This window comes from Prosopis cineraria, unplaced genomic scaffold, assembly GCF_029017545.1.
Source record: "Prosopis cineraria cultivar Desert tree isolate PC_DT_omini unplaced genomic scaffold, ASM2901754v1 PC2, whole genome shotgun sequence".
Taxonomy (NCBI): Eukaryota; Viridiplantae; Streptophyta; class Magnoliopsida; order Fabales; family Fabaceae; genus Prosopis; species Prosopis cineraria.
The window spans coordinates 39,286,881-39,358,969 of record NW_026555333.1 but is presented as its reverse complement, the minus strand read 5'-3'; the positions used below and the strand labels follow the sequence as shown (position 1 = coordinate 39,358,969).

General features: G+C 32.1%; 1 protein-coding gene and 1 long non-coding RNA gene across 3 annotated transcripts; both read left to right on the top strand.

Moving 5' to 3' along the window:
- The first annotated feature begins 29,146 nt into the window (after positions 1–29,146).
- LOC129304146 (uncharacterized) lies at positions 29,147–61,481 on the top strand. 2 transcript variants are annotated; one of them, XR_008591613.1, is made up of 5 exons: positions 29,147–29,247; positions 32,775–32,891; positions 56,176–57,894; positions 58,056–58,360; positions 60,763–61,481. It is a non-coding gene; the product is annotated as an uncharacterized LOC129304146 (long non-coding RNA). The 2 variants fall into 2 exon arrangements; XR_008591612.1 differs by having other exon boundaries at positions 32,775–32,911.
- A 6,128-nt stretch (positions 61,482–67,609) lies between these two features.
- LOC129302747 (uncharacterized) lies at positions 67,610–68,934 on the top strand. Its single transcript, XM_054941635.1, has 2 exons — positions 67,610–67,934; positions 68,906–68,934. Exons 1-2 carry the CDS (start codon positions 67,610–67,612, stop codon positions 68,932–68,934), a joined length of 354 nt encoding a protein of 117 aa, XP_054797610.1.
- The last annotated feature ends 3,155 nt before the right edge of the window (positions 68,935–72,089 follow it).

Here is a 72,089-nt window from a genome sequence, read left to right as displayed (position 1 = left end):
TAAAATAACCGTCAAGTATTTATGGCATATTTTTTTTTTCAATAGGGCAGCTGTTTTTAAAGCAACTTCCCTGTATAAAGATACAGATACATATAGATAAAAACAGCTAGTCAGCAATGAAAATAATGCAATATAATGAATGTTTTTAATAGTATTTACTATCTAATTAATATTAAAATTCTTATACATTTAACCTTAAAATTTAAAAAATCTATATTCAACTTATTTGCAAACTAAAGTTTCAAAACTAAGTGGCCTATCCCACAAAAATTGACCCAAAAAAGGTGTATATATATGTAACTAACTATTGTACCGGCCTAACTATTGTTGCTATCCACATATTGAAAATACATTGGGCTACCTCTTTAAGGATATCTTCTACATATGTAGCCATATAACGAATGTAGTAGACATCTTTAAAGTACTGTAAGTAAATAGTCACAACAATTTAAAGTCAATAGGTAGGTAATTAAAATTGGTTAAAATTTATAATTGAAGTGTAATTAGATTTAATATATATACCTTGTCAGATAATGTGGTAAGGGCATTGGTGATGATGTCTTTCATAAACTTCATCAAGCAATAACCATAGTCATTGCTCTGATCTAGTTAGAGTGAACACTGTAAAAAAACACATATCAATAAAATTATAAAATATAATATGAGACAGTTTCTTGATTAAAAATTTGACCAATTAAATGAATATCTTAACAGTGACTCATTTCTTTGAAGATTCAAATGCCCTCATCTTAAGGGACACAGTCTTTGTCAGTCATAGTGTGATACAATATCACAGCTCTAAGAAGGAATTAAAGAATAAATGTAAGAAATATATATGAATGGAAACTAAAAATAACAAGAAATAACAATTAAAAAAATCCAACTTACTCGTTAAAAAATACCACCATATCTTCCCTATTGCTTAGCTCTCCATTAAAGAGATCGAGATGCCATATTTTTGAAACGGGATTAACTACAATATGCATCCAGTGTCCCCTAACAAGAAATAGCATGTGTTATCAAATAAGTAAATATAAAAAATAAATTTACTCATAACAAGTATTAACAACTCACCCTTGGCAATAAGGAGCGAGAAATAAAGTATCCTTCTCTACTTTCGTTTCCCAGAATTGATCTAAAAGCATTCTTGCTTGATTTTGAAGAGTTTCCTTTGTAATATTATTGTAGGGAGAGACATCATGAGGATTAGCTAGCTTGATTTTTAACTCAAGGCCACCAGGAACCATGAATGAGGTATAAAGGTGACTTGGGTGACAAAATATAAAAGTTAATATGCTTGCATACACACACATAAATAATTCAAGTAATTAATCGATAAATATTAAAGAATTACCTCATATAGAAAGTTATCAAACTACTGCTTGCCACACCGTGCTTAAGAATTTCATTTAAAATTTCATCCCAAACGACTTCAAATGATGCTATACAAAATAGTCTATCATCAAAATTAATGATATCCCCAATCAGCACTTGATGAATCATCCTTGTAGCTGAAGCATAAGTCTGAAGAGAGTTACGAAATTTGTTTTATACAACAGGCATAGGCATTGGATGTTGCAAAACCACACCTTATCCTTCAATTTGCTTTTCCTCCTTGGCTATACAATGAAAAAGTTAGACATATATATATATATATATATATATTAAAGATTCTAAATAATTATTTAAATTATATTTACCTCTTTCTTTGATGGTAATGGGTTTTTTGGCAGCTTTAGGTCCTTTGTCGGCTTTGGTGTACCCACCGTAACAAGGTGGCTGGGCCATGTAATGAAGCTCCCCAATGTATCTCCTACCATTTGTATCTCATTGGTAGGACAAGATAATAGATACTTGGGGTCAATTGTAACAAGTAAGGAAACCCTAATGCAATCGGGTAGGAGGGAAAGGTTATGGATTGTGTCCCCAGCAATGTTGTACACATGTCCCATTGCAACTACTTTACGTGAAGGATTGTCTACTAAACAAATGCAGTCATTCTTGCCCTAGATAAACAAACAATATCAGTTTTTTAAACAAAAAATTAGTTAAGCAAATTTATAAGATAAAATGTATTACCTCGAGTATTTTGTCTGAAGGGATTGTGCAGCTATCTTTCTCGCTGGGGCTAATGTTAGCCAAAAGCCTCCCAGGGATTTGCCCCTTCAATTAACTTTACCTAAGCTTCTAGCTGCTGCTTCATAACAACTTACTCTTCTCTCAACTCTTAGACCTCGGATGAAGAAGCTGATGTTCGCTTCTTAATCTTGCCAAAGTATTGCTTCTTCGTGATACCGAAGCCGACACCCCTAACACGACCAGGGTGGTTAGGGGTCCCCAACGCTCTAGCTAAGATATCCTCATGCTCAGGAAGCTTGCCCTGTGAGAATTCCTGAAAGAGGGAATCCTGTGAAAAGTAGAGCTGATTAGTATGTATTTTCATAATCATTTAATTGATAGATAATAATAACACTTACAATTTTCTCAGCAACCTCTTTCATATAAGGGTTGTGAATCACTCCATCTTTATTTGTTTTTGCCAATGCCTATAGTCTTTGATGAGATATGGTAACATCCAATTCCTCAACCTCCACTTCTTCCTCCTCCACGCCTACATACCCAACCTTCCTGCTTTATAAGGAAATTCATTCTTGGCCACTCTCTCCTTATTCTAGGCACTCAGTTCCTTTAATTAATAACAAAAATATCATATTAGTACACATAGATACATTCAATAAAAGGCACCAAAATTTAAACTTCAGAAACACAAATACCTTAAATTCCTTCTCACACTGAGAGGCAACAAAAGCATCTCAATCTTCCTGCTTTACTAAAGGCTATAATAAGGGAGGAACTTGGGCTACAAAATTAGCATCAGGATCTTTCAAATATTTCTGTGTGATAAAATGTCTGAAAGACTATAATGCCTTCCCAACCTTTTGAAGGACAAAATCCTTCTTTCTCTTGTCTATTTCAAATCCTGACTATAAAATAAAATAAATATATTAGGTGTATCAATTTAAAACACTATAATAGAATATAACTTAGTAAAATGCAACTTACAGATACGATCTCCTGAACAATGTCCTTTGTGGCTTGATCAACTTTGTGCCATGATTTCTCTATGATAGGTACAGTTATCTTTGTCACAACCTCAATATAACTTATAAACTTTGTAGATTCGATGGCCTGCCCTTTCTTGTTCCACTGCACTGCTATGTTTTTGCCCGTAGCTCTTGCTTTTGGGACTTCTTCTATTATTGTCAGGCCTCATCGGATATTGTTATATTCTTACTCTAATTTTTTTTTGACGATAGAGCATCAATAGAAGTTATAGTGGGATCTAATAGAGGGATTGCAGTGGACTCAGAATTTGAAGCCATTTATTTGTAACACAATAAATTTCAAAATTAATCAACCATAATTAATTCAAACATTAACCAACTATATTAATTCAAACATGAAACAAAAATGGCATAATTAATTCAAATATTAATCAACTATATTAATTCAAACATGAAAAAAAAATGGCATAATTCATTTAAAGGTTTCATGTTCAAATCGCTCTTTTTTGTTTCCTTAACTCTGGTTTTTTACTTCCCCCTCCTTGAAATATTTTCTTCTTATGCTGAAATAATTTACCCTTCTTTGAAATTCAAAGGCCTTTATTGTGATCATTTCTCATGTATAGAGCTTCATTAAGAGTGTTGTTACTTTGATTTGACGTCCCTTCAAATGGTTCATCTTCAATTGCTATATTTTTATTTATTTTTTCATGTAACATAAGAATAGACCATCCTTTATTAGCAATGTCAAGGATATAAAATACTTGTTTGGCTTGTTGCGCCAAAATGAAAGGTTCATCTTTATACCCTTCCTTGTTCAAATTGACTTATACAAATCCAAATTGATAATCAAATTTCAAGCTATTTTTTCGATCAATCTACTTGTACCCAAAGACTGAACTCGAAAGGATATGTAATCTAAATCCCATATATGCTCAATTACACCAAAGTATGACATGTTTGCATAGATAGGATTTTTATCTTTAGTGCTGGAAATATGCATGGAATGAGCTATAAGAGTTACATCACTATTTTACATTATACTCCTATCATCTTGCTCCCTTGTACAAAATTTGTATCCATTGACAAGTTAAGCAGTGTAAGAAATGGCTTATCTGCTTGGACTGTTAGCTAACCATCTCAAATTTTTAGAAACTGAATTGAAATTAATATTTAACATTTGAAGAATATGCTCCTTAAACCATCTTATAAAATTTTTATTGTATTTCCTGGCATACCAAATTTTTGATCTATTGAGATTATCCCTCCTAAGTTCAGTCATACGCTTGTCTACATACTCTTCAACTTCTTCAGTGTTATGCAACACATATAAGTGGGCCTGCTCCTATTGTACACTTGAGATGGTAATGACTTTGCTTCCCATGATCCCTTTTCCACCTATTCTACCCATATGTCGAGACTTTGGAAGCCCAATATAGCTAATATGACTCAGGTACTTGATACAAAAGTCAACAGCCTCTTCATAGATATACTGTTCAACAATGCAACCCTCCGGTTGACTTGATTTTTCACATAGCCTTTCAAAATCTTCATATAACGCTCAGTAGGATACATCCATCTTAAATAAGAAAGCCTACACATTTGAACCTCCCTAATCAAATGAACAGTTAGGTAGATCATAATATCAAAAAATGCCAATGGAAAATACATTTCAAGCTCACACAATGTTAATACAATTCAAGCTTGCACGCATAATAAGCATAACTTAGTAATCGTCCCTTGTACTTTAAGGGGTAAAATTGCATGCATAACAACCGGAATGAAATCCTCCATTAAAACATGACAATCGTGAGATTTTAAGCCCTTTAACTTCATATCTTTCAATGATAAAATATTTTTTATGTTTGAAGAGTAGCCTTCAGGAACTTTAATTACATTAAGGAACTCATAAAATGTAATTTTCTCTTTCTTAGATAACGTATGAGCTACCGGAGGGAGACAGGTACGGTTCCCCTTATCTTGGGGTGCCAATTCTTCTCTTATTCCTAAAGAAACCATGTCCAACCTTGCCTTTATGCCATCTTTTGTTTTTCTTGACACTTAGAGTAAAATCCTAATAAGACTCTCACAAACATTTTTCTTAATATACATGATATCAAGAAAAATGTTGAACATCTAAGGTGATTTAATAAGGGAGTTCAAAGAAAATAGATCTCTTCTTCCATCTGCGTGTCCTAAGGTGCCTTGCAAATGGTTAGCCAAATTTAATATCCAAATCCTTAATCTTCTCAAATAGCTCATCACTAGTTAATGACAAAGGTGTCTTACCTTCTTCTGGATTTCTATTAAATGCTTTTCTCAACCACCAATAATGATGTTCTTAATGTAAGAACCTACGGTGCCTGAGGTAAACATTCTTTATCCTATGTTGAAGCCTCATACAATGTGTTCCCTCTTCATAAATAGGGCATCCAAGTTGCTTTTTAAGGTTATACCCTGACAGATTACTATAAGCAGGAAAGTCATTGATTATACCGAAGAGCATAGCTCTTAAATTAAATCTTTCTTCTTTATACCCATCATATACCTTTATACCTGACTCCCACATGATCTTCAAGTCATCAACTAGAGGAGCCAAATATATGTCGATGTCATTCCTAGGTTGCTTGGGTCCCGCAATTAGCATGGACAACATCATATACTTGCATTTCATGCAATGCCACGAAAGAAGGTTATAAATCACCAAAATGACGGGCCATATACTATGGCTAATACTTTAAAGCCCATGAGGATTTATCCGGTTGGTAAATAATGCAAAGCATAGATTCCTACTCTCTTTCTTGAATTCAGGTTACTCATAATCAATCTTTCTCTATTGTGGAGAATCAGCAGGGTGATGAAGCATGCCGTCTTTTATCTTTTCATCTGCATGCCATGTTAAGCTTTTCATAACTTTTGCACTACTATACATGCATCTAAATCTAAAAACGATTGGAAAATATCATAGTGCCTTTATGGGACTTGATCTGTTCTACTTATAGCATGAGGCATTACACTTTGGACACTCAGTTAACAACACATATTCATTCTGAAATAAAAGGCAATCATTAGGGCATACGTGTATCTTTTCATAACTCATGTCAATTGATTGCAGTACTTGTTTTGCATTATATGTTTGATAAGGAAGTTCATTTTCCTCAGGAAGTAATTCTATTTTCAAATACCTAAGCAACTCAATAAAGTTCACATCACTCCATCCATATTTTGCCTTCATGTTGTACAATTTTAACACCGCTAACAACTTTGATGCACTACAACTAACATACAATGGTGTCTTTGTATCAGTTTTCAACTTCTAAAACATTTTCAGACAATCCTCGAGGTCCTATTCAACTGCTTTGGCCTTTTGTTCAAGACAATCTTCCTCAAGTATGCATGTGTCAAAATCATCAAGGGATGATGCATAGCTTTCACCTTGCTTCTGACTACAACCAATATCATTCCTTGTCTCACTATGCATTATCCAATACTTGTAACTTTGATCCATCCCATTAATCAGTAAGTGTTCTTCACAAGTATTTAGACTAACTCGCTTTACAAGACCGCACTTTAAACACTGGAAAACAATCCTAGTAGGGTCCTCTGCATGCTTAACTGCAAGCTTAACAAAATCTGCCACCCTATCCCAATATTCCTTGGATAGACGATAGGTAGACACCTATTCCTTATCCATAATTCCTAGAACGATTAAGAAAAAAATATGATTAGTGACTTTGACTACTCCTAGATAGTGGGAGAGTTAGATACAAAGATCAATCAGCCAATAAGTCACTAACCACATGTTTGTATATTCTCTTTTTAATCTTGTTTAAAACTAATAATTAATGCTAGCTATTGAAATAATTTTGGCAGGATAACAACTTAAAAAAGAGAGTTTCCTCAGCTTTATCCCCTCTCTCTATTAATCTAAATGATAACAACAACAGCATCCACAACAACAATCATATAAAGTTATATTCAAGAATAATTTAAAAAAAATCGATAGTATATATAACGGCTTGAAATGAGTATTACTAGGGCTTTATGCCTTTGGAAAAATTAAGTTATCCATAACGAGACTATATATGATCCAACAACAATAATAACAACTTATTTTAGAAGCCTAATTTTAATAAAATCATATAAACCACATCAAACACTATATATATATATATATCAATTTAAAATCTTTAAAATATTTTTACATAAGCCAATTTTCAATCAATTGAAAAACTAATAATGTGAAAATTGACAACTCAGGGAATATAAATCTAAATTAATCATTCAATTACAGAACAAACACTCAAAACTCAAAAAGATGTGTACACTAGTAAAGGAAATAAGGTAATTATGTGGTATACTATTTTTATATGCTTAATGAATCTCCTTATACGAGCAAAACAATTGGATGATCCATTAATTCAATAATTAAGCACCCAAAATTCAAAAGTTCAAACACCTACTAACAAGAACAACAATGCAGATCAAAATAATTAACACAAAAACTATTTATTGTGTATGAAAATCAAAATTAACAACCCATATAATATGAAGATTAATGATTGGGAAAGCAAGAACCAACCTTAACAAGAAGAGAGAACGTTGAATGTGCAGAAAAACAGAAATGCGGGTATGTTGGAGAATGATAGAGGCCGAGAATCCACACAAACGAGCATCCACGAGACTTATAGAGGCCGAGACTCCAAAACCCCTCAAGAATTGAGACCAAAAATGTGTTTTTTGGTAGTTGGAGTGATGAAAAATGGGTTTCAATGGCTCTGGGTTTGTTTCTGAAGATGAACGATTTATAGAAATAGAGAGCTAAAAAGAATTTGGAGGGAAATTTAAATGAGAATATTTGACGGTTATTTCAAAACAAGCATCAAGTATGTGGACAAATTTAATTTCCTTTTAAATTATTAATTTGACATTTGTTTATCGAAGATCGACATGTAAATTTCACCTTTATTTTACGGTTATTTTTAAAAAACATCAAATATAGATACTTGATAGTTATTATAAGATAACCATCAAGCGTGTGTTTCAATAATTGACGCTTGTTTTATAATAACTGTCAAGTATTCTCTACCTTTTTTATTTGTCATTTTTTTAAATAAGCATCAATTATAGGGCATCAACTATCCTCTTTTTTGTAGTAGTGTCTTTTAATCAAATAAAGATCAAAGTTATTTTTTTGTTAATATCAAGAGTTAGATTGTACCATTTTTAAAGGTTGAAAGAAAATATTGTACAAAAGATGAGTTTACCTAACAATTTTTCTTGTAATTTATATTTTTTATAATTTCTGTCCATGTCAAAAATTTAGTACAATATTTTATTTCAAAATTTATTATATATGTATATATTAAATTTTAAAATTTAAATTTAAGTAGAATATTTTGTTTTAAAATTTATAACCCTTGCAATGTTTGGAATAAAATATACGTTATTTTTAATCAAATCTCATATCATATTAAAGAAGTTATTTTTTTTAAAATTAACATAATATTTCTACATGTACTATTTAATTGCGTGTTTAACTCTAAAATAATTACATCTTTAAATACTAAAAATATCTTATACTTTTTAACATCTAAACCCTGAGAAATAACCCTAAAAAAATACTTTATATTTTTTAATAAATGGAGTAAGTTTATTAAAATAATATTTTAAACATGTATGTATAAAAAAATTAATGAAATAAGAGATAAATTAGTTAATATAATTTGTGTTTATGCTTATAAAAATTTTATTACATATCTAACACCTATTATTTTTATTAAGAATTCTTTTTGGTGGAAATTAAGAATTTTATATTCACATACAATTTTTACTACGAATCCTACATAAGTTATGGGTCCCACAATCTTTTTTTTTGTCAATGGTAATTTCTTTGCATATCAAACACATTATTTTTTATTAAAAATATTATATTCACTATCAATTTTTACCATGGATTCTACATAATATTTTAAAATATAAATTTTTTTATATTTTTTACACATTGTCTAAATTTTTAACTTGTATAAATGTTGGTCCCTGTAATAACCCTAACAAAATTTAAAATAAATAAATAAATATATAGGTTAACTTGCTTAAAGTCTGTTTATATTAGTTTTTGAGATAAATATAGCAAGTTAAAGACTTGGTCTAGTGGCAGCTGAGTAATCTTTCATACATGAGGTCCCAAGTTCGAATCTGGAAGAGACCAAAAGAAGAGTTAAATTTTTCTTTTCCTGACTGTGCGAAATTACCAAACTGCCTTAGTTCCATCAGATATTTTAATTCTTCTTTCTTCTTTTCTTGATCATTCTAGAGCATAAGGAGATCTAAGGATTGGATGAATTTTGCTCAGCCTCTCATGGGTCATTGCTTTCTTCCCTTCCAACCGTAGCTAGTGTTGCGTTCGCATAGCTCATCATCGCCAGTGTGCTCATGGCTAGTACGTTCATTTCAGTTAGAGTTCTCCCCTGTTTTTGCATCATTCTCCCTTATACAAGCTCAGCGTTTTACTGGGTTAAGGTTGTCAGAAATGGGTGATGCTGGTCTTGAGTTGAGGTGATGCTAATTTTGGTTTTTCCCTTTGAATGGTGTTGCGTCTTCCTCTGTTCCTTGCTCAGCTGAAGATTTTTGTTTTCTCTCCCCTGTTTTGCAATAGATTCTGTCTTCTTCATTGCCTCTGCTATTATTGGTGTTTGAGGTGAGAATCTTAAGGACTTTTTCTTGATGAATCTGTACGAGAGAGAGGGTTATGATTGAGGATTGAAACTATAAAATTTTTTGTGTGTGTTCTGTTGCTACCATGATCGGGAAAAAATTTATATATATATATATATGCATTAGTATTGAAGAATGATGGTGGTATATATGGGTCATAATTTTGGAGTTAAATTGATTTTGTTGATTTGGTTGATGTTAAAAAAAAAAAATTAGGGTGAAATTGGAAGAGACAAGCTTAGATATATTGTTGGTGCCTATGAGATGTCATTGAAAGGCTTGTATGAGGAAATAAAATTTAACTTCTAAATATTGATGGAAATTATTGGTTTAGGAATTCACCTGTAGACCTGTTAAGGAATTTAATTATGGGCTTGTATGCAATCATGTGTATATTTGGAGTTTGTTTGATTTTTGGTGAATTGTTGAAGGTTTAAAATTGAAGAGATAGAAGTAATACACCTAAGGTAAGTGGTGCAAAGATTGGGAGAAAACTCCTATTCTAAGAAAATAGAATGGCATGGCTAAAGTTTTATAAAGAAGTTAGAGGAATGAATGATAATGCTTGAACTAACTTTAAATCATAAATTTGGTTTTGAATTTTAGATGGTGATCGATAGAGATTGTGTTATAAATTTAAAAGTTATTAAAATTGTATATGTTTATACTTTATAGGGTGTGGGGAAGAACAAGACCCTGACAAGAATTAAAAGAATACTTTCGAAAATTTAAAACTTCAATGTATAAGTGAATAGCATTCCTTATAGTTATTTATTAAAAATATTTTATCAAAATATTTCATTTTTATTAATTATATTAGTTTTAGATATTTTAAAACCATGATGAAGGATAGTTACATTATGATTTTTGCATTTTTAAGAAATATATTTCTAATGTTGATGAAAGCACCTTTGTTTATTGAATTTCAAAATTTCTTGGTTACATGATTAGTGCAAGTTTGTACATTCGTTGTGATATATCAATTTGGCAAGTTTCATATATTTGAAGCAATTCATGTGAGTTTGATCTTGAGAATGAAAATTTGACTTCAAAAATAATTATTTCTCTCACATGTTTAAAACGAGATTTCTAAGAGGACTCTATATAGAACATTACTGCTAACGGCAGTTCCGTTAGCCCGTAGGGCGCTGTGGTTAAACACTAGCTAATTTGTTTCGTGAGTTTTATTCTCACATTTAGTATTCGTGGGCTTTGTATCGCATTTGATTATGTGGCCTGAGTCATGTTTGGATCTTACCCTTGTGGACTGTGTGTCCACGTTTGTTTCGTAGCTTCGGCTGCGTTTGGTTACTTACCCTCGTGGATGGGTGTGTCCACGTTTGTTTTCGTGGCATAAGTCGCGTTTGGTTATTTACTCTTATGGACTAAGTGTCCACATTTGTAACCTGTTCTGTTGAGTTCTCAAAATTTTAAATATTGATTAATATATGTTTTCAAAATTTAATTGATTTTGACTAGTAATTTGTACCACTCTGAGTTATATGAGAGCAAATTGTTTTCTTTAAGCATGATAACATAAATTATTTTTAATTTACTCTTATTTTACAAATATGATTATGACTTACATGCTTATAAATTTTAGTGAAAATACTTTTAATTATCTGGCACCATTATTAGAGATTGTCAATTTAAATTTTAAGAATTTTACCATGAGAATGCTATTCACTGAAAAAATTATTTGGCCTCAGATTGGTTAGCTGATGCCGATCCCACCAACGACCTCAAAAGGACATAATAGCTACAGTAGGTGAAAGTTTTTGCATTGGTATTGTTTCTTTTAATGTAAATATATATAGCTCGTATGTCTTTTTAATTTAAAAGAAAGATTAGATGCTTCATATAGATTGTTGATGGACTTTGTTTTGGTTTGTATATTGGTTGCTGGTTGGAAGGAGTTACGCTCCTGATTTATACTGTTATCTGTAAAAAATTTTATTGTAGAATTTTTGGGAGATCCGTGTTACAGGGGAGGTTCTGCCGAAATTTCTACAAAAATGTCGACACTTTCTTATGATAATGAGTTTAAAGAAATTATTTTAATTCTTATGTAATTTGATTAATTTTGTTCTTTTCTTTTGTAAAATGGAATAAATGTTCATTCTGGGCCTATGAGAATGTGTGAGTGGTTCACACCTATACCGATCACCCTCTATTTATGGGGCATGATAGTTTTGGTATCAGAACCAAGGTTTTTATATATATAAAACTATGTGGAGCAAGAACTTCTCAATGAGGTCCCAATTATCATTATGAACCCGAGCATAATTATAATTGAGGCATCATCGAGAGTTCTATAGAAAGTTTTCAAACATTGTTTGTTTTTATTATTGACTTTTTGTTATATAAAAAAATTCTATTTTGAGTGAAATATTTCTTTTGTTTTTTTATATAGTGAAATATGCCACCCAGACGTCGAGTATTTACCAGGAGCTCTACTAGCAGTAGAGCCTCTGGCAGAATTTCTCTGACAAATGATATGCCCTTAAGAGGTAGAGGATAGCGTCAGAGTAGGATTGTTGATAGTGCATTAAGAATCGAGAATCAACATAAGGTAGAGGAAGCAATTTTTAAGAAACGCAAGAGGGAGCACGATGAGAAATTTCCCGATTCTTCTTCCAAGAGTCATCAATTTTCAAGTCAATATCACTTTCATGCCTCACAGTCTAAGCCTAGATCATTTGGTTCACCATCAGTAAGCACTCTCATTATAAGACCAAATTCTGGTAATGTGAGACCTCGAGCCCAGTTAGTTTTGAATAAATCGAGTTACGTTAAAGTCCCTTGTACTACTTGTGAGAAATACCATTTGGGACCGTGCTATAGAGTGTCTGGTGCATGTTTTGAATGTGGACAGATGGGCCATTTAAGAAGAAATTATCCATATCTGTAGTCTATGTCGAGTCAGGGATCAATTCCACCTTTTTCTCGCCCTACTTCCTCATCAATCCCACCTGCTAGAGCTGCTTCTACTTTTGCTAGCAGGGGTAAGTCTGGAAGGGTAAACGGTCAGCGGGGATAATCTTCTTTAGGGCAGAGACAGGCGAGAGTTTATGCTATGACAAGACAAGAGACTAAAGCTTCAAATGCTGTTGTTACAAGTATTATAACTATGTGTTCTAATCAAGCTTATGCATTATTTGATCCTGGATCAACTCATTCATATGTGTTTGCTTATTTTGCTAAGAGGTTGGGCAAAGAACCTGCCAAACTTGATAATTTGTTTATAGTAGGCACTCTAGTAGGGGAATCTTTAATTGTTTCTTTTGTGTATAAGTCTTGTGAAGTGTCTCTTGAGGGTAGAGAAACCCTTATTGATTTAATGACGCTTGATATGATTGATTTTGATGTCATTTTAGGCATGGACTGGTTAGCTTCCTTCTATGCTACCGTTGACTGCCACTTGAAAGCAGTAAAATTTGATATTCCAGGTGAAACTCCTTTTGTGTTGCAAGGGAGTTTTATAGCAAGATCTACTAATCTTATTTTGGCTTTAAAAGCCCAACGATTATTACAGAAGGGTTGTCAAGGGTTTTTAGCGGTAGTAAGGGACATTGATAAATCCACCGTTAGTTTGGATCAAATCCCTGTCGTTCAAGAATTTCCTGATGTATTTCCAGAAGAATTACTCGAACTGCCACCTGATCGGGAGATCGAATTCGCCATTGATTTGGTTCCAGATACTCAACCAATTTCTATTCCACCTTACAGAATGGCACCTTCTGAGTTGAGAGAACTGAAGACTCAATTGCAAGAACTGTTAGAAAAAGGATTCATCCGACCTAGCACATCTCCTTGGGGAGAACCGGTACTTTTTGTGAAGAAAAAGGATGGGTCATTAAGACTTTGCATCGATTATCGATAGCTTAATAAGGTGATGGTGAAAAATAAGTACCCATTGCCTTGAATAGATGATCTTTTTTATTAGTTGCAATGATCTCAGTGTTTTTTCAAAATAGACTTGTGTTCAAGTTATCATCAGTTAAAGATCAACAAAGAAGACATACCTAAGACTGCATTTAGAACCTGATATGGTCATTACAAATTCCTAGTAATGTCATTTGGGTTAACTAATGCACCAGTAGAGTTTATGGATTTGATGAATTGGTGTTTAGGCCACTTCTTGATAAATTTGTGATCGTTTTTATTGATAATATTTTGATATATTTAAAGAGCCTAGAGGAGCATGAACATCATTTACAGATTGTTTTACAGACAATAAGGGAACAATAACTTTATGCCAAGTTCTCTAAATGTGAATTTTGGCTTGATAAAGTTACCTTCTTAGGACATGTTTCTAAAGATGGTATTCAAGTGGATCCAAGCAAAGTAGAAGCAGTGCAAAATTGGCCAAGATCAATGACTGTTACAGAAATTCATAATTTCTTAGGTCTTGCAGGATATTATCATCATTTTGTCAAGGATTTCTCTAAAATAGCTGCTCCACTAACAAGGTTGACTCAAAAGAATGTAAAGTTTGAATGGGATGACAAGTGTGAAGATAGTTTTCAAAAGTTAAAGGGGTGTTTGAGATCAGCACCAATTTTGAGTTTACCATCAGGCAACAGAGGGTATGTAGTTTATTGCAATGCTTTTCATGTAGGTCTAAGCTGTGTTCTAATGCAGAATGGATGAGTTATTGCTTATGCCTCAAGGAAACTTAAGAAACATGAGCAAAACTACCCAACCCATGACCTAGAGATGGCAGTAGTTGTTTTTGCATTGAAAATTTGGCATCATTATCTTTATAGGAAGACCTGTGAAATTTACACGGATCATAAGAGTCTTAAGTATATTTTTGAACAAAAGGATCTTAATCTTAGACAAAGGAGATGGATGGAGTTATTTAAGGATTATAATTGTAAAATTCTTTACCATCCTGGTAAGGTGAATGTGGTGGCTGATGCCTTAAGTAGAAAGTTGATGGGTAGCTTGGCACATATGACTTTGACAAGGAGGCCTTTGGTGCAAGAAATTTGTAAACTTGAGCAGAGTGGAGTCAAGTTTGAGATTATTAATAAGGGAGCATTTCTGGCTCATGTACGAGCTTGTTCTTCTTTAATGGATCAGATTAAGAGCACTCAATTCTTAGATCCAAAATTATGCAAGTTAAAAGAAGTAGTCATAGCAGGAAGCAACACTGAGTTTGAAATTGACCAAGAAGGAATATTAAAGTGTAAGGGTAGAATTTGCGTACCATAAGAGGAAAAATTGAAGCGACTTATCATGGAAGAGGCTCATCATTCTGCATATATCGTGCATCCAAGAGCAACTAAAATGTATCAGGATTTGAAATAATTGTATTGGTAGGATGGCATGAAAAAGGATGTGAGAGACTTTGTCTCATGCTGTTTGACATGTCAGCAAGTGAAATCAGAACACCAGAAGCCAGCTAGGCTACATCAAAGATTAGAAATACCAGAGTGGAAATGGGAAATATCACAACAGACTTTGTCACTGGGTTACCTCGCATTGCTAAGGGGTATGATTTTATCTAGGTTATTATCGATAGACTAACGAAATTAGCTCATTTCATTCCAGTGAAAACAACATATAGTGTTGATAAGTATGCTCAATTATATATTGATGAGATTGTGTGACTGCATGGGATTCCAATATCCATAATTTCTGATAGAGGTCCTTAATTTGCTTCCTAATTTTGGAGATTTTTCCAAGAAGTTTTGGGCACTCGATTGGATATCAAAACTACTTTTCACTCACAAACTGATGGCCAGTCTGAGAGAACCATTCAAATACTCGAAGATATGTTAAGATCTTGTATTTTGAATTTTGGTAGTAGTTGGGATCATTACTTAGCTTTAGTGGAGTTTGCTTACAATAACAATTATCAAGCTAGCATACAAATGGCTCCATATGAAGCCCTTTATGGGAGGCAGTGTAGGTCCCCTATTGGATGGTTTGATGTTGGTGATGTTAAGCTTTTGGGGCTAGATTTGGTACAGGATGCTATTGAGAAAGTAAAAATAATTAGAGAAAGATTAATAACAGTTCAAAGTCGACAAAAATCTTATGTTGGTAATCGACGTCGGGAGTTAGAATTCATGGTTGGGAATAAAGTATTCCTTAAAGTATCTCCTATGAAAGGGGTGATGAGGTTCAGGAAGAAAGGTAAATTGAGCCTAAGGTATGTGGGTCCATTTGAGATCTTAGAACGAATTAGGACAGTTGCTTACCGTTTGGCATTACCGCCTTAATGGTCGGGTATCCATCCAGTGTTTCATGTATCAATGTTACGAAAGTATTTATATGACCCCTCTTATGTGATAGAAACACAAGGGATTCAAATAGACTTAGACTTATCTTACGAGGAAATTCCTGTGGCTATTTTGGATAAACAAGTAAAAAAGTTGCGATCGAAGGAAGTTGCTTTGGTAAAAGTATTATGGCGTAACCATCTCAAGAGGAAGCTAGATGGAAAGTTGAAAAGGATATGCGTATCAAGTATCCACATTTGTTTGAAGATTGAGATAAGTACATACATAAATTCGGAGGATCGAATTTTTTAGGGGGGAGAATGTAATAACCCCAACAAAATTTAAAATAAATAAATATATATAGGTTAATTTGCTTAAAGTTTGTTTATATTAATTTTTTGGGATAATTATAGCAAGTTAGAGACTTGGTCTAGTGGCAGCTAAGCAATCTTTCATACATGAGGTCCCTAGTTCGAATTTGGAATAGACCAAAAGAAGAGTTAAATTTTTCTTTTCCTGGCTGTGCGAAATTACCAAACTGCCTTAGTTCCATCAGATATTTTAACTCTTCCTTCTTCTTTTCTCGATCATTCTAGAGCAGAAGGAGATTTGAGGATTGGACGAATTTTGCTCAGCCTCTTATAGGTCATTGCTTTCTTCCCTTTCAATCGTAGCTAGCACCGCGTTCACGTAGCTCATCATCACCAGTGTGCTCATGACTGGTCCGTTTGTTTTAGTTAGAGTTCTTCTCTGTTTCTGCGTCATTTGGCCTTAGATTGGTTAGCAGACGTCGATCCCATCAACAACCTCAAAAGGGCAGAATAGCTACAGTGGGTAAAAGTTTTTGGATTGGTATTGTTTCTTTTAATGTAAATATATAGCTTGTATGTCTTTTTGATTTAAAAGAAAGATTAGATGCTCCACATAGATTGTTGATGGACTTTGTTTTGGTTTGTATATTGGTTGCTGACTGGAAGAAGCTATGCTTCTAATTTATACTATTATCTATAAAAAAATTTGTTATAGAATTTTTGGGAGATCTTAGTTATAGGGGAGGTTCTGTCAAAATTTCTACAAAAACATCGACACTTTCTTATGATAATGAGTTTAAAGGAATTATTTTAATTCTCATGTAATTTGATTAATTTTGTTCTTTTCTTTTGTAAAATGGAATAAATGTTCATTTTGGGCTTACGGGAATGTGTGAGTGGTTCACACCCGTATCAGTCACCCTCTATTTATGAGATGTGACAGTCCCACATCTACATTTTTTAATGGAAGATCACGCATCCACTTTTTTACTAAGTCCTACAACTATACTATTTATTTTTAACAAAATCATCCATCAATTAATTTTTAAAAATTATTTTTTAAAATAATTACTAATTTAATTTTATTAATTAAATTATAGGTCCCTCATCCACATTTTTATCATTAAAATTTTTTTTTTACATATCTAACACCTATTACTTTGGCCATGATCTTTTAAAATATAAAAATATTATTATATCTTATACCTTGTTTAAATTTTGAAAATTTTTAAATATATGACCCCACTTACATTTTTTAATGATAGGTTCACACATCACTTCTTTAAACCACACTATTATAATTTTTAAGAAAATTAAGTTTATGAAAATTTCACACTCTTTCCATTCTCATTAAATTTTTAATTAATTTTAAAATATATAAACATATAAAAAAATTTATAATCGAGTCTAATTCTTGCATCTTTAGCTCTCAGATTAATCTAGGCTCCAAGAAATCAATTAGACACTATACTCACCGTCAAGCTTTACTACTTAATATTACATCTCCTGGACGGCCCCGAAGGTCCTCAACTAAAACTCTAGAGATCACTAGAGGCGACTGCGCAGGTTAATTGTAAAATCGGGTCCTCAAAATCAGTGCATGCCCAACGATGCTCGAGACCATTAATCGTCGTCAGAGCTCTATGAAAATTAAACATGTAAAAGTGTGCCTTCAAACCCAACAGAGATCCTCGCTTAGCTTTTTCAGAAGAGGAAAGGCATGCAGCAGCAGAGCTGTGATGTGATGTTTTGTTGATTTTGCAGGATCAGTAGAGCCATCTGAGTCCTTGTAAAGCACGTCCGTTACGCGTGTCAGGTTTAGAATTTGCATCAACAATGGTCTTGGGACTTGCATTGGCTCCAGCAGTTCCTCGTCTAGATCCTTCCACGCACTTTTCACTTGCCTCACCCTCAACCCATCAATGGCACTCTCTCTCTCCACGCCTTGATGCTTCATGTAGCACTCTATGGCGGAAGCAACATCTCCTTTCCTTTGCTCACACTAACAAATGCGGCAGAAACAGGCAAATTATTATAGGAAAATTTTAATATGAGACCCTTGATCAAACATAAAGAAAAAGATAATTTTTGAACTTTTAAAATTTTATTGAAGAATTCATATGTAATGTCATTTCAATTTGTGATGAAAATAACAAAGTTATCTTTATTTAAATAAACAATATAAATAACTTGTTCATTCTTATATTCTATATTATTCATTTACTTATAAAATATTATTTATTTACCTACTTCACTTGTTTATAGTCTTGCTTTCACTTGATTTTATTCTAGGGCCATAAACAAGTGAAGTAGGTAAACAAATAACATTCTGTAAGTAAATGAACAATATACAATATGAGAACGAGCAATTTGTTTTATCATAAAACCAACATTTAGAATAAAATTAAGTGAAATTAGGGTTAAAAACAACACTACTAGAAAAATTGAATTTATCGCTAAATGCCATTTTTCATAGCTAAATTGCATTTTAGCTATGAATTTTGTCCCTCGCTAAATTCGTAGCTAAAAAAGGACTCGCTAAATTTAGCGAGGAATTGTATTTTCCTCGCTAATTAGCGAGGGATTTAGCGAGAGATTCAATCCCTCGCTAAAATTAGCGAGGGATTGAATCTCTCGCTAATCCCTCGCTAAATATGTTTATATTTAAAATAATTATGCCACATCATTTGCCATGTGTGATGTCAATTTGTGACATGCCATCAACAACCTCATGCTTTGTCAACCACTATGTCACCTACCATCTCGTGCCCTATCACCCACTACATGTGCGACAACTCATGACACATCATTGTCCACCTTACGCCATGTCACTTACTCCTTATCATATCATATATTCATCATGTTTATGTCAAAGCCAAGGTTTGAACCCTTGACCTCATACCTTTCAAGTTTTATGCTCTCCTTCTTTGCCAGTTGAACTGAAAAGCACCTTAAGCATTATATGATAAATTAAATATATATATATATATATATTATTTAACTACATAAATATATCAAATAATATATTATAAAAATGCACACATATACATATTAAATTTTATTTTTAATTATTAATATGTTAAAAATATTTATATTTTATTTAAATTATTCTTTATATTATATTTTTAATAAAATATTATTTTATTAATGAAAATCAACTTAAAATAAAGAAAATATTAAATAATTTTATTATAAATATTTTAGTTAATTTTTAAATTTAATTATTATTTTTAAATGAAAATAATTAAATGTATAATTAAAAGTCATTGTTAAAAGGTAATTTTTTTGTAGTAATTAGCTAGGGATAGAATCCCTCACTAAATCGGTAATTTTTTTGTAGTAATTAGCTAGGGATAGAATCCCTCACTAAATCCCTCGCTAATTATCTTATTTTAGAGAGGGATTGACAGTCTCTCGCTAAATCCCTCGCTAATTATCTTTTTTTTAGAGAGGGATTGATAATCCCTCGCTATTTTCCTCGTTAATTCTGTTATTTTAGAGAGGGATTGACAATCCCTGGCTAATTTTCTCGCTAATTTTAAGTCAAGCTACGAAATCAACATCCCTCGCTAATTTCCTCGCTAACTTGGTATTTTAGAGAGGAATAGATGATCCCTCGCTAAATTTCCTCGCTAATTTGCATTTTTCTAGTAGTGCAACTCTAACAATATTATGGATATTTTTGCTCCTAGATGATGATTTCGTGAGTATTTTTATCTTTTTATTAGTCCACATTAGCAAAGACTAACACATGACATGTAAAGTCAGTATTTAACGGTCAAAATTAACAGCGTTAGATCAAAATTAATAATTTGGTCTCTTTTACATCCATTCATGTAACATTATGAATATTTTTATTATTTTTCTCACTTCAAAATATTGAGTATCCCTAATTAATTATTTTGTAAGTATTTTTATTCTTTATCCACTTTTATACCCAAAGCTAGTGTAAGAAACTTTTTTCATTTACAAAAGTAACCTTTCATCTCTCGAGAAAATAGAAGAGAGAAAACTAAGATAGTACTCAAACTTCTCAAAGAACTATAGATGAGCAGGCCTAGAAAAAAATAGATCCAACAAACCATGTGATAGGATAGATGATATTTTAATATGAATCTAACTCATGGCTGCTTGTAACAAAGAAAATCACAACTAAATTCCAACAGAATTAAATTGTTATGCAATTTATATGAAATGGCAAAATTGCCCCGGCCTGTTGCCCTCTCTCTTCCTCCATACTCATCTCTGCTCTTCTCCCTTCCTCCATTCCTCAGACTTCGTCATCACTCTTATGTCTATGGCAGGGATGAGACCCCAGCATCTATAAAACACGAGAGTGATGGCTATCATAATAGAAGAACAAGGCCAACAAGAACCTAAACCCCGAGAATCACAGAAGCAAATAGCCAGCCCCGACAGAACCAAACCATCCTGTCACAGCCTTGGAACTCCCTTTTCTTGAACCGTGTCGGCCTTAGCTTGATCCCCCTCTTAATCTTTACTAAGTCAGCTAAATCCCACAGTAGGCAAAGAGACTAAGAGAGCTAGATGCACAAGTAGAGAGTAGAGAGTTTGAGTAAATGAACTTGAGAGCTTTATTACTTTGCTTGAGTTGCTTGTGTTATAAATGAGGGGTGAGGGGGTATTTATAGGCCTCCTCCTTTCTCTAGAAAATTCCCACCTCCTTGATGGATGGTTAGGATTGATTTAATCCTACAGTGTACGTTCCTTCTCTACAAATATCTACAAGAAATATCTTGATATTTACAAGGAGAATTCTAGAATGTACAAGACAAGGATATCCCTAGAATAATCGAGATACCTCAAGTGCTCTCTACACTATTCTAGAGATATCTGGGTCTTTTTAGGTCATATCAACGTATTCTAGAAGACTCTGGTGCCTTCTTGATTGTCCTGGATCATTCCGGAAGCTTCTAGAATATTTTAACCTCGTGAAAAATTTGACCTCGTCACAATCCGCTAGCTCAAGAGCAAATGAACATTAATCTTCTAGAATAAATCCATTCTCTTTTGGGTTCTAATTTTCTCTTTCTGTCTCTCTTATCACTCTCTTGTTACTCAATCTCTATCTCTTCTCTGTCCTCGCAAGACACCAAGAACTGGTTTCTCAGCCTACACGTCACCCTCCACTAACATTATTCAAAAGATCGTAGCATTAAAGTGTAGACACGTCCTAATCAAGCACCTACTGAAGTTTTCACCATTAAAGAGGCGAATAACATTAGAGAATGTAATCATTGTACATGACCTGAGGAATGGAGGAAGGTACTTAGGGTTGAATTAATTTAGAGCAGGAGCAATTTCGTGATTTCATTAACAAAACTTGGTTGTATGTGAGGCCTTTAGGCCAATTCAAATTCTATTGAACCTTAATTGTGATTTTCTTGATTCTAACGGCCTTAAGTGTGATTCTTTTTTAAAATTTTAAGGACCAAGGTGAAAATTTACTCAAAGTATTTTGCAAAAAACTACTTGTATCTTAAATTGAAATATGGTATAATTTTACCCATAAACTCTAAAAAATGGTGGAAAAATTTCTAATACATAACTGAGTTTAACTGTCAATCCATTGAATAAGGGTTAAGGGTCCCACCTGTTATGTCACATGTAAATGGGTTACAGGTAATATATCTATAAGGTAATACATTATGGTGTAAATTTGCCATTCATTCCTAAAAATAGTGCAAAAATCCCAATCAAGATAACAAAGGTGTGTTAGCAAACATTAATCATAAATGGCAGAAATATTGATATTTTATTTGATCTGAAGTGGATACATGAAAATACATGTGTTCAAATTTATTCCAATTGGCATAAATTAACCCTAAGTACAATGTTTTACTTTGTAACACATCACAAGCACATAATCACACTTCGATTCAAAACTCATCTGAAATTGATCTTAGCTCATGCCTCTCCCTTCTCTCTATCACTCAAGTTAGTTCAAATTCTTTTTCCACTCATCTTGATTGTGAAGGATGGCATTATAAAATATTGTCCTCAATATTTGTGTTAATTAGGACAAATTTAAATACATGCATGTATTTTCTAATCTGTTTTTTGACTTTGATTCTCCAACTCCAGACGTTTCTTTTCTTTTTGTTACTTTAGAAGTAGCTGCTTCAACTTCGGCCACTCAAATTTTTAATACTCCTTTTTAATTCTTATTAAATGAATGACATCTTTTTTTGAAAATCCTATCATGACATTGGAAAATCTCATTGCTATTAGCCAAACAAGCATAAAACATATACTTGTGTATTCATCCATAAGTTAAATTAATATGTAATTATTGGAATAATTGTTGGAGACCTTGATGTCAAATAAAATTTCAATTTTTTTGGATATCATAGTCAATATTTTCTAAAATGCATGCCTTTATTTTAGATTAGAGATTATTTCACTGTTATTAGGTTTTATGGGCAAAGTTGTACTATAAGGGCAAAGAGCCTGAAGCCAATTTTGGGTCTTTGAAACAAGTTGCAAACAAAGAGTTGGGGGCTAAATCTAGGCCACTAAAATAGGCTATAGATGAAGAGCTCAAGAAGCATCGTACTAATAGCCCTTAAGAACAAGAGGCAAACTTCACACCTTAAAAATTAGATGAAGAGCCTGAGCAAAGGAAAACTATCTTCTTTTCCTATAAAAGATGAAATGTGGCATTTACATCACTCTAATTCAATCTCTTTAATAACAAAATCATGTCTATTCTTATCATATGGTGTTTTTTTTTTCATTTTTGAAATCTTGCATATGGGAAAATGGTGGCAAATAACCTCAAGAGCTACTCAATATTTAATTGAGAAGTTAGGTTCATTACAATATTTGAGGATTAGCTCCTTTAGCACACCACCAACAACAATAACAAAAAAATACAAACAGTGGTTTTATGAGATAATTTAGTTGTGGCAGAAAATTTCTTACATGGTTTAAACTGTAACATCCTCGTTTTCAAACTGGGTATTATCAGTATTTCTAAGGGTATTTTGGTCAATTAGATAAATTATTGATTAATGACGTTTATAGAAGACTAATATAGTTTTTGAATCCGTAGACAACCTTAGAAGAAGGTTAGGTCAATGTTCGAGCAGGCCATGACATGGAGGGAAGTTTAAATTATGGTAAGGCTTTTTATGCCATGCGTTGTGATGCACGTACAAAATCAACCTTTATTAGATTCACAAAAACAGATCGAAACCAGAGGAAAGAATGAAAGGAAAATGAGAGAGTGATAGGGGAGACCCAAAGGTAGTTAAGGCATAATCTTAAGGGCATTTTGGAGGCACATTGGGCTTACTACACCTTGGGCAAGCTTCCTTTTCCTTAACCTCTCCTTGTTATGCAAATTTTGATACTTTTGGGTATGGTTGAGGCTTGTTTTTAGTTGTTCCTCGGTAATTGACAAAGCCATTGACTTATTTAAAGTCTTAAGGAGTTAAATCAAGCCTTTAACCCTAGATTTATGAGTTTTATAGTGATTTAAAATTTTTGGTTAGGGTTTGGATGAACCCTAGGTATAATTTAAAGGTTTTGAGACAATGTAGATATTGGATGATGATTTTGGTATGTTGAGATATTTAATAGGATGGTTAGAGTATTTTGAAATGATTGATATTGTTGAATAAGAAAATTAAGAGTTATGGGTACTTGAAACCTAGTGAATTCGAGGTTTATCTGAAGTGATAATTGATGATTTGTCATTGAATTGTGTAGATTAATGGTTGTTCATATGTTATTGTGTGAGTGGGAACATGTCGAGCTAATGTTGAATCACGATAACCCTTTTGTGACAAAGGGTTCGGAATAATTTACACTAATTGATTATATTTTTTTAACTATTTGTGAATATATAAAAATATTTGTTTACATGTGTTTCGAAAGCTTAGCATGTTGCGAAAGATAATTTTTCTTGTACATTAAAAACTACTTTCAAAATGATAAAGATTTTTGAACCCTTATGTGAAAAAAATAGTGATCTTTTACAAGTGTGTAAAATGTATGGAAAGAATGAGCATGATCATATTAGGGGTGGGAGTTCACCTGTAGGAAGGAGTAATGGAAGTTTATGTGGCATGTATCTCCTTAGTGTCTAGTGAGACATGGTGTTGAAGATTTTTTCCTTAGTATACATACAGGATATGGCATTGGAGAGTTTTGCTCCCTAGCATTAGTAATGCAGTGTTAGAGTAACAACACCCCAATTTGTGTGTGATAGGGGGAGACTATAGTTCGGAAGTGGGATAGGATACCTTTGGTTAGGTGATCCTGCCACTAAAGGCGAGCTTAAACTATTGTGAATATGCACTTAGTTCAGGAGCCTATAGTTTCAGTCGAGGTGATATGGAAGCTTGGATGGTAAAATGATTATGCTGGTGGTAAATGACTTATGTTTATGAAAATGATTGATTGAATATGCTAAAGTGAAAATATACATTTATTATAGAAAAAGGTTATGTTGTAATATGCTAAAAGCATGTTTTAGAGCTTAATAGCTTTACTCCCATATAGTTGTGCATGTTAATTAATAGTAGTGAATTATTCTATTACTGAGATGTTTATCTTATCTCGTTGTTATATTTTACACGTGAGGGCTTTAGTAGGGGTAAGAGAAAGGAAGGGCCGATTGAAGAATGAAGAGCATTGTTGTATAGCTTTTATCTTTCCTCTTTTTGGGGTTTGTAATGAATATGCTATAATATAATGCCAACTTAGGAGCATTTCATGATTTTGTTATCACTTATATAAGAATATTTGAAATGTGTGCGTATCTCGGCTTAAGCTCGTATTGTTTGGATTTAAATGTGAGTGTCAGGCCCATATACAATTATTAGTGATATAATTGTGATGATTATGTGTGAAAATAATCAAAAAAAATATTTATGTTGAGTTTTATCCACTCTTTTGTATTATTGTGAATTAGGGGTTTGGTGATCATTTTGAGTATGTTTAGTTATTTGTGTGATATGAATGACCATGTATGTTATGTGTGGTCCATTTGAGGTGGTCAAAGTGATTCTAGAGCTAATGGCATTTGATAGTGCTTTGGACACCTTGGAATGTGTTTTGAGTTGAAAACAAATCATTTTGGGTTCGGGTGTCCATCTTTTTAATGGATAATTATTTGAGAGTGAGACCGATGCCATTAGCTAGAGAGCTTGAAAAGCTTCGTGTGAACACTTAAACCGCTTAAATTAGATATCGAATGGTGAAATGACGCTCTTTAAAAGTTTAAAGTGTTGTTATGACAGTAAGTATGCGACATGGTGCATGGTTGTTGCGCCACAATGCAATACTCGTTGAGGGATTTATCCTTCTATGCCATCCAACATGGTGGGTGTAGCCTACATAGTGGTGGATTGGCAGTTTCTAAAAATTTTTTAAATTATATTATCTTATTTTCATACGCTTATGGTTTTCATGCTTTCGTTACTTGGTTTAACTCATTTTTAACTATAGTTTGAACTCAAATAATATTTTAAAAAGGTTTTCTTGATATCATATTGTTTTAAACTAATTACCTTTTAAACTTTTGGGTTGTGATAACTTTTACTTAAGATTTTATTTAATTTTAGTTATCATAAGGGCATGTAAGTGTGTTGTCATGGTAATGTCAAGATGGACATTACAATTTAAAAACCTAAAAACTTATCAACAAAATGTATGTCTCAATTAATAGGGGTAATCTTGCCGTGATGAATATGATGCCTAACAAATCTTATATTGCTTTTTGATACGATAAGACCATTGCAATTGATCAATGGATTGGGAGTAGATTACAACATGGATAAAGGGGTAAAAATACTCATAAAGTAGTTAGCCAGGGGCACCTAATATTTTAAAGTATGAAAAATGGCACAAATACCCATAACGTTACATGAGTAAGTGCAAAAGTGACCAAACTATTAATTTTGACCTAATGTTATTAACTTTGATCGTTAAATGCTGATTGTACATGCAATGTATTAGTCTTTGCTAATGTGGATTAATAAAGAGGCATAAATACTCACGAAGTCATCGACTAAGAGCAAAAATACCCATAACATTACTAAAGTTGGTGCAAACATAACTGATCCATCAAATCCCTTAAATGTTGACCGTTTAGTTGACACCTAAATAGAAGTTGACTATTTTTTCATTGATATAGACAAAAATATTTCTAGATAAATTTTTTTACGAATGTTGATCAATCACCATATAAGCACCCAAAATGTTACTCTAGTAGGTGTAACAGTAATCAATCCATCAAAATCCATGTCACATGATTTTCTTTCCATTGCCACATAGCTTATTCTTTTTCTTCCTCCCTCTCCACTCATATTTTGTATCTACAAAACTTGAGATTTAATATAGTAGGATAGGTTGTACATAATTGAAGATTGAGATTGAGTGCCACCCTATCTTAAGAACATTGTTACAACCTTAAACAATTTTATTCATGATAGGTTTAAAATTTTTAAATGGTTTTTGCTATTGGTGTAAAGAAAGAGGTGATTTAATTTAATATTTGGTCAAAATGACATTTTCTCACATGATATTCACACAATGACCAATTAATCTCCAAAGAATTTCATTTGAAAATATTTTTTGTTCATTTTAGCAAAACAAATGGCTAACTTTCGCTTAGGTGTTATCTAAGTGATCAATATTTAAGTGATTTGATAGACTTTTGCACTAACTCTAGTAATATTATGAATATTTTTGTTCCTTGCCAACGACTTCGTGGGTATTTTTGCCTCTTTATTAGTTTATGTCAGCAAAATCTGACATATGGCATGCATTGTTAGCATTTAATGATTAAAGTTAATAGCATTAGGTCAAAGTTAATGGTTTGGTCACTTTTGCATCCACTCATATAACATCATGAGTATTTTTACCATTTTTCCTCACTTTAGGATATTGAATACCCCTGGTTAACTACTTTGTAATTATTTTTGCCTCTTTACCTTTAAAACATTAATAATATAAACAATGATGAAATTGGCATAAAGGTTAAAAATTTCATTCATAATTCTCTAAAATTTAAAAGAGCATTTTTAATCTAAAAGACATAACATTCCATTTATATTAGTCAAAAGGATGGTGAATATGTTTGAAGACAAAGTTGGCTGGTTGTGGCTAAAGAGAAATTACGAATTAAGACCCTATATTAAAATTTGATTTAAATAAGGATTTGAAATATTTCAAATTTCTTTCAAAAACTTAATTGGTAAATTTTTTAAAATTATAAAAACGTACAAAACTTCTCTGAAATTTGAGGTAATTGTACATAATTTCTATCATTTTAAAAGTTTAAAAATAATTAACCTCCTTAACATTTAATTTTTTTTAACACAGACTTTCCTATTGTTATTTCTTAATTATTTTACTAATAGATATTATTCATGTTTTATTTAGAAATGACATGTATAGCAACTTATGTGACCTCTGATATAAGCTAATAAATTTTTATAAAGCTATTATTACTTTACATCAGATATCACATACTTTTTTTGTTTAAAAATATAAAATATTTTTAATCGAATCTCACCCTTTCAATAAAGTAGTTATCTACTTTCAAATTAACTTTATCTTTTCATATTTACTCCTATTAAACACCCTATAATAAATATAAAATTATTATTAATAGGGATACTTTAAAAAAAAGATAATAATTACATTTTAAAAAATTAAAAATGCTTTACATTTTTTAATGGAGAAAGTAAGCAACTACATGTATGTTCTTAAAATGACATAGAAACTCCTGTTAATAAAAAAAATAAAAAATAATAGTAGGATAGTCTACAGTAAAAATAATAAAAATTAAATAAGTTAATTTTAAATTTTTAAAGGTAAGGGTTTTTATAAAACAGTCTCAAAATTAAGAGAAATTTTATATATTTTAGCCATTTTAAAAATGTGATGATTAAAATGCCTCTTGAATTTGATTGCTAAAATTGGGAGTGACACTTAAAAAAAAAAAAAAAATTCGACTGCACCGTTATTGAATCAAATTCAAAGTTCTTGAATTGGACCCATCACCGTTTGGATTCTCTCTCCAGTTGAAATTCAAATATTTGTTTATAGTTACTTTATTTTTCAAACAAAATATCAATATTAATAATGAAAAAATTAATTATTTGGTCCTTATAACTTTAACTTAATTGTAACTTAGTCCCTCAATTTTGAGTCATTATAATTCGATCCCTGAAATTTTGATTCGGTTATAAATCAATCCCTGAATTTTACTTCTTGCAATTTAGTCATTGAAATTTTAACCTTTTAAATATTAGTCCCTATATTTTAAAAATAAAATTATAAAAATTAAAAATATTTTTAACTTTTAATATTCATAATATTTATAAAGATTAAAGAGGTTTAACAATTTAAAAATTGGTAATAAATTTTAAAATATTTTTAATCTTTATAATTTTAATTTTTAAAATATAAGGATTAATATTTAAGAAATTAAAATTTCATGGATTAAGTTATAAGAGGTAAAGTTTAATGACTAATTTATAATTGAATTAAAATTTTAGAAAATGTATTATAACGAGTTAAAATTGATAAATTGAGTATAGTTCGATTAAAATTATAAGAATTAAATGATTAATTTTTTTATTAATAATTAATAATTAGTAATAAATATAAATTAAATTCTTGTCATTGTCGCTCTTCAATGCTCCCGCTCCCGCATTCCCTTCCCTCAAACGGCTATTTTTTATTTTTATTTTTTTGCTTTGGCCAGACAAACGGCCACCTTTTCCCCCTATATAACTTCTCATCTAAACTGTAGCAGTTTGTAGATTTACAAATTTTTGCAAAGAAAACCCATTTTCTGGGAAAGTATTCATCGGGAGTGCTCATTTTTGGCAGCGAGGAAAGAAAATCCAAACCCAAAGTAGCTACCGATCTCTTGCTCAGGTCAGTGCTCACATCTTACTGCATTGATAGTTTTGTTTGCCCAGGAAATAGATAAATTAGGGAAAGCACGATTCAAATTTAAGACCATGAAATTAAAAGCTCGCTATAGATTTATCCAAAGGTCGTTGAAAATTCTCTTTTCTTTTCACGTTATGGTTGGCTATTGATCTCATCTCTGATCCGACTATCCGCATGTTGTTTCTCGTTCTGTTTCTTGAGTTGTGTATTTAGTTCCAGTTTTGTTCAGCCCAGTTTCATCCTTCATAGCTGTAACTTCAGTTCGTTTGTAATAAAGTTACACTTAACAGTAGAAAACTCTTATTTTGAAATTGAATATACTTCAGCTTCAATCTTCTTAAAACACCAAAGGTTAAACGATACTGTGTATGTCAGTATTTGTGTGCTAATAGAAATGGTTTGAAGTGATTATATATATATATATAATATAGTCTCTCTGATCAAAAGGATGTGCTGAACTTTAAATTCTTCATCCTTTTCACTTAACCTTCCAAGTTAAGTGCTTTCGCTCCATCATTTCATTTTGTTGGTTTCCTCATCCATTTCATATCGTGCATCAAATTCAAAAATGTTAGCTTTGTTGCAATTGACTCGATTGTATTCTCTTACTATTGAAAAAATTGTGCTCGGGTACAGATTTTTGTAAAGAGAAATCTGATTGAAGATTAGGTCTTTCAATTTTGTGAGGAGGACAAAGAATAATCTTTTTCTAAATATGCTTCTCCATGCTGCTCATATGGCTTTGGTTTTGTCTTTTGTTCGTGGTTTCACAGAACAAACCAAATGATCCTCAAGTTTTTTTGTTTCAGAAATCTATTTTCATTTTGGACTGTTTGATATACAACACTAGCGTCTCCCATCATCTTCACCTAGATATTTTTTATAACTGTTCTATTCGTGATTTGATTGTCTTTTTTGCATTTGTTGATCAAACTTTGTTTTTTAGCTTATAACTATTTACAGAACATCCTCATATTATACTTAGAGTAAATAAAGGTAGAGATTGATACTTCCACGTGGTTGTGATTAAATGATCATTTTTGCATATGTTGATCAAACTTAGTTTTCTAACTTACATCCATGTGCTTAAAGTAAATAAAGTCAGATGATACTTCCATGTGTTAGAGCATAATTTGATAATTATAATTTCCATTACATGGATAGCTTAGGAACTTGAATAGTTTTGTATCTTGTTGCTGTTCTTGTATAAGCCTTTTGTGTCTTGTTTGACAGCGTTTTTATATTCAATCTATTCACTGGGAACAATAAATTGAAGCTTTGGATTGTTGGAAAAGAAACAGTTGCTGCATTCCTTGATATGTTGAGGCATGTTGATGCTCTTAAACGTGGGGTTTTAAGAGTTCAACTGAGCCTTGTCTTGATGGTTTTCTTAATCAGATTACTGCATTATCAAACAGGAATTCTTATTCTTTCAAACACCAAAGTGAATGCTATACATGTTGCGCATTAAAATATATCATATTTGCTCTTTTCTTTTGAAAAGTAAATCTTAGGAACATTTTGGTCTTTTTTTTGATCAGGTTGTGCTGCATTATTAAGCATGTGTATTCTTATACTTTCAACTGCAAAATGAATGTGACATGTTTTTTCTCTTTTCTCTTGACAAGTAAATCTTAGGAACATGAGTTGAACTTGGGATCTCAAGTATCAAATGAGGAATTGATTTTTCTTTCCCGCTAAAAGTTATTCTGTCATTAAAAAAAAAAAATTAGACATGGGTTTGATTTTCTATCATAAGAATAGATAGCTAACATTTCTTCCAGAAAAGACTAACTCAGTGGAATTCATCTAGTCAAAGCTACTAAAATGATTATCAAGAACCTGTGACTTCTATTCAGCTTTGATTTTAATCTTATATCACTTGTTATACTCATTTTCATCTCATTGCTAACATCAGAACTTTTTTTGTTGTTCTCAATCTCTCTTGGAGTTTTAGAGCAAACAGTTAGAGATGCACATGTTACAAAATGCATCAAGGCAACTAGAGCATATGTGACATGTCACACTCTTATATAATAGTAAGTTAGAGAGTAGTTTTGTGCGCTTGTGAGAGTAGTTGCACCATCGTTATGTTTTGGTGACATTATTATAAAGGTTCCCCGTCTCATTTTTCTAGGCTCTGATCAAAAGGTTAGAGGCTTAAAACAGTAGTTTGATTGAGGCTTAAAATAATAGTTTGATTGATGACATTATTGAAGAGCATGAAAAATGGTGAAATGAAAGTCGCACGGCACAATTTATAGATGTAATTTTTGATCTATCTATTTCTTTTGGCAAAATCTTCCCTTTTTAAGACATTTTTCGCTTTCATTTTGGTACTTTTCTCTTTCTTTCTCCCATTTCTTTCCATTTCTTAAAAATCACCTTCAACTATGTTTCGCCATTTGTTTCAATTACCCCTTTATGTTTTGCCATTTTTTAATTGTATTCCCCATCATTTCATGGTATTGGCTTTGTTGAGTCTAAGATCTTCAATTTCAAAATTGTTAACTTTGCCACAATTGATTTTTTTTTTTGACTTTTTTTAGTACTGACATTATTATTATGTTGGGTCTAGATTTTTCGTAAAGAGGCATTTGATTTAAAATATAAGGTTTCTTCAGATTTTATAATATAAGAGCCACAAAGAATAGTTTTTTTCCCCCCTCTAAAATATGCTTCTCAATGTTGCTCAAATGGTTTTGTTTTTTCTTTCCACTGTGAAATCAACTTTCATTTGTTCCTTTCTTTTCAGAAATTTAATTTAATTTTGTTCTGTTTGATGTAAACTACTAGCTTTTTGCTATCATCTCCACATATAGATATCTCTTCGTAACTATTCTTGTTTGTGATTTAATGATCTTGTTGCCACTTGTTGATCAAAATTGGTTTGCTAACTTGTAATATTTATTGCACATTCTTATGGTTCGAGTAAATAAAGTCAGACTGTACTCCATGTGATTGTACTTAAAACTTTGTTTTTAATGACCCTGTTGCTACTTGTTGATCAAAATTGGTTCGCTAACTTATAATATTTATTGCACATTCTTATGGTTCGAGTAAAAAAAGTCAGACTGTACTCCACGTGATTCTACTTCAAACTTTGTTTTTAATGATCTTGTTTCTACTTGTTGATCAAAATTGGTTTGCTGACTTGTAATATTTATTGCACATTCTTATGTTTGGAGTAAATAAAATCAGATTGCACTCCACGTGGTTGTACTTCAAACTTTGTTTTCTAACTTAGAAATATTTATAGCACATCCTTATGCATATAGTAAGTAAAGTTAGATGGTACTCCACGCGGTAGAGCATAATTTGATGATTGTGATTGTTATTGCCTGGATAGCTTAGGAACTGGAATAGTTTTGTACTATGAACTTATTGAAAGTGATTTGATGAGAGTAAATACAACAATAATTGATGAGCTAGATTTTTAAGTTCAGCATATATATTCTATATATTTTACTAGTACACTTTGACCAATAAATTATGAATTGAATCTTCAGGTCTTTGGAAGAGAAATGGCTATGGCATCCCTTGAGATACTGAGGCTTGCAGATGCTCTTGGACGTAGGGCTTGAAGAGATCAAGTGAACCTTGTCTTGATGGCTTTTTTTGATCAGGTTGTTGCATTATGAAGCAGGTATTCTTATTCTTTCAAACATCAAAATGAATGCTATATATGTTGTGCATTAGAATATGTCATGTTTGCTCTTTTCATTTGACAAGTAAATCTTAGGAACATGAGTTGAAACTAACGATTTCAAGAATTGATTTTTCTTTACCCTCACCTTAAAAGTTATGTTTTAACAAAAATGGACATGTATTTAATTTTCCTTTATAAGAATGGATGGCTACTAAAATAAGTGTCCACGTAAAGTTTTAAATGAAAACCCTAGGTAAGGTTTGGTCAGTTTGGTTTTCTACCTAGGCAACCTTGGGTAACCCCAGGCAAGGTCTGGATTGCGAATGGCAACCTTGGGCATGGTCCAAGCCATAAACTTGCACTTTGGGTAATTTCATAAAGTTCTTTTTCCACCTAGGTGGCAAGCAACCTTGGGCAATGTTGGTTTATCTACCTTGCAACCTCTAGTAAAGTTTATGCAAGACTGTGACAATCTATTACAACCTTGGGTAAGGTTTAAGCAAGTTTATGGCACTTTTGTGCAACCTTGTGCAACGTATGAGCAAGTTCATGTCAAACTTAGAGAAGAAAAAAGTATGTGGTATAATGGAAGGTTCAAGGAAGTTTATGGCATGTTCATGAAACCTTAGGCAAGGTCTAGGGAACTTTAAGTAAGGTCTTACCAAGTTTTTTGCCTTTTTAGGTATCCTTAGACAAGGAGGTTCGGGCAAGTTTGAGGCTTGCTTAGGCAAGCTTTAGGGTAATGTTTAGGAACAATAATCGTACCTCATGTAGGGTCCAGGGAAAGTCCATGGATCTAGGGCAACTATGGGTAATATCCAGGCAAGTGCATTGCGTGCTAACCTTAGGCAACCTCAAGCAAGGTTTAGCTAAGTTCAACACGTGCTTAGGCAACCTCAGGCAAAGGTATGGGCTTTATGGCACACATAGCAAACCTCATTAAGGTATAGGCAAAATTGTGACATACTTGAGAAATCTTGGGCAAGGTTTGAGCTAGTTTATGGCATGCTGGGCTAACCTCAACAAAAGGTTGGGTAAGATTGTGACACAACTAGGCAATGTTCCCTAGGAAGCATATGCCATTTGGAGTAGTGTATCTGTATTTGATATGTGTTAGTTGTGAATATGATGTATTTTATTGGTTGATATACCCTTAAACCAAAAACTTGTCAAAGATGCATGCATGTCCACTTCTGATGTGTTCATGATACGACTTTGACATAGTTAGGATGTGTTGAATGTGGCTCAGACTATGATACACAACACATCATTTTGGACTAGTTTTTACATTAAAAGCCCTTAGGTTTTCAAAATACTCCCCATTCCATTTTGCGTTTGTACTGAAGCACTTTATCATCAATCTCATTCTCTACTCTCTAGTCCCCAACTCATCTTGTCTTCTTCGATTGCTTTGTCGTGGACTTGTGGTTGTTCCTTTGCCAACTTCTTGCTTAGGTACTTATCAGCTTCAAGTGCCCTTCTCTCTTCCTTTACTCGTCTTGGTTAGTATCGCACCGAGAAAATGCAATGCAGACGGTGAGCGAGTGGAGGTTCCGGCCTTCGGGGCGAGAACCGGATGAACAAGGAGTCGCCACCAAGATTTTGAGAGAAATCTTGAGAAATTGATTAAAGGAGGATAAAGATTGTCTGCGAAAATAGAAAATAGGTTCGAGAGTCGGTTGAGTGTGGCGAAGGTGTTAGGTACCTCACAACACTCGTTCGTCAGAACGGTTACCTAAAGTTTGTTGTGCTATATTAATATAGTTTTAAAATTATTTTAATTATTCCTTTTATATTCATGTGTTTGATATAAAAATGATAAGAATTAAGTGAGAAATATTTATTTATTTACGAGGGAGGACTTGACTCAGAATTCGATTCTAAGGCCTACGTACCTTATGATAGGGATCAAAGTCTACGTAGTTCATGCTTAAAATTTGTTGGTGAAAATATTTTTTTGAAGAGAAATTAATTAGAAATAATTCACCATTTTGTAAATAAAATAATTTCTGAAATTTTGATGTGTGTTTTAAATTGCAAAAAGTAATTTAATTTTAATTATTTTTTCAATTTTTGAATTTTTGAAGTAAAGAAAAGAAAAGAAAAGGGTTTAAAATTATTTTTTTATATATGATTGGGAATTTAATTCCTTTATCGTTATACCTGTAGAACTTTATTGGTTCATACAGTAATGCAATTATTCTAAATATCTGTGGAGATTTCAAAATCTCACACGATAAAAGAATTCAACAACTTAATTTATTTATTTATATTTATATATATATTTTTAGGTGTTAATAATATATTTTAAATGTGTATATATATATGTTTTAAAGACTCTCAATCGTCATACCTGTAAAGCTTTATTAGCTTATACGGTAATATGATTATCCTAAATATCTGCAAAGATTTCAAAATCTCACACGATAAAGAAATTAAATTTATTTAAATACATCTTTACTTTATATAACTTGTATAAATATTTTAAAAACTTAATCTTTATATCTGCAGAGTTTTATTGACTCATACGATAATACAATTATCTTAAAAGTCTATAAAGATTCAAAAATCTCACATGACTAAAAGATATAGTCGGTAAATGTGATTACAATTTAAATACATTAGTTTGGTTAATTATTTTTTTAAAAAATGTTTATTATTTTATTTACAAAAATTTGTTTATGTATTTACCATATAAATTATGAATCACGATATCTGTGAGGATTTATTATCCTACACGATAAGGTAATTAATTTAATTCTCTACGAAGATTTTTGAAATCTCACATTAGACTTAAATATTTATTATTAATTTAAATTATACAAAGAGTTAATTTTAATGATGGGCCTTTTGAAACCCATATTAACATATAAGTTTTATTTTCATATCTGTGAAACTTTATTGATTTACATGATACGAGATTATCCTAAATATTTGCAGAGATTCAAAGTCTTACATAATAAAAGGATAAATAATATTTACTTTAAATATATTTTAATGCGTAATTATATAAGGCATATTTTTAAATATAGAAATCTTAATCGTTGTACCTGTGAAACCTTATTGACTCACGTGGTAGTACAATTGTCTTAAAGGTCTATGGAGTTTAAAAAATCTCATATGACTAAGAAATCTAATTAGAAAATGTGATTACAATTTAAATTTTATTAATTATGCATTTTTGTAAATAAAATAAATTATTAGGTCCACGATCTTATAAGCTTCTTGGCCCGCCTTACCCAGCGTGGTATAATCTGAACGTTATTTGTGAACACCACATGAGTGCACCTGGACGCTCAATAGAAGACTGTGTGACATTTAAAAGAAATGTGCTAGACCTAGTTGATTCTAATCATATCTAGCTTAAAGAAGAGGGAAGCTTTACCATTACCACTAATCTATTTTTAAACCACGAAAAGCGAGTCAATGTTATTGAAGAAGAGGATATATTTTTCAGAAGCTCTGCAAGGATCAAGATGCCTATGAATGAGCTTTATGCTTACTTAAAGGAGTTTGGCTATATGCAAGAAATCCTCTTTACATATAATGTCGATAATCAAAAGCCTGGATATTGTGAATATCATCAGAAAATAATAGGCCATGATATAGAAAGTTGCGAATAGTTAGAAGAAACTGTTAGAAAAATGGTGGTGTTAGGGATTGTGTCCGTAAAGAAGGGAGATACCAAGGTGTGTATGGTAGAGAAAAGGTGTATCGAGCTTGTTGTTAAAAATCCAAACCCAAAATCCAAGGAGTCTCTTTTGTGATTGACAAAGCCTCTGTAGATCTTGCACCTGACGCAAGACAACCGATGCTGACCATAAGCACACCTCATCCCTTTCCCTATGAAAGTGATCGGGTGGTCCCATGGAGATATCAAAGCATTGTGGAGAACCACAAAAACTCAACATTGATTGTTGGAATAAGCAAACCCAGGAGGTGTTACTTGAAGTGAAAACCCATACTTACTATCTTACATTAGGAAGATGGTAAGAGAGAAAAATGCAAATGTTGATAGGCTGAAGGAAGAAATAGAAAAATTGGAAGATGAGTTTCTGTCGATTATGAAGCAAAGTGGTTACAGCATTGTGGATCAATTGAAGAAAACTCTAGCATGTATCTCAATACTTTCTTTGATTTTGAATTCCGAAATGTATCGCCAAGCATTGCAAGAAGTTTTGAATCAAGCTTTCGTGTAGCCTAATATAACCCCTGAGAAGGTGGCAAGTGTAATGAATGTGATAAAGCCTCCTCTACCATTTCCTTTTCGGAAGAGGAAGTTATAGAAATTGCTGTCCACTAAACTAAAGCTTTGCATATCACTTTGAAGTGTGAAGGGTTCATAATAGCAAGAGTATTAATTGACGAAGGATCAGCATTAAATGAATTGCCGCTCTCCACATTTGAATCATTGTCACTAGAAGCTTCAAGTGTACACAAAAGCAATATTGTGGTGAGAGCATTTGATAGATCAAGACGGGAAGTATTAAGATCTGTTTGTTTCTCTTTGAAGATAGGACCAAGCATGTTTAAGGTGGATTTTCAACTTATGAACATAGACCCAAGCTACACAATGCTGCTAGGAAGGCCATGGATTTATTCTGCTAGGATTGTTCTTGCTACCCTACACCAAAAGGTTAAGTTCATTAGGAATAAGGGAATTGTAGCAGTTAAAGGAGAGGAGGAAATCATGGTGAGCAAACCAAGCTCACTCCCTTATATTGAGGCTGCAGAGAAGGATCATGGAATTTCATTTCAAAGCTTGGAAGTTGAGGGTATTTGTGACAATACTTATAACATCAATTCCATAGTTGCTAAAATCATGATGAAGAGTGGGTTTATGCCAGGAAAAGGTTTAGGCCCTCATCTGCAAGGAATTACGTGTCCAATTAAGGTTTTAGATAATTGTAATTGCCAAGGGTTAGGGTATGAGTCTGCCTTAGGAGATCATGTTGAAGTCCTTAGAAAGCTATTCGCGAGATTGCGCGAATACTGACTAAGATTGAATCCTAATAAATGCATCTTTAGAGCTCTTTTTGGGAAGTTATTGGAGTTCATTATAAGTCATAAAGGGATAGAAGTAGAGCTCCAAAGATGTATTTATTAGGATTCAATCTTAGTTAGTATTCGCGCAATCTCGCGAATAGCTTTCTAAGTACTTCAACATGACTCTCATTCTCTGCTGATTTAGCTACCATATCATCTACATATACTTCAATTTCTTTATGCATCATGTCATGGAATAGTGCTCCCATAGCTCGTTGGTAAGTTACCCCAGCATTTTTCAAACCAAAAGGCATCACTTGATAACAATAAGTTCCCTATTGGGTTGTAAAGTTTGTTTTCTCTTTATCTCCTTCATGCATAGGGATTTGATTGTACCCTGAATAACCATCTATAAAGGAATAGCACTAGCTTCGAGTAGTATTATCAACCAATACATTAATGTGGGGTAATGGAAAATCATCTTTCGGGCTCGCATTATTTATATTACGATAATCAACACACATTTGAATTTGACCATCTTTTTTAAGAACGGGAACAATATTTGCCACCCATTGTGGGTAGGTTACTACTTCCAAGAATCCTGTTTTTAACTGCTTCATTACTTCTTCTTTTATTTGTAAGGACACCCCCGTATTCATTCTCCTTAAATTTTGTTTCTTAGGTTCAACCTTGGGAAGCAATGGTATTTTATGAGAAGTAATGATTGGGTCTAGCCCAGGCATATTTTTATAAGACCATGCAAACACATCTATGTATTCTTTGAACAACTCAATCATTTGTTCCCTTTCAGGATTATCTACTATTTTGAGCATTTTTTGATCCTCTTCATTTCTCATATTAATCATCTCAATTACCTCTTCATGTGGGCATATTCCCTTATCACTCAATTCAAGCATCTTCGAAAAAGTTTGGATTACATCTTCATCATCAAACTCACAATCATGCATATCAGTGGGAATGAGCGAATCATCTTCGCAGGGATGATAGAAATGAATATGGATTGAAATAAAAATAAGGAAAAGAAAAGAATGGGGAAAAAATGAACTGAAGCAGATAGGGTGGAATAAGGAAATAGACATGAATGGGACTGAAATTCATTTTCATAAGTTATGTGCATCAAAAGTTTGCATTAGAGAATACCCAGGATCTATTACTTAAACCTGGGTTCAAAAAGTGGATAACAAAATAGGAACAACATAATTGAAACAATTACTCTAAGCAAATGACATCATTAACCTCTTCAAACTCCCAATTTGCTAGAACTTTGTTGGAATCATCGATTGCAATTGAGGCACTTGTTCCACATGCTACATCTTCGTTGGAAGAGATCATTGAGAGAGTTGGTTCACATATCACCTCGGACGGGCTTGGGAAGGTTTATTTGATGTGTGAAATCTCTAATTTACTGGCCTTTTTGTCTTTTGCCAAACTTGCTTTTTCCTTTATTTGATCTCCTTAGGTAGGCTTATACCCTAACCCTTAGCGATTACAATTATCTAAAACCTTAATTGGATACATAATTCCTTGCAGATGAGGGCCTAAATCTTTCCCTGGCATAAACCCACTCTTCATCATAATTTTAGCAACTACGGAATTGATGTTATGAGCACTGTCATAAATACCCTCAACTTTCAGGCTTTGAAATGAAATTCTATGATCTTCTTTACAGCCTCAATATAAGAGAGTGAGCTTGGTTTGCTCACCATGATTTACTCCTTTCTTTTAACTGCTACAATTTCCCTATTACTGTTGAACTTAACCTTTTGGTATAGGGTAGAAGGAACAGCCCTAGTAGCATGAATCCATGGCCTTCCTAGTAGCATTGTGTAGCTTAGGTTTATGCTCATAAGTTGGAAATCCACCTTAAACATGCTTGGTCCTATCTTCAGAGAGAGACAAACAGATCTTAATACTTCCCGTCTTGATCCATCAAATGCTCTCACCACGATATTGCTATTGTGTACACTTGAAGCTTCTAGTGATAATGATTCAAATGTAAAAAGCGACAACACATTTAAAGCTGATCCTCCGTCAATCAATACTCTTGCTATTATGAACCCTTCACACTTCAAAATGATATGCAAAGCTTTGGTTTGGTAGACAACAGTTTCTGCAAGTTCCTCTTTTGAAAAGGAAATGGTAGAGGAGGCTTTTACCACATTCATTACACTTGCCACCTTCTCAGGGGTTATATTAGGCTGCATGAAAGCTTGATTCAAAACTTCTTGCAATGCTTGGCGATGCGCTTCAGAATTTAAAATCAAAGAAAGTATTGAGATACGTGCTAGAGTTTTCTTCAATTGATCCACAATGCTGTAATTACTTTGCTTCATAATCGATAGAAACTCAGCTTCCAATTTTTCTATTTCTTTAGGATTTTCTTCCTTCGGCCTGTCAACATTCACATTTTTCTCTCTTACCATCTTCCTAATGTAAGATGGTAAGTATGGGTTTCCACTTCGAGTAACACCTCCTGGGTTTGCTTGTTCCATCAATCATCATTGAGTTTTTGTGGTTCTCCACAATGCTTTGATATCTCTATAGGACCACTTGATCACTTTCATAGGGAAAGTGACGAGGTGTGCTTATAGTCAGCATTGGTTGTCTTGTGTGAGGTGCAAGATCTACAGAGGCTTTGTTGATCACAAAAGAGACTGCGTGGACTTGCTCTTTTGGGCTTGGATTTTTAATGACAAGGTCGATACACCTTTTCTCCACTATACACACCTTGGTATCTTCCTTCTTTACGGACACAATTCCTAACACCATCATTTTTCTAATAGTTTCTTTAAACTGTTCGCAACTTTCTATATCATGGCCTATTATTTCCTGATGATATTCACAATATCCAGGCCTTTGATTATCGACATTATTTATGAGAAGGATTTCTTGCATATAGCCATACTCCTTTAAGTGAGCATAAAGCTCATTCATAGGTATCTTGATTCTTGCAGAGCTTTTGAAAAATGTATCATCTTCTTCAATAGTGTTGACTCGCTTGTCGTGGTTTGGAAGTTGATCAGTGGTAATGGTAGAGCTTTCCTCTTCTTTAAGCTGGATATGATTAGAATCAACTAGGTCTAGCACATTTCTTTTAAATATCACACAGTCTTCTATTGAGTGTCTAGGTGCACTCATGTGTTATTCACAAACAGCATTCAGATTATACCACGCTGGGTAAGGCGGATCAAGAAGCTTATAAGGTCGTGGACCAAATAATTGGGCTGTTAGAAGTTTATGGTATAGTTCAGCGTTTGTTAATCTAAAATTGGGCCATGGGCAACTATCCCTAGATTGAATATTTCTCCTCTCTTCATCCTGCTCGTGCTTGTTAGGCCTGAACTTGAATTGTGAGGACTGGTAGCAGCTTGTTTTACAAGTTGAATATAGTTCACATTCCCTTCTTTCTTCTTTTGGTCATAGTTCTTTTGTGAACTACTTTTAGCTTGAGAAGTGGCTATTTTTCCCTCTCGTATGTCTGTGTCAATCCTTTCTCCAATTATCATTAAATCAGCAAAATCAGTGACGTGTTCTTATCATGTATGGGTAAAATGGCTTAGGCAACGCACGGATGAAGTACGAGCAAAGTTCAGAGTTCACCATTGGAGGTTATACTTGTGAAGCCACTATTCTTCATCTTTGAGCATATTCTTTGAATAATTCTGATGGTTTCTTGGTTATCGCTTTCAATTGTTCTCTGGTTAGAGCAGTATCAAGATTGAACTTGTATTGTCTCATGAAAACGATCACAAGGTCTTTCCATCTTTTAATCTTTGTTTGGTCTTGTTACATGTACTAAGTCAATACAGCTCTAGTTAAGCTTTTGGGAAAGAAGTTTATCAAAAGCTTTTCATCTTGTGGCCATATGGACATTTTTGTGCAATAAGCCCTCAAATGGTAAATTGGGTTACTTGTACCATCATATTTATCAAAGTTGAGCATCTTGAATTTCTTGGGAACATCAATTTCTGGGGTCAACCATTATTCCTTCAAGTCTAAGGAACCCACGTGTTTGATCCTTAAAGAGCCTTCAATTGATTTTTCATCTCTCTGAGTTCTTCTTTCAACTCCTTCTCTTTGTGTGACACTTGTAGGATTTGGAACATGTAGGCGTGATCTTCCCCAGAACCATCTGGTATGTTAAAGGCCTCTATTCTAGAATCTTGTTTCTCTGGCATGGGTATCTTAGGATCTGATCCTATATTTGGCTTAATTGTTCTGTTAGCTGCATTCTCATTTGCTATGGTATTCTATGGTGGATTATCATCACTCTTCCCTTTTAGAGTCTCTATTAACAGTTTCATCATGTCACTTATTTCAGCCATTTTGGATTCCACTACAGACATCCAATCATTTAATGCCATTGACTCATTCACGTTTGAATTTTCCATGGCACGACTATACAATCGTGTGCTGTATGTTTGAGTGGTGGCAATTTGGTCAGACAAGTTTTTCTTTCGAGGCACAATGTTCACCTGTGTAACATAATAATTAATTTTATTAAGTTTTACCTTTTACGTTTGTTTCATAAGATATCCAGCATTGTGTAAGTATAAGAGTTTCACGACACTGGCACCCTTTAAATTCCTCCAAAAATTTATTATTTCATAAGGAATTTAAAGTTGACCATTGAATTAGAAGGACATTGGATCCCATCAAAATTTAAGGTTTTAAGCGAACAACGGTAGTATAAACCAATCAATAATTTCCTAACCACAAAGCGTCATATGGATCCTTATATAATGATTCAAATGTTAATACAGATTTAGAACTTTGTCACGCTATTGATTTCTTTTACAATTTCATGATACAAATGGAAGAATTCAACAATCTCCAATGGGGCTCCTCCAGGGAGAACCATACCTTCAGCTTGCTTGAATGCTCTTGCAAATTTTGAAATTTTGTCATTAGCCAAATCAATCATCTACCTACATTTTCCTTCATCTTTAAACATTCAGTCAGCTGAATCATACTCTTCAACCAAGTAGTGTATTCTGAACTTGAGTTTATTACACGTATCCTTAGCTTAATCTTTCCTTTGTATCCTATCTTTTGCCATGCTTCTGTGACATTCTGGTTTGACAACTTCATTTTGTCCTCCTCATGTAGAAAGTATAACTCTTGCACCTCTTCTTTAGAAGGGACATTTTGTTTATAAGCCAGTTGCCTTAACACTAAGGAAAGGTTATAGTTGATACACCCTCTAAGTCCCATTAAAGGCACATTTGGGATGGAATTTTCTCTGAGTTTTGTGAAGGTTCTTTTCCAATCCATGTAGCTCATTCCGTCAATCACAAATTAACACTTAAAAGACATAAGTGGATTACTGTCTGAGTCGTTCTTCTTTCTGAAAGGAAGTGTCTTCCCATAAAGGTGGCCAAACATCCACATATCTAGTAATGTAATATAACAATTGACCTTTCCTTTCCTTTTATTATGACATTGAGTTAAGGTCAAGTATGTTTCTGCCAAGATTGCTAGTACCAAGTTCACACTATGATACTCCACCATTTGGAATACACTAATGGCTCCTAAATCAATTATGCCAATTGACGATGGAAACAAGATTATTCCATATATTCACAAGGCAAAGACCCTGCAAAACGTAACCCAATCCTCTTTTTCTGCCATAACTTTTAAGTGGGCTTCTATGTCAACTCTTGAGATTTCCTCTGTTTGTCCTGGGCAAACTATTCTTACTTTTTCCTTAGGAATCCCCAAGATGTTTGCTATCATACCTCGAGATAGCAAATACCCAGGATAAAGATATACTGCCATATTCTCCTTAAGGGGCATTCTCAAAATTTTTCCATATTCTTCCAAAGTCGGTGCCATTTAAAAGTCTTAAAATGTGAAACACCTTAACGAGGCATCCCAATATTAGCTTAATTTCATTATTGCATCATTATGTATTGTGACTGACAGAAGATCCAAGATATTTCCATATTTCCTTTTAAAATCTTGCATAATCTTCCCTCTGATATGACGGCTCAACTCAATTAAGGTTTTCAGCGGCTTGACTTTTACATATAATTTGATCCTTTTTCCCTAGTATAACTTTCCATTGTGATCTAGATTTGTACTACCTTCGAGTGCCATTTACCCCTTATGCTAAATTCACAAAGATTCTGGATAGCTCACTATTCCTGTTAAACAAAGCAAAGGTTGATAATATGTAATTTTCCTAATTTTAATAAGGTATTTGGTTCCTTTTTGAAAATTCACTTCTCCAAACACTTATTGCATCATAAGAAGATGGAGTAAACAATTAATCGACGAGAGGTTTAAATCCCCTACATGATTAACATTGAAAGGTTTAGTCTTATAATTTTTTTAGAAAAAATAATAAAAAAATGATTTTAGTCATAGATATGTTGGGAGAAAATCCCTTGTCTCCTTAATGTGCTTATTGCCTCATAGGGAGAAGGGGATAAATTAGCCTACGTATAGCTAACTGACACATGGCTAAAGTCCCAACTTTAAAAGTGAAATAACTCAGTCATCTAATAACAAGAGAAATTATTTAATTTGTGGTTTTGTTTTTTTTTTAAAATGCAAATACTTTATGATGACATTTATGACATGTTATGAAAATGATGCAATTACAGATCAGTACTCTCATTCTGTGTCCTATTCAAGGAAACTTAAGTTCATAACTGGACGTTAGCTAGAATGGTTGGCTAATAGCTTTTGTCTAAAACATGTAGCTCAAGGATATATGTATATTCCTAATAGATAAAAGGCTCCCAAGATGCCATCACCCGAAGGTGAGACCTTACTTAATAATTTTGACCCTCTGAAAACATAAACTCTACAGGGATCAAATTTATTGAGCAAGTAACAGCTTAGGTGAGGTATTTATGGTAACCTCCAAGAGTTCAAAAACTTCACAGGGAAGCTACTACTAACCCTTACTAACTTATAGTACTCACAGACCTGGGTATAGGGCTCAAAATATGTGTGTGTCAAGTTGTGTAAGTGCACAGTTTGTGATGAGAGCACGCAAGCTTGTCACCTTATTCATATATGCTACCCAACCTTCATCTGTTAATCAGATCAAGCAAAGATAAATGTATATGTACAAATAAAAGGTCTTCTATCTTAAGGTTTATTTCGCATGTTATCTATCCTAAAAACATGTTATTAAAACGAAAGGAAAGAGAAAAGAGGAAAAGAGGAAGAAACAAGGGACACACAAATTTAAGGGGGATAATAATACTAATAAAATAAAAAATCATATTATATTTTAAACACAACAGACTTATAGGCTTGACTCTCCAACCAAGTCCCCAGTGGAGTCGCCAACTGTTGCACCCGAAAAATGCAACGCAGATGGTGCGCGAGGTTGGGAACCAATTGGAATGAGGAGTCGCCACTAAAATTTTGAGCGAAATCTTGGAAAACTGTTTAAAGGAGGATAAGGATAGTCTGCGAAATCAAAAAATAAGTTTGGGAATCGGTTGAGTGTAGGGAAGGTGTTAAGCATCCCACAATACTTGTTCGTAAGAATGGTTACTTGAAATTTGTTGTGCTCTATTAATATAGTTTTATAATTATTTTAATTATCCCTTTTATATTCATATGTTTAAAAAATGATAAGAATTAAGTGAAAAATATTTATTTATTTACAAAAGAGGACTTGACTTAGAATTCGACTCTGAGGTCTACGTATCCTGTGATTGGGGATCAAAGTCCACATAGTTTGGGTTTAAAAATTATTGGTAAAAATATTTTTTTTGAAGAGAAATTAATTAAAAATAATTCACCATTTTGCAAATAAAATAATTTCTAAAATTTTGATATGTGTATTTTAAATTACAAAAAGTAATTTATTTTAATTATTTTCTCAATTTTTGAATTTTTGAAATAAAGAAATGAAAAGGGTTTAAAATTATTATTTATATGTTTTATGATTGGAAATTTTAACTGCTATACCTGCAGAGTCTTATTGGTTCATATGGTGATGCAGTTGTTCTAAATATTTGCGGAGATTTCAAAATCTCACACGATAAAAGAATTTAATAATTTATTTTATTTTATATTCTTATGTATATTTTTAAGTGTTAATAATATATTTTAAGTGTGTATATACATGTTTTCAAGATTCTTAATCATTATACCTGTAAAGCCTTATTGACTTATATGGTAATATGATTATCCTAAATATCTGTGGAGATTTCAAAATCTTACACGATAAAAGAATTAAATTTATTTAATTGATTTAATATATAATTTATATGTATTTTAAAAACTTAATCGTTATATCTACAGAGTCTTATTGACTCATACAATAATATGATTATCTTAGAAGTCTACAGAGATTTAAAAATCTCACATGACTAAAAGATATAATTGGTAAATATGATTATAATTTAAATGCATTAATTTGACAAATTAATTTTTCTAAATTATGTATTATATAATTATTTACAAAAATCACTTATTTACTGTGAGGACTTATTATCTCACATGATAATGTGATTAATTTAAGTCCCTACGAAAATTCTTAAAATCTCACATAGAACTTAAATAAATTATTTAGATTATAAAAAGATAGTTAATTCTAATAATGGACCATTGAAACCCATATTTATTATATAAATTGGATCTTTATACCTGTGAACTTTTACTGATTTGCACAATAGGAGATCATTTTTAATTGTCTATGAAAACTCTTAAAATTTCACATGACCCACAAATAAAATATGAATATATCTTTACTTCTTGTTTTCTTTTTTCATTTTTTTATTTCAATCCCTTGTGAAGAAACTACTCAGTCATGGCAACGCGCGCGTCTCATCGTGATTATACCAAATCTGTATATATAAAACCAAGGAAACTAAAAATCATGCAAGGCATCACGTGGCAACCTATTCTCATAAATACCTTTCATATATCAACACAACTAATACTAAATGTAAAAATTAACAAATTTTCTAAATTAATGAGTAGGCATGGTGATAAACTTCCAAATGCCAAAAACCTTGAAATTTGATTCTTTAGTTGCTAAGGGACACAAGATCATAGCTAATCTCGTAGATAACCTGATAGTCATCCATTAGAATTTGGAAAAGAAAACAAGATACTAGTAAGATAAAATGACATGGCTCAAACCCATAAAACCTGGCTCAAACCCATAAAACCTGAGAGAGTATGTTCTTATATTTTCCAGATATCCTAATTTAAATATATCTCCCAAATCAGCATCATCAAGAACAATCAGAATTTCTTTTTAGTAAAGAAAAAGAAAAAAAAAATGAGACTCCTCTAAAAATTCATCTTTTCAGGTTTAAATTCCTTTACACATACATGATTAACTAAAGTAAAATAAATATCCCTGTAGTAAAGGTTTTCATTCTAGAAATTAGAGCAGAAATCATCTTGTGCCTAAGTTCTCATCTATCTACTCTAACAAAATGTACACGCATAGGATTTATCAAAGAGCTAACAAGATATTGAATCCTTTCAGAAACAAACATCAATCTCTCATGGTTCCTAACACTGATCAAGGCATCAAAATTGAATAGAAAACATTCCAGATTCAATAATAACAAAAAGATTAGAGAACCTGTGTAACGCATCTTCTCCCTCTCAATATCCCGAATCTTTCTCACCGTTTCTGACTAAGAATCTTCATTTTTCTTTTCAGCAACCTCCTCCCTGATCTCGGCCTTAGTTCCTTTCCTTTCCTAATCTCTTTTTCTTAGAAAAAGCTCGTTTCTCTCGATCTCTTCCTCCTCCTCTCCCAGTCTCTTTTTTTAGAAAGAAAGCTCCTATCAGTCTCCTAATCGTCGTCCCCTTTCCGTTTCTCTCTTTTTCTCTAGTAAGAACAGCCCCTCCTTTGTCCTCTCAGTTGCAGGCATTATATAGAGTAGGAAGGAAAGATGATTTACCGATTTCTCCTTTGGTCTCGGATCGCCATCCCTATTCTCTCTTCCTAATTGCATGCATCTTTTTTTTTATTATCTTTTTCCCCTTCTTCCGTTGTGTTGTTGTAGGTTTCTTCTTCCTCCTTCGTGCTTTTCCCCTTCTTCCACTACACTTTCTGCGTGTGCCAAAAGCTCCCGTATCTCCAACTTGTTTCGTCTTTCTTCTGTTCTATGACTGGTTTCATGTGTGTTCCTTCTGCTTTCTTTCTCTGCGTTTGCTTCTCCCTGGTCTGCGGATCTGGTTTTCCTTTTCTATCTGCATCTGACTCTGGTTTCATATGTGTGTGCCATTTTCTTCTCCTGTGTACAGCACCGAAAGGAAATGCTTTTGGCTATGGCACAGCCTTTTAATTATTTTTTTTGCTTGAAATCAAATTAAGAATATACATATATTTACATATTTTATTATTATTATTATTATTATTATTATTTTTAACAAAATTTAAGGAGAGAAAAATAGTTGGGTCTTAAAAGTTGATTTCCAATATCTTTGGATGATTGGAATAATTTTGAGGGAGATTTTTAAATATTTAAGCAAGATTATTATTTTTTATTAGATTATTGTTATTTTAAAATATAATCCTTAAAAAGATTAAATTTCATTTCTTTATTTTATTATTATTTTTTGGTTATTTATTATTATTTTTATTAAATTTAAAAAAAATGTCCAGACAAAATACAGTGTTCACAGTTAAGTTCTTGTTAGAACTTATAACTTATGATTTCCTTCCCTTTTGTTATGTTTGTTTTCTTTGTTTGGTCACTGTGGCTTTTGTTTTCATACTTTTTTATTCCCTTTCAATATTTGTTTGGTGCTCTCTGATTATTATTTTTTTTAAATAGCTATTACGTGGTCTCTTATTACATTTTTTTTTGATCTGATTACTTTTCGTTTTCAAGGTCTTTGATTACATTTTTTGAGTCATTAAATCATTGTTTGATTTTAGTTTTGTTTAATTAGTTTTTCTATCTTTTTTATGGTTGGAACTAGTTGTAATATCACCTAAAGTCTCTATAAAATTTAATCATAATATCATATAAGAAGTAACTGCAGTTAAATAACCATAATTAAAAAGGAAAAGATCCAAGTTAAATGTCTTTTATGGTTAGTAAAATAAATATTACACTTTGAAAATAATATACAAATGTTTCTAACAAAACCCACTAGACAATAGGGAAGTAATAACATCAGATTTTTTACAAGTGTAATGAGAGGAAAAATGAATACAATCAAGTAAGCATATTTGAACAAATATTTGGGATTTCATAATACAAGTTCGTAAAGCCTAACACGGCCCAATAAACATTTGAAATTGCGGAAAAAATTATTTGGCATGAAAATGAACAAATAGGGAGGGGGGGAATAGCAAACAACAACATTCAAAGGCATCCACCATGGTTCATTGGTTTTGTTGTCATTCATAGCTTTGAGCGCAAACTTTTGATGAGCCTCGACCCAATGTTTGGCATTTGACTAGGGTGATCTAGGCTCTCCTTTGTCTAAGTATTAGCTAAATTGCATTGTTTTCATTCTAAAATTTCACCAAAACAAAAACCTAGATGTCCAAAACCAAATTCACTTATTAATCACATTTATACTTTTCCTAACTATCCAAAACCCTAAACATACACATGTGGGAGACAAACATTATAAACCCATGAATATATCATTATAAATAGGAGGCCTACGATATTCCTATGCAAAATACACATATACCTCTGAATTTTTTCCCTTATCTTTTTCGGAGCTAGTGTAAAAATTTAAACAGGGGTGAGTATAACTACTCAATAAAAACTATAAATCATGCACATGCAAGTTAAATCAATTAAAACATGTAAAGTGGGCCCAAGAAAATCAACCAAAGATCAATAACCAATGCATGATCAATAACTTCTTATCCATACATTGCTAACCAAACTAAGTCCATGTGAAGGGACCAGTTCAAACTCACCAATCATGAGAAGTCACCAAGCTCATCAATCTCAAACCATGGATTCCCTCAACTCTCGAATCCATCAAGTTCACATGTCCCACCATTTACCCGATCTAGGGTATGGTTAAGGATTGGGTCTAGGAATCCTATGTGTATACCTATTAGTAGGTGAGATTTAGGGAGACTTGCCTGGAGAAAACCAAACATTGGGGCCACCCATGATATTGGTTATAAGATTACACATAGAAAATAATATGATCATGCAATCACACACAATACATTAGCATGCATACTTGATACAGACTACCACATTTAGCTATATCAAGATATTAAAATCCCCCTTACATTATGATCACATGCCTTTCATATAATTTGAACCACACTTGCACTAAGTTTGAAAACAATAAATCAAGTTTGGCAAGCTACAAAAATGCTATTACATGTTCATAAATTTGAACATGAAATTTGACTAAGTTATTTTGCACACATAAAATTTTAAATTTGCCCTTAAATTCCCAACAAAGAGCAAAATGATCAAAATACTCCTAATATGCATAATTTTCACATGGGCCTAAAAACACAAAGAATGCACATTTTGGGGTTCCTTACCATGAAATGTGGTTGTAAATACCTAAGAAAAGTGCGTAACAAATATGACCTATCAAAATTTCTTTATACTTATTTTTTACACTCCGGGAAAAATTAAATCATCTAACACCTTACAATTCCTTAAAACCAAAAAAATAAAGAAAGAAACAAAAATGAAATGCTAAGGGAAATCAAACCAAAAGTTAAGGAAATTTTTCATACAAACAAAGAAGATGTTGCTGCCTTGATTTCCTCTCAAAGGAGGTGCAAAGTCATACATAAAACCTTACAAGGATGTAGTATTTGCTCTCAATCCACTCAAGTGAAGGGGTATAACATTTCACTTAATGTACATCAGCAAAGCACCTAACCATAGGCTTGTAATTCCTCTACCTCTCTGCTACCAATTTGCATATGTTCTCAAAAATTAGTTGGTCTTTATTATATATATAATATAGCTATCAAAAGGATGTATTTTGATTTATATGTAAAAGGGTAGGGTTTTGGCTCAAGAACCCATATCTTGGCCACAACGTGAGCATGCAATAATGTTCAAAAATTTTCGAACCTTAACTAAGTAGATATAAACTCAAATGAACAATGAAAATGAGAGGGATATGAAAGAACAAGGAATAAAATAATAAGATAAATTGTAACTTGAAAAAAACTCTCACATTCATTTGAAATTTGGTTTCCTTTCTTTTATTCTCTTATTTTTCTTCATTTATTTTGATTTTTCCTTTTGTTTTTTCTAGCAACTTTCTTATGCTCTTTCTTCTTCTTTTCTTCTTTCTATTTCTTCTTCTTTTTTTTTTTTTCGTTTCTCTTCTTGCCATTCTTTTCCATTTTTTTCTTTTCTTTTATATAAAAGCTATGAAATATCTTGGGTTCGAAGGATAGTGTTTTAAAATGAATGAAACAAAAGAAAGGTTCAAATTGGCTGACAATGGATAAGCAATCACATTAGGGTCAACTAAAAGGCCTTATGCTTTTATATAAATGCCAAAATCATCTTACCTATAATAAATGCAATGATGTAGTCTTGATTAAGAGGAAAAACAAGTTCTAGAGGGTGTAATAACTAAAGACATATCTCTCGTTGTTTGGAGGCTTTGGAGGCTTCTTCCATATTGGCTAATTTTGTTTTTATAATTAAATGCACACACTCTAATGTAAAAGCTTGCTTCATAAAGTACAAAAAATTAAGGCAATATCATCTTAAAAGTTTATATTCCAAATCCTAAAACATTTTTTTCAATTCCCTAAGATATATCAAAATAGAATTTTTATAAGTTTTCAAAAAAATTTAAAAAAAAAAAGAAAAAAGAAAACCAATTTTTATGACTCTCCCCCCACACACTTAACCATGTATTATTCTCAATGCATGCTTAATTATGTCCTAAGACACTAGTTTCATGAATGAATACATGAAAAGTGCAAGAGAAAATTTTTTGGGTGGAAATAGAATGCTAAAACTAAAAAGACCAAAGTCATGACTTTCTATAAATCTTGCAAATATCTCTCTAAAAACAGTGAACTTTTGTATTTTGAAGCAGCAAATCCACATAACCAATTCCCACGAAAATTTTATTAGAGATAGAAGAGACATACAGGAAAATGTTATAAAAATTTTAGCTCAGAATTCCATCCTAGTTGTTCAAGAATTTTTCACAAATTGATCCACAATTTCGGAGAAATAGAATTTTGTTTAGATGACCTTCCAAGCTTCCAACAAATTTTTTAAAGGGATAAAGAATGAAAATGTCAAACATAAAGAAATAAAGCCAAGACAATAAGAAAAAATGCTAAACTAGAACCAAACCAACTAAACATACAATATGAGAGATATGTTAACTCAAAATCACCTCAAGGCTTTGAAATCCTCAGTAAAGGCTTCCAGGACCTTGATAGCTTGTAGAAAATGCACAGAACAATCCTCATGTCCAAAATTAACCAAATCAATTTCAAATGAAACAAAGTCCAAGTTAAAACTCCTCCAAATTCGTTCTTAGTGAATTTTTGAATTTGGGGAACAGACACTATAATATGGTCACAACTTGACTAACTAAACTCACTAAAAATAATAACACAATTTATTTTCTAAAACTAAAGAAAATAAAGAAAGCAAAACTAAAATTCCTAAACTAAAGAGTTTAGTTGTACCTCCTCCACACTTATGTTTTAATAAGGATTACATAAAACACAAACACATGTAAGAAAAGTACTCCACATATGGGAAAAGTGGCAGCAAGCATATACCAAGTGCAACCACTTGTGTGCTATGTGTACAAGTAAACTATGTATCCACACCGAATATAACCTTTGAAGCTTGTCATGGTGGCTTGAAATTGTGCTTTTCCCAAATGCTTTTGTTAGAAATTGGCAAAGCTCTTCCTTTATCTAGTGTAAGATCACATAAAATGATCTTCCTTAAAGAATTACAAACAAGCTCTTCATGCATGTGTGGCAAACCTTGAAAATCTAAAGCATGAGCTTGTAAATTCCTTTCATTAGGTGGCATGGCCTTTTCCAATTCAAGTGAAAATCCTTCAAGTTCACCATTAATTTTGACCACATCCACATGTGCACGCACCTATAACATCAACAAAATACCTCTCTTCAAAGATGTGCAAGTGACTATAACATATACAATTGGATCCAAAGAAGTGCTATTCTTTTTAAAAACAAAGGAATCAATTTCTAAGCAAATAGCACATGGAGTAACATTTAAACAATAATAAGTGACTAGAGAGCTAGAATAAATATTTTGAAATAAAGCCAACTCATCATTAAATTCATCATTTAAACAATAATAAATGACTAGAGAGCTAGAATAAATATTTTGAAATAAAGCCAACTCATCATTAAATTCATCAAGATTAAAATTATTACCATTTATATTACCATTGAGCTTTGTACTATCATTTCCTCGAATTCTAACCTCTCTTTCATTTTGACCTATTTGCACTTCCTTATACATCCTCACTTCTCCATTTTCTTTTTCAATTGCTTTTCCTTGGATGAGATTAACACCAAACAATGAAGGTGGAATTTTTTTAAGATTTGAGCAAGTTTCTTCATCCACCAATCCATGCATCCTTACAGCCTCTCCTTGGTTTATGTCAATTTCCTTACTTGTATTGGTAGTTTCTAAGGCCGTTGTTTTGAATCCATCCTTATGCTTAGGAATTTAAAGAACATTGAGAGAAGAATGGTTGTCTACATCCTTGGCACTTACAAGACAAGAAAAAACACCTTCCTTACGCATAGACATCAAAGAAGATAAATCCAAATTATCCACATGAAACAATCTAAAGGAGAATCCTCATCAAGCAATCTAAAAGCAATTTCCCTACAAATCTCACATAAAACTCCATCAATACAAGAGCAATCAATATTACGGACAAAATTAGATGACAAAGTATCACATGAAAGTGACAAGGATAAAGCATGCTTATTTACTAAGTCATCAACAACACTTTCAATAACATTAAGACCTAGCAAATAATAGTCTTAATAGGGACGTTTTATTGCTTCATGGATATTAAAATAAACACTTTCATCCCCACACTTAACCACCAAAGTCCCTTTGTCCATATCAATGAGGGTCTTTGTGGTTCTCATGAATGGCTTTCGTAAAATGAGTATATCCTCCCTATTACCCTTGTTAGCTATATCCAAAACGTAAAAGTCAACCAAAAATAGAAGGTTTTTCACACTAACAATCAAATCCTCAACAATTTCTTGAGGTCTCCTAACACTTCTATCGGCCAATTGACAAATCATATTAGTAGCATGCAAATAATCAATATTCAATAAAGTATAAATGGAAGAAGGCATCACATTTATTAATGCACCTAAATCAATTAAAGTATGTGAAAACTTTAAGGGACCAATTTGGAAAAGGATTGTGAAGGATCTAGGATTCTCACACTTAATGAAAAGTTGGTGGTTCATAATAGCACTAATAGCAAGTGGCAATTGAACTCTAGCATTTGGTTTGAATTTTCTCTTATTTGTGCAACACTCTTTGAGAAATTAACATATTTAGGAATGTTCTTAATCAAATCAAGATGAGGTACATCAACTTGAGTTTTAGAGATGAAATTCATCACCTTTTGATCTTGTGGTGCTTGAGCTAGTGACCTAGATGCAAAAGGTAGCTTTTTCATAATTTCTTGGCTTTGGATAGCTCCTTCACCCTTCTTTTTCTCACTTAAATTATGGACAGTCACGCCCTCTTGATGTACAGTTACAGTAGGATTCTTTGCTTGATTTCCTTGATTCTCTTGCTCTTTTGGGTTCTTTTGAGGTAGAGGATTAACATAAACTTGTTCTATTCCTTCCTCATCTTTATCACTAAGAAATAGCACCATTAAATCAAAAGAATTAGGTGCTAGAATGAAATCTTCATAATTAAAATTCTCATGCACAAACTCATTTTTATCATTTTGACCAACTATTTTTCCACTTCTAAGCTCAATAGGAGCCTTTGGATTAACAACCATGTTACTAGGCAAAGTAGGTTGCTGAGTATTGGAAGAAGAAATACTATTAGTCAAAACACTCATTTGTTTTTACAAAGCATCAATAGTATTTTTCGTAGAAACCATATCATCATTTGTGGCTTTGTTTTGAGCTTGTTGAGCCTCTCTATCACTCTTTACTTAACAATTCAAAATTTTTGGACAGCATTAAATTGGAAAGATGAAAAGTCCCTTAATAGGTAAAAATTTAAAGCACTACCTTATCAATATTGCATAGACAAGTTTTGGTACCTTTAGTTTCCTCTTTCTTGGTGTTCTTGATTCAAAGCTCTACTTGGATTAGTATATGATAAGTTTGGATGATTCCTCTAAGTAGGATTGTATATGTTCCCATACATGCCTTGTTATCCTCCTTCGTGATTGTTTGTCTCATACATAGCATTCAATTCATGAGCATAATCATATTATAAGGGACAAGTAGCTTTACTATGCATTACATGGAACACTAACATTAAACACATTCCTCAAATTAGCACTTATGGTGAAATGATCTTTCTAATCCTATATGCAAGTCATCTAATTGTCAGCTACTCAAACAATTAGTAACCGAAGCTACGTTTAGCTCTTTCACCCCATATTGTGCTCTACTTTGTGACATTTTATCAATCAATTCCTAAGCTTTATTGGGAGACAAATTACTAAGGGAACCATTAGAGGTGGCATTAACGCTCATTTTATCTTTAGGCATAAGATCATCATAAAAATAAATATTGAATAAGGTGTTCACTTAGGATTTGATGATATGAACATTTAGATAGCATATATTGAAATTTATTCAAAATGTATAACGACTTTCATCAAAATTTTGAGCCGTGCTAATGATTTATTTTCTCAAACTTGCTAACTTAGATTATGGAAAGAATTTGTTCAAAAATATGTTTCTCAAATCCTCCCAACTGTGAACCTTGACATGTGGTGGAAAATTCATATACCACTCTTTAGTATGAGACCTAAGACAAAAGACAAATGCTCTAGCTTGAATATTATCTATATAAGCACTAACCAGTTTCATGGTATTGCAAACAAGATACAATAAATGCAAAAATCATCCTCAAAATGTTGAGATTTCCATCAAGCAACTTACTTCTCGATTTGTATATCCCTCAACAAGATATAATGATAAGCTTCTCTGAGCAAGCCATAAAACTTAGGCTACAATCTTCTCCGAGCAAGCCATATAATGTTTCATGTAATGCATAGTGAAGCTAATTGCCCCTATAATATGATTATGCTCATGAATTGAATGTTATGTATAGGATAAACAATCAAGGAGGAGGACAACAAGGCATGCATGAAAACACGTATAATCTTACTTGGAGGAATCATCCAAACTTGTCATATGCCAATCTAAGTGGAGCTTTGAATCAAGAACACCAAGAAGGAGGATACGGACAAGGTAGTGCTTTAAATTTTTACCAAAGCAAGGGTAATGATTCCTATATCCAACCTTCTAGTTCTTCTAGGAAAATTGTACCACCATCTTCTAATGCCAATTCAATGTTGTCTTAAAATTTTGACTTGTTACTCAATGAGTAAAAGAGTGATATAGAGGCCTAACAAGCTCAAAACAAAGCCATATTTTCATCCAAACAAAGCCAAAAATACCTCCTTTGATAGCACAGTTGTGGAAAAATGATGAAAATGAACTTGTGAATGAGAATTTTCAACCAAAAGGGCAAAAGAATCAAGGAAATCAAGCAAACAACATCGAGCTAAGAACCCTAATGTAATTGTACATTAAAGGGGCGTAACTGTCCAGAATCTAGGTGAAGGAGCTGTCCAAAGCCAAGAAATTGTGAAGAAGCTACCCTTCGCATCTAGGTCATTAGCTCAAGCACCATAAGATCAAGATGAATTTCTTCTGCAAAATTCAAGTTAATGTACCTCATCCTATACCTCATCTTAATTTGATTAAGAACATTCCTAAATATGCTAAATCTCTTAAGGAGTGTTGCACAAGTAAGAGAAAATTCAAACCAAATAGAGTTCAATTGCTACCCACTATTAGTGCTATCATGAAACCTTAACTTTCCATTAAGAGTAAGGATCCCAAATGCTTCACAATCCCTTATCAAATTGGTCATTTAAAGTTCTCACATGCTTTAATTGATTTAGTTGCAGCAATAAATGTGATGCCTTCATTAAACATTGATTGTTTACATGCGTTAATTGGTTGATAGAAGTGTTAGGAGACCTCAAGGAATTGTTAATGTGATGCCTTCTTCCATTCATGCTTGATTTCTAGCAAGGGTAATGGGAAGAATATACTCATTTTGGAAAAGCCATTCATGTTTTAATATGTATGAAGCAATGAAACATCTTTGAGAGCTTTGCTAGGTCTTAATGTTATTAAGAGTGTTGTTGATGGTTCAGTAGGTAAGCATGATTTATCTTCACCTCTTTCATATGATACTTTGTCATCTAATTTTATGCTAGTAATGGAGTTTCATGTGATTTGAAATTGCTTTTAGATTTCTTGATGAGGATTCTCCTTTAGATTTGTCTCTTGTGGATGATTTGGGTTTATCTTCTTTGATGTCTATGCATGAGGAAGGTTTTTCTTCTCTTGATGACAAAGTATAGTCTTCATGTGTTACTTTATCATTTAGTTTAGTCTTCAAGTATAGTCTTCAAGGAGTTTCTTCTCCTTTAGTTTCATGTGTTACCATTTGTATTTATCAAGGGTGTAGGCAACCATTCTTCTCTTGATGTTCTTTGAATTTCCAAGCATAAGGATAGAAGCCTATCAAAACAATAGCCTTAGAAACTACCAAGACATAAAAACCAAGGAGAGGCTGTGATGGATTGGTGGATGAAGCAACTTATCTAAAAAAAATTTCAGCTCCATTGTTTGGTGTCAATCTCATTTGAGGCAAAGCAATTGAAGAAGAAAAGGTGAAGCGAGGATGTGAGTATGTACAAGGAAGTGCAAATAGCTCAAAGCAAAATAGAGGTTGAAATTCAAGGAAATGATGGTACAAATTTTGTTTCAAAATACTTATTTTAGCTCTCTAGTCACTTGTTGTTTAAATGATGCTCCATGTTCTATTTTCTTAGAAATTGATTCCTTTATTTTTGAAAAGAATAGCATTTATTTGGATCCAATTGTGATTCCTTTATTTTGTTGATGTTATAGGTACGTGCACATGTGGTCGAAATTAATGGTGAACTTGGTGGATTTGCACTTGAACCATGCCATCTGATGAAAGGAATTTACAAGCTCATACTTTGCCACACATAAACCAAGAAGAGCTAGAAGAGATTGTTTGTGATTCTTTAAGTGAGATTATTTCATGTGATCTTGCACAAGATAAAGAAAGAGCTTTGCCAATTTCCAATATAAGCATTTGGGAGAAGCATAATTTCAAGCCTCCATGACAAATTTCTAATAAAAGCATTTGGGAGAAGCACAATTTCAAGCCCTCATGACAAGCTTCAAAGGTATATGCTTACTGTCGCTTTTTCTTACATGTGTTTGTGCTTTGTGTAATACTTTAGTTTAGGAATTTTAGTTTTGTTTTCTTTATTTTCTTTGATTTTAGAAAATAAATTGTGCTATTATTTTTGGTGAGTTTAGCCTATCAAGTTGTGACTATCTCTTTCCTAAATTCAAAAATTCACTAACGAGTTTGAAGGAGTTTTGACCTAGATTTTATTTCATTTAAAAGATGCACTTTTTATTTCATATATTGACCTGGATTTGGTCAATTTTGGACTTGAGGGATTGTTACTGTACATTTCCTACAAGCGATCAAGGTCCTGGGAGCCTTTACTGGGGATTCCAAAACCTTGAGGCAATTTTGAGTCAACATATCTCTCATACTATGTGTCCAAGTTGTTTGATTCTAGTTTCATATTTTTCCTTATTGTCTTGGCTTTATTTCTTGTGTTTAGCATTTTCATTGATTTTGTTGGAAGCTTAGAAGGTCATTTGGACGTGGATCAATTTGTGAAAAATCCTCGAACAACTAGGATGGAAATGGAATTTTTAAGCTAAAATTTTTATATCATTATCTTGTATACCTCTTTTCATGGGAATTGCTAATGTGGATTTGCTGCTACCAAACCAAAAATTTCACGATTTCCAGAGATATATTTGCAAGATTTCTATTTGGTCTTTTCAATTTTGGCATTCATTCATGGAACTAGTGTCTTAGGACATAATTGAGCATGCATTGAGGACAATGCATAGTTTAAGTGTGGGGAATTGGAAAATCTGCTTCTTTTGCTTTGTTTTGAATTTTTTTTGAAAACTTATAAAAATTCTATTTTGATTTATCTTAAAGAATTGAAAAAATTGTTTTGGGATTTGGAATATGAACTTTTGAGATGATGTTGCCCTAATTTTTTGTACTTTCTGAAGCCAATTTTTTATTAAAGTGTGTGCATTTAATTAGAAAAGTAAAATTAGCCAATATGGAGGAAGCCTCCAACTAATGAGAGATAAGTCTTTAGTTGTTACACCCTCTAGAATTTGTTTTTCTTACATCATTGCATTTGAGCTGACCCTAATGTAATTGATGATTTTGACATTCTTATAAAAAGTATAAGGCCTTTTAGTCGACCCCAAAGTGATTGATAATCTCTTATCAGCCAATTTAAACCTTTTTTTTTTGTTTCATTCATTTTAAAACACCATGCCTTTGTTTTTATTTTATGTGACTCTAATCCCTTGAACTAAAGACATTTCATTGCTTTTGTATAAGAGAAAAGAAAAAAATGAAAAAGAATGGCAACAAGAAAAAGGAAAAAAGAAATAAGAAGATATAGAAAGAAGAAAAGAAGAAAGAGCACAAGAAAGCAACAAAGTTGCTATGAAAAAAACAAAAAGGAAAAAAAAAGGAAAAATTAAAATAAATGAAGAAAAATAAAAGAATAAAAGAAAGGAAATGCAAAAGCAAAGTTCAAGCAAGAATGTGAGGGTTTTCTTGAGTTACAAGTTATTTTATTATTTTGTTTCTTGTTCCTTTATATCCCTCTCATTTTTATTATTCATTTGAGTTTATATCCACTTAGTTAAAGTTTGAAAATTTTGAATACTCTTGCATACTCACATTGTGTCAAAGATATAGTTTCTTGAGTCAAAACCCTACCCTTTCATATGCAAATTTAAGTACATCCTTATGATGGCCATAATCCATAATAAAGACCAATTAATTCTTGAGAATATATGCAAATTGGTAGTGGAAAGGTAGAGAAATTGCAAGCCTATGGTAAGATGCTTTGCTAATGTACATTGAGTAAAATGTTATATCCTTTCAAACACTCGAGTGGATTGAGAGCAAACACTATATCCTTATGAGATTTTATAATTTTAGAGGAATTATAAGCCTATGGTAGTATGCTTTGCTAATGTACATTGAGTGAAATGTTATACCCTTTCAAATATTTGAGTGGATTGAGAGCAAACACTTTATCTTTATGAGGCTCTATCTATAATTTTGCACCTCTTTTAGGGCAGCAATATCTTCTTTGTTTATATGAAAAATTTCATTGACTTTTGGTTTGATTTCTCTTGGCATTTAATTTTTGTTTCTTTCTTTGTTTTTTTTTTTGGTTTTAGAGAATTGTGAGATATGAGGTATTCTCTTAATTTTGATTTTTCTTGGAGTGTAAAAGATAAGTGTGGGGGAATCTTAATAGGTCATATTTGTTACACACTTTTCTTACGTATTCAGGACCATATTTTATGGTAAGAAATCCTAGAATATGCATTCTTGAAGTCAAAGCTTAGTGAAATTTAAGGAATTTTGATTATTTTGCTCTTTGTTAGGAATTTAAGGAAAAATTTAAAATTTTATGTGTGCAAAATAACTTAGTGAAATTTCATATTGTTATCTTAGGTGACACTTTGCATAGAAGAAACTTTGGTTCAAGACTTGACTAAGCATATAGAGAGCTTAGGCATGTGAATTCAAGCTTGCAATGGGCTCTTTGGCCATGAATTACAATGCTATAAGCGACACACATAAGGTTACCATACACTTGCACACAAGGGATTAAATTGATTTGTCAAAGCTCAAAATCATTGCAATGTAAATAAGAGGCTTAGAAGGAAAAATTTCAGATATGATTTTGAGCAAGTGGGTTGTGAATTCCAAGGGAAAACATGTTCATGCAAACATGAGATTAGTAAGAGCAACATTAGAATTATCATCTAAGTTCATCAAATTCTCTCACTTCTCTCTTTACACTTTCACATTTTGTCCTCTGTATCTCTCAATCTAACTATCTAAATCCCACAAAAATCACATCATTCTCTTCCTTTCATCTTCCTCTCCATAAAATAGAGCTTTCACAAGAATTAAGACTGGCTAGCTTGGGGCAATTTTAATGGGAAGAAGAGCCATGATCATGGAACTTCATCTTGATGATACAAGGCTAGGTTCTTGAAAGAGCTACTATGTGGAAGAAGGAACCTTGAGTTTGTATTATTTTCTAGCTAGATTTGAATTTCTCTCTCTACAATCACAAAATTGTATGACTTGTTGATTTTGTAATTTCAAATGATGATACATGTGATTAAGTGTTGCAACTTGAGTTTTATTTTCTCAAGCACTAATTTCGGCCTCTTTAAGGTTATATTGGTGTACCTTGATGAGTTTAATATATTTTCTTGCTTGTCATAATTTTGAGCATGTTGATTCCATTAAAGTGTACTTGACCTAATTGACTTATGTTTATAACATTTAGATTAAGCTTCTTACTATCAAAGCTTTGGCTTACTCTCATAATCTTAGATTAGAGTTAGTCAAAGTGGTAGCTAAGTCTTAGTTAATATAACTTAGTAACTAAAATCAAAGAGAAGATAGAGGAAACCAAATTGGCTAGATAGTAATCTTTCAAGAATAGGTGACCAAATCTATATAGGAGTTTCTACTTCTAATTATGTTTACACTCACCTACTTCATTCACTTTAGAATTATGCTTATTATCTCATTTAGTTTTGCGTTTAAATATGTCTCAACCATCCCCTAACTTATAGCATACTTAACTCAAGCTTGTCCAACTAAGCCTCCTCATAGAGATTGATGATGACTTCCTATTTTGTGTTAATTGAAATGTTTTTGGTTATATTTTGAGAGTCATCAATGAAAAAGAGAAATATTTTCTTGCTTTTATAAAGAAAAATTAACTCAGTGCCTCATATGAATTTATTGTAATATTTTTAAAGAAATTATTTAAAATAATGAAAATTGAAGTAAATAAATAGTGCACTCATATTTATTAAGTATGGATAGGTCGGGCATGATAACATCAAAGAAAGAAAGAGAAAAGAGGGAAGAAAAATGTGTTTTTCAATCCAAGACACAAAACAATTGCTCACTAGTGCTATGGCACGAGATGAAAATACAGAAATACACAGTTTCATTTTCTATGTAAAATTAACTTGCATAACTCATTTTTCTGGATTGGAAGAGGCGTATTTGAGCTGCTGCAACTTGAGAAAAACCTTAGGAGAGCAAGAGGAGAAATCTTGAAGCTTGGGATCAAGATGAAGCAAATATTTATTCTACCTCATTTTTTTTAGTGTTTTCTCTTCTTCTTTTCCTCTATACTGATAGTTTCGAATCTTTTATGTGCTGTTTTTGTGTTCATATAGCTATTTGTAGCTAAATCTTCTTATTCTAGAGGACTATAAACCTATTTATATAAATAACCTTGGATTTATCATTTAATTGTTGAAAAATAAAGTTTTGATTACTTGCTCTTGAGCTATATTATTCTTGTTTAGTGATTGGTTACTACTAGGTGAGATTTGAGTATTTGGATTGAACCTTAGAAGAGAAGACTCAAATTGAATCTTGAGAACTAGTAGCCTAGAATTAGTTCAACTAATTTGCTATTAGAACAAGTATGTATCTAATAAACCTAGGTAATCCTCATGGGTTAGGGTCTCTAATTCAATTAATTAATTAAGGTAATAATTTATTTTAATTGAATTAATTATGATCCTTTGTAATTGAAAGATACTTTGGATTAATTTAGATTTCTGGATTATCAAAAATGAATTTCAAGATAATTAATGTGATAATAAGAGGGTTAGGAAGTAAATTGGAGATTAGGACTCTAGAACACTCTTAGTTGATTTTAGTTATTTGTGGATTGGAAGTTATTTTAATTGATCACTTTTAATATTTTCATTTTAATTTTTCTAAAATCAATCTCTAGTTTTATTAGCTTAACATGAATAAATTTAAAAATTTAATGTTTAATCGCCATTTTAATTAATTCTTTGAAGGATTAACCTTACTCTATCACTAGCTTCAATTGTAACCCGTATACTTGCATTGTCTCTTAATTTTTTTGGGCATCAATCAACTTAGATTCACACTAGTACTATATTAGTGTAACTTAATATTATTTTGTTAAGGTAGTGACAACCCTAGTGAAAATTTTGACAAAACTTTTCTACCCTTTAGATGAAAATTCCTAATTTTACATGCTTAATTAAGCAAAAATGAACTGAAATAATCCGTAACTAAATTATGTAAATTCAAAATTTTGATATCCTCATCCCATTACTTTTAATCAACTTATATATTTAATTTCATGCCTCAATTAGTTATGATTACTCTATTCCCAATCTACCCAACGTTCCAAGAGACTCAACCATACATCTAGCTACCAACCTATAGGCTCAAAAATTGATTCGTTCAACACTAATTACGCATCTTAGGGTCATCTATTTCAATTTACTATCAATTCTCAAGCACTATCCAGAACAAAAATCTAACTTAACCAAGCTACAGCAGCGAATCAACAATTCTAGATCGAGAGTGTGTTTCAGAGAGCAAGGAGAAGGGAGGGAGAAGTACCTAGAATGTGAGAGGCTCACTCAAAGGCACCTTAGGACCCTTGGAGTGTTTTTGTCGCCTTCCACACTGTTTGACCACATAAGGAACGACACAAATGGCCTAGCGTTTCTGAAATTATTGCTTCTAATAAACGTTTTGTAGAATGACATTCTATTCTGGATTATACGCGGCAGAAGTATTCTTTCCACAACTCTTGCATGATCCTCCCATGTTTTAACTCTTTTTTACCCAAAACCACTCGTAATGGCCCTAAACTCAACCTTAACCCATCATATGGCTCAAAACTGATCCTAAGAGACTTCTCGAAGAGACAGAATGTTATAGTAAAGGCATCTCCACACAAACTCTTGCAACCTTGGACAAGTCTATAGTGTGCTCGAGCAATCTTGGTCAAGCCCATGCATGCTAGGACAACATCTGGCAAGGTTTAGGGAAGCACGTGACGCACTTCAGATGGCAAGGTCTGAGAAAATTAAAGAAAACAAGCATATTGGAGAAGAAGACAACAGAAGTTTGTAATCATACCATATTGGAGAACGAAGAGTAACTATACCATATGTCAAAAGACCACGTATACCTCAAATCTTCAACCACTGTACCAAGAGCATGGCCTTTCTTCCTGTGAGGCTATTATTTTGATTGATTTGACATGAAGTTTAGTTTTGAAAGTTTACATCTCCCAATTTTTTAAAATTTGAGATAGATTGATAAATTATTTGTTTAACTGGAGCGTGTGATCCAATGATGAAAATCAATGATAAATTATCAGAGACAACCAATTTCTAGCCAATCACATGAGCTCTACAAGATTTGTATAATAAAGTTGATTGATTGATAGTCCCCATAGACGGTTAATATATTGTTTCAAATAATAAATGCCATTGGCATGCTGCCTTTCCCAAACAACAAAAGGGCTTAATGTTCCATATAGATGTATAAGGATTTGAATTTAGATTTAGATTTGAATAAAATTTTTTATTTGGATATATGAAAGTTTATGGATCTAAATTTGATCATAACTTTTAGATCTCTATTTTATTATAACTCATTTGTAATTCCAATTCCCTCTAAACTTTATTTGTTTGAAATTTCAACTACTCCAACTTTCATTTTTTTTTTCACGTTCTCACAATCAATATCTCCGTTACTCTTGCCTCTTCTTTCATCTCTCATCATGATAGACCACACATAGAGCATGACCCATGTAAGGAGAAAGAGGACGTGCTTAAGGCTCAAGAGGAGCTAGTAGACGTGCTAAGCCTAAAGGAATTCCAAGAGTTCAAATCTATTGTGTACAAGAATCTGTTGCAAAGCATAGGAGGCCCAATAACTAGAGCTTGGACCAAATCTATAAAGGAGGCCCTAATTGGTCTCATTAAAGAGGTCTAAGAGCTTGAGCTCATGTTCTTTAATGAGCTTCATACGTCTACCACACCCAAGTAAGAATGGCCACACTTGCCTAACATCTTAAAGGTTCAAGTCCATGAAGATATAGACCTAATTGGTGAAGACCCAAGCCTATTTAATTCACCAGGTGTTAATTAAGGTTGGGGGATATTTTGGTCAAGAAGGGAATGTCATTTATGATCAAATTTGAAGAGGGAAAAGGTGCCATTAATGATCATAAATGAAGAGAAGAAGGAATGATCTCCATCATCTTTAAGCCTTCGATGTGAATTTTAATCGTTTCTTACTTTAGCTTAAGTTTGAATTTTAAGACTTAATTTTGTTTCTTTTTTATTTTCAACTTTAATGCTGATTTCTTTTCATTATTATGGCTTTTATTAAGTGATGTGACTTAGAGAGAAAGACTTTAGTTGTTAGGAAAGTTTTTGAATCTAACCATTATTGCTAAATCTCCAAGAAATAAGGAATCTTCCTATTTTGTCAAGAGGTGGTGCCATTTTGGAGGGTGTCATCTAAGGTTAGGGATTCTAGAGTCTTTTATTCTCTTGCCTATAGATAAGCCTCCTTATGTACTCTTCTAACCAAGTTATGAATAGGACTTTTCTCTTTAGTTTAGTAAAACTCTTTGTGCGAGCTATGCTTGCTTGTGAGAATCTTAAGGTGGACACTAGCATTATCAAGAGTAGAACTCTTGTGATGTCTCGAAGGCTAAGGTTGCTAGAAGTAAGTGTTCTAATTATCCTTTTCCTTGATCCTATCTTTCTTTATCATTTCATTTATCTTTACTTTCATCCCTTATCTTCATCTCTAAATTTCTTTGTTTCATTCTTATTTCTTTTATGCATATTTCAAGTTCTATCTCAAACTAGTACGATCCCGCTTCTGCCCTTGTATCACATCAATTAAAGAATAGAGATAAACTCGTTTCTCTTCCATTATTAAAACCTTTTACCCTATCCAAAAGAAAATTTTAAATACATGAATTTTAAATGTGAGATTTTAAATTTTAAATTTTAAATCTAAAATTCAAATTCAAATCTAAATTTTTTAACATTAGTCAATCTTTAAAAAGGATAAAAATGCCTTTATATAACTCACAACATAACTCTATTACTAACATTTTGACTTTTACAACTAAACCAAAGGTAGTGTTTAGATCAATAAATTTTAATTTCAATTTTAGATTTAAAATATCCATTTAAAATTCATGAATTTAAAATAATTTATTTGGATAACGTAAATTTATTTATAAAGGTAGAAGATAAACAAGCTAATATTTGAATCAAAAAATGAAGATCGGTAGTGACGATCTCACCTCTATTTTTCAATTATGAGAGATGAGGACAAGAGATAAGAGAAGAGGCAAGAGTAACAAGAAAGTTGAAGTAGTTAAAATTTCAAATAATTAAAATCTAAAAGAAATATGAAATTATAAAGAAATTATAATAAAATATAAATTTGAATTTGAATCAAAATTTAAATCTATGGACTTTTATGTATCAAAATAGGGGGATTTGGTTCAAAATCCAAATCCCCATGCTTTAAAAGCAAATTAAAAAGTAAGTTTCGGTATTTTATTAAACTTTTACAATTTACAACATTTTGACAACTAATTTTTTGAAATTTAAAATTAAGTTTAAAATATTTTCATTTTAAGGGAATTAAATGAATTTTGATGATATTCTCAGTAAGTCAAAAATTCAATTCAATTTAATTCATATAATTAATTTCATTAATAGTATTGAAGAACATTTAATTAGTAATAAATCGTGGCAATTAATTAATTTCCCTCGCCAAACTTTACTCGCTCTTCCATTGAATACTTTGCATTTAATATTTAATTAATACTATTTATATATATTACTCACTCTATTCAATATTATAAGACCTTTTTTAAAAAGCATAATATTTAAAAATATAAGACATTTTGAATCTTTTAAAGTGGAATTAATGAAGTTTTTTTCTAAAACATCCTTAATTAAGAGTGTAATTAATATGATTTTATAAATAAGATACACTATTAAATAAGGATAAACGTGGGAAAATTCTATAATTTTAAGAGTAAATACATCAAAATCCCTTTTATTTTACATTAATTAGGATTTTAAAATTTTGCCTTCGGAGAATATATACATACATTTGAAGTAAATACCATCAATATGTTGACTTTTTCCAAATGACAGAATAATTAAATGTATTTTGAACATATTCTCATTAAGTCAAACATTCAATTCAATTAATATGATTAATTTTACAAATAGTATTGAAGAACATTTAATTAGTAATAAATTATGGCAGTCAATGAAACCCAATCCATTTGATTTCTCTCACCATCCTCTCCCTCTATTTAAGGGCTCACAAGCTCAAAGTATGAGTGCACAACCAAGTTCTTCCTCATAGCAATCAAAACAAACTTAGCATATCGATTTCAAGAGAGACATTATCACAAATAACATATAGTGAGATGGCCAGTACTAATTCTCGCTTCTTGGCTTTGAAATTTTGTGTGGTGATTGGTATTGCCATGTTATGCAACTTTTATAGTGTGTCGGCACAATGTGGAGGAACTCCTATTGGTGATCTGATGAGCCAATGCTTCCAGTTTGTCCAGCCACCCGGGCCTAAAGTTAAACCGTCGCCGGAATGCTGCTCGGCGATAAACGGCGCCGACGTTCCCTGCCTCTGCAAATTTGTCACAAAGGAGATTGAGAAAATGGTGAGCATGGAGAAAGTGGTATATGTTGCTAGGACTTGTGGAAAGGATATTCCAGCTGGAATGCAATGTGGAAGTAAGTCCCCTCTCTCTTTGTGAATATTTATTAAAAATCATTTTTATTATGCATTCTGATTTTTAAAATGTTAAAAGATCAAAATTTAAAAATAAAAATGCTAAATAATGTCTAAATTTAACATCATTTGATTCAAATTCTAAAGGTATTGTTTTGAAAATTTATATTCAAAATTAGAGTTAAATGCCAAATTAACCTCTAAATTATAAGTCTAGAAGCATTTGAGACCCTAAACTTAGTTTTTATGTAATGTTTGCCTTCAATATTTTAAAACAGTTCAATATAGCCTTTATTATTAACAAATGTTAATTTGAACTGTTGGTTGACTAAAAATTAGAGAAAATGGTCAAGAAAATTTACTTGATCATTTTCTATAACTTCCTGAGTCCTTGTCAACAATTTTTTTGGTTATTTTCTATAATTTTTCAATCAACTAATAATCAAAGTTAATTTTTCTTAACAATATAAGCGACATTGCACCGTTTTCAAATGTTAAGAAGAACATTATATCAAAAATAAATTTAAAATCCTAGATACTCATAAACCTATAGTTTAAGAATGAAATTTTCATTTAACCCTTAAAATTATTTTGAGAGATAACATAACAACATTTGTGGTTGTTTTGTCCCTTTGTATCTGTAATATATAGTTAGATTTTTTTATGTGAGAGATAATAACCGAAAGTTATTTAAATATAATTATCTTTCTTATACTTAAAGCCTATTAAAATATTTGGAAAAAAAAAATTACATGAAACTTGATAAAATATTTGGAAAAATGTAAGTAAAAGAATAAAAACGGTTGCACTGAGTTCAATAGAAGCTACATTGTTATAAATAGTATATTTTTATAATGTTTAATTTTTCATATTTATTGATATTAATATTGCTATCAATATTTTTTAAATTTATATATCTGTATGTGTGTTCGTATGTATGTGTATTTCTAATAGTGTCTAATAACTATTTCAGGTTATAAAGTTCCACCACCCAAGGCCTAAGCTGAGACAATATTCAAGGATCCATATACAGTGCATTATCTTTTTATACTTTTGTACTTTGTGGTTCAAGCAATATCTATTTCTTTTTACTGAAAGCGATACCTTTTTACTGAAAATATCATTATATATATATATATATATATTTCCTCCAACCCTAATTACAGTGCAAAGTTAATTAATTCCATAGTTTCTAAGGAGTGATATTGTTCCCTTAAATTTATAAAAAAATGTCTAACTTTTTAATTTCACACTTCATTGAAATTAATGACCATAATAAAGTGTTACATATAAATTAAAAGCATGTTAACAACTTGTTGCAATTAAAGAAATGTAAGGTTGAGGGGGAAAAAAAAAACTAAACAACCACTATCTTTGTCTTATTTTTAAGACCAAATAATATGATTTTAAAATTTTATCTTATAATTAAGATGGATGATCGTATATATCTATATTTGAAGTAAATACTAAATAGTAAATACCATCGATGTGTTGACTTTTCTCAAATAACAGGATAGATTAAATGTATTTTCACTTTTTTGAATATATTCTCATTGAGTCAAATATTTAATTCAATTGATATAATTAATTTCACCAATAGCATTGAAGAACATTTAATTAGTAATAACTTATGGCAATTAAAGAAACCAAATTCGTTTAATTTCCCTCACCATCCTCTTCCTCTGTTAAAAATTCAGGTGAGAGACATTATGAGTGTACAAACAATCTTAGTCGTAGCAGTCAAACCAAACTTAGTGTATCAATTTCAAGTGAGACATTATCATAAATACATATATAGTGAGATGGCCAGTGTTAACTCTCATCACTTCTTAGCTTTGACATTTTGTGTGCGTGGTGATTGGCATTACAATGTTTCGTTGTTTTTTGCAACTTTTATAGTGCCACGGCATATTGCAAAGGTAACAGCTGCTCCTAACAAACAATTGCATGTAATGCTCTACGTTTACAAATCTATAAAACTTAACTTGATCATGTTAATTAAAAAATTATCTACCATGATAATTAAAAAGATAATAATCTCTTTTAAATCATTACCATGATAGAAAATAATCTACCATAATAGAAAAGAATGAAACCAATTTTTATAAAGTATTATTTATAACATCCTGAATTTTTGGTTTAGAAGCTCAAGAATATGCCAAAATTCAGTAAGCTACCAAGTGCAAGGAATTAAAAGTCTTTCTTAGGCAAAAGCGTAATATTTTTACAGACTTTAAGAAAGTGTTCAGAACTAAGAAATGAGCAAGTTGAAGTCCAGAAATATCCAGGATAAGCTAAAAAGAAATAAATAAGGTCTAAAAGGGCAACAAAGATATCTAAGATTAGTCTTGGAGAATAATCAGTAAAGATGCCGAATTAAATAGAAATAGTATTATTTGACAATTTTATCCTTATATCCTAAATCTTTTAGAGAAGAATCACAATTAGATTTTAAGGATCATAATAGATCCACAAAGGGCTCAGTGAGATCGCAGTTAGATCTCATTGTCGTAATAGGCCTAGTAGAAATTTACTAAGCCAGAGCATATGCAACAGTTCTCTAAAAAGACGATGGTTTAGGATGAGTTTAAAATACCAAGACCTTTTAAATTTGGCTAACTATTACACAGAGAGTGTCTTTGATTTTTTTTTAGATAGTTCAACTACTAACTAAACTAAAAAAAGGAAAGAGAAGAAAAACAAGTAAGAGTAATAGCCTATCTAGAGCCAAATAGTAACTATTAATGTTCAAAATTAATAAACGAGTAAGAGTAATAGTCTATCTAGAGCCAAATAGTAACTATTAATGTTCAAAATTAATTATATATAATTAAATATAATGAGAGTATGAATAGGTACCTAGATTTAAAAATAAACAAGAATGAACGTTAACCCTGAAATATCACACTCAATTGGGGTTAAAGTATAATTTCTTAGAGTTTTGAGTCTTTAAGTGTAATTATAGAAAATTACCCAAAATTTATGAAGAATTAAAGGAAATCAATTTATAAAAAAGAATAAATATTTGGATGAATTATGCCAATTTTATTGGTTAAGAATTGCTCAAAAGAATTACTATACAATTTAAATTGCATTAAGTTAAGATAATACCAATTTTTGCTATGTCTAAAAGTTAACTTTAGCAAAAGCCCATTTTGAGCCCATTTGGAGGGAGTAGTGACATCAAGTTGGATCTGAAATGGAAGAAGAAGCAGACAATTACATGGTCCAAAATTAATCGAAATATTAGTTAGAATAAAAACGGTAAATTAGATATTTTAGAATCCAAATATTATCAAAATTGGTTCAATCTTCCACCGAAAAACGACCACACCCATTGCTTCTTCCATGGATTCACATGAGAGGTTTAGAGAGAGAAAAGGAAAATCATCCAAAATCACCATTAAAACTACATTTCTATCTCAAAGTCTCTTCACAAAAGTTGTTCCTCTCATCAAGAGGAACATTTCTATGATTTTAGTTTTTCAAGAGGATGAGCTTGGAGATGGCATAGATGGAGGAAGTAGTGAAGAAGGAAGAATAAGTTAGTGTATTGAGAAGAGGTATGGAAGAGCTTCTTTTTGAACTATTTTTCATAATTTTTGTTTGAGTTTTCATGATTATGAGATGCTGCCCTGTTTTTTCAAAGGTAATAAGGGTTGATATTTTGATGATTAAATGATAGGAAAGGGCTTAGAAATGGTCATAGAAATGTTACTTATTGATTATTAGTGAATGGTAGCTTGATTTCAAGTTTGATGCAATCTTTGGATGGCCAATTTTCAAGGAGAAATGCTGCCCAATTTTCCAAAGAATTAAGCAATGATTAGTTAAGCATTTAAGTTTATGAAATATGATTTAAAATCTAGCCTTGAGACACATATATATGAAGCATAAAAATAGCTTGGAAGAAACCATAATTTAAGGTCTCAAAGACCCATAGTTACTGTCAAGAATGGTTCAAAGGGAAAGAGTTAGAATTGGTCAAATTTGAGTTTACAAATGAGTTTACAAAATGTTAGTACAAGAATTTTATGTCAAAGGAAAAATAAAGTGAAAAATTAAGATAATGAAAGTAAGAATTAAAAAAAAAAGAATAAGTTGTCATTTATTGACAATGTGATTATTGGCTCTAACAATTGTCATAAATATTCTAT

Coding starts and splice junctions, on each gene's coding strand:
- LOC129302747 (XM_054941635.1), top strand. CDS start 67,610: ATGGCCAGTACTAATTCTCGCTTCTTGGCTTTGAAATTTTGTGTGGTG. Junction 67,935..68,905: donor AGCTGGAATGCAATGTGGAA/GTAAGTCCCCTC, acceptor TAACTATTTCAG/GTTATAAAGTTCCACCACCC.